The sequence below is a fragment of the Ptychodera flava genome, unplaced genomic scaffold (assembly GCF_041260155.1).
Source record: "Ptychodera flava strain L36383 unplaced genomic scaffold, AS_Pfla_20210202 Scaffold_54__1_contigs__length_889265_pilon, whole genome shotgun sequence".
NCBI classification, from domain to species: Eukaryota; Metazoa; Hemichordata; class Enteropneusta; family Ptychoderidae; genus Ptychodera; species Ptychodera flava.
The window spans coordinates 402,742-463,689 of NW_027248376.1; the positions used below are offsets into that span (position 1 = coordinate 402,742).

At 35.4% G+C, this 60,948-nt stretch overlaps 1 protein-coding gene across 2 annotated transcripts; it reads right to left on the reverse strand.

Moving 5' to 3' along the window:
• Positions 1-34,009: 34,009 nt before the first annotated feature.
• LOC139128458 (tripartite motif-containing protein 2-like) lies at positions 34,010-56,176 on the reverse strand. Of its 2 annotated transcripts, XM_070694227.1 has the most exons (5): positions 56,088-56,176; positions 55,663-55,755; positions 53,163-53,540; positions 51,988-52,649; positions 34,010-35,330 (listed from the first exon to the last, which is right to left on the reverse strand). In XM_070694227.1, exons 1-4 carry the CDS (start codon positions 56,140-56,142, stop codon positions 52,240-52,242), a joined length of 936 nt encoding a protein of 311 aa, XP_070550328.1. In that variant the 5' UTR covers positions 56,143-56,176; the 3' UTR covers positions 34,010-35,330; positions 51,988-52,239. The 2 variants fall into 2 exon arrangements, with proteins under 2 accessions (XP_070550328.1, XP_070550327.1); XM_070694226.1 differs by lacking the exons at positions 53,163-53,540; positions 55,663-55,755; positions 56,088-56,176 and having other exon boundaries at positions 51,988-52,241.
• Positions 56,177-60,948: the final 4,772 nt, after the last annotated feature.

The window sequence follows — 60,948 nt, forward strand, 5'->3', positions numbered from 1 at the left end:
AAGGGCAAAGTAATCTAGACCTTTCTTCTGTCAGTGTTGGGGGATAAAATTACGGTCACCTATATAACATTTATCATGATAAACACAAAACCACAAGATGATTGCCACAAATTGATTTTGCTTAAATCTTTTGTTACTTCATTGGAATACATTGCAATAATCTGCATGCGCCACTAGCATACTTTACAATAAAAATCCTGCAAGTGTACGTAAAATAGCATTCTCCAAAAAAATGTTTAATTTTGGTAAAACAACGCACGCACATGAACATGTACTTCTAAACAGGAAGAATAATCAGATATTAATCGATACTGACAGAAACTAAAATGTTTCTATGAGAATCGATCGCTGATCTGAATATCTAATATATGACGTACTGTTCTTAAAGAAGCATAATAAGGAGTTCAATTCCAGAAAGATACAATAGTACATCTTCATCAAGGAGATGAAGCTCTGAAATATCTGACTATTGTAAAACATCTGACTGTTGGTCAAGTTTTCAAATTAAAATACCTAACAGCATTCTGAAGTCACGAGTAATACTACAAATATTGGTGAAAACCATACGTATTACCATGATTAAAAGGTACAATACAGTGAAAAATAGTATGCGAGATTTAGAAATGTCTTAACACGATAGATAGCAGTTCACAAAATCATTTAGAGCAGCAAAGAAAATACATGCAAGTCAAAAATTACAATATTCTGAAATAGAACATGTTTGTTTGAAAGAATCGTTATATTGGGACAATTCTTAATACTTTGTTCAGTTGATTAAACTAATCATACAAAACATCATCGTCTGAAAATATCTATATCTATAATAGAGTGACCAGAAATACCGTAAAAATTGGCATCACAGATACGATTAACGGCCGACAAATTAAATAGTACATAAAAAAACAAAAAAATATTCAATATTTCATACAGCAAAATTCAAGTATAAACAATGTTAAGCTGTAAAATATTGGGTACACGAATAAATAATAATAACACGATTGGAACTAATTTGTGACAATTGGATTTTCATAATATTTAAGTTTCTCAAAAGTTTTAGTTGCGAGATAGTTTAATGTTGCAAAGATATAAATTACTTATAAAAACAAGTGTGTAATGTAAAAAGAAAAGCAGATGAGATCACATTTGTAGATTAAATCAACACTATTTTACCATCCAATTATCCCAAAATAGTTCCAATCGTGTTTGTTAGTTCTTGAATCCATCAGTGAATTTTAATATTGAATGCGTATACTGTGTTTAAAACAATGAACATAGCTAGGTGTGCTACACAATATTTGGCAAGCGTAGAAGGAAAACGTAAATTGAAAAAACCCAAAAAAATCAACAATCCAATAAAATGCCTTGATGTACACTCTTGTTAACCCTTTGCACCCCAAGGCCCTGGGGTTGAGTTGACATTTGGAAGTACCATCTAGTATGACGTCTGACTTCTTAAATTAGCAAAGACTGTCCCCCATACCAATATATTTTTGGAATCACCCTAAATACTTGTCCCAAAAATATGCAAATTATGATCATGTGACCTCATTAAATATTCAAAATGGCCGCCTGCATATAAAATATTGTATTTTTTTCAACATATTTCTTTATATTCATAGGAATACTCATTAATTTATCATTTTTCATCACCAAACCATTGCTTTCTATCACATCAGCATGAACTCATATAATATTGAGACAAAAATTATGAAAAAACACTGATATTTTGTATAGTTTTGGCCTGCTAAGTGTAATGTAAACAAAGGCCCTGTATAAGGGTTAGTTCAGTCAAAGCATAATGTAACATAACATCCGCATCTTATATTGTGAAATATTTCAAATGGTAAGGATGTATATTTTGAATGACAATGAAACACTTGTCCCAAAAATATGCAAATGCTAGTCATGTGACCTAATTAAGTATTCAAAATGGCCGCCAACAATATAAATTTATCATTATTTTTACATGTTTTCCAATTTTCCAGTAAAAAATAATCAATATTGTATCATATGCCAATGCTAAATCACATTTTATAGTCCCATGACCATGAAATTTGATGTAAACTTTATACATTATGATAAACTTTACACAGATTTGATAAACCTTACACAGATGTCCTTGTCCTCACTCGTAAGTGAAGAATTATACACTGTGCCCTTGAATTGGGGTCAGACAGGTCAAGTATCCTATTTTATAACATCTAACTATTGAATTCATCAAAATTTGTCCACAATAACAAGATATTTTTGAATTGCAGAATAACAATTGCCAGGAAATATGCAAATACTGGTCACATGACCTCATTAAATATTCAAAATGGCCACCAGTATTCTAAATTTACAATGGTTTTCAAATATTTGCTTCTCTTTCAGGTGACATTCTAAAGAATTTATCACTTCCCATTACTCAATTATGTCTAAATGTATATTAGATTCTGCTTTCTACAACTGATGATTCCAAGAAAATGTTTGAACATCATTTTTATGAATCCAATACAAGCTTTTTTCAAACCACAGAGAACAGTAATGTTACAATCATTTTGCAAAACGCAGACTTTGATTATTCGAGTTTGCAAATTTCATCCAATATGCATGCAAAAAAATACGAACATACACTTTCATTGTAACCAAAACAACATTATTTTTTCTTTAGTAAAAAAAGTAAAAATAATGTAGCAACACACTATAAACCACCAAAAACCCTAAAAATATCACAAGGAACCATATCTGGACAAGGTGGGTTTTGTGGCATGTACATCATTTGTATAATAAAATTGGGTCTTAGAACACAACACTATCAATATTGATGATATCACTGTCTTTTATCATATTCTGAGCTATGCATGTAATCTGTAAGTCTTCCTCTTTCCATCTACCAACTGTAACATTGAGAGAAAAAATGCAGAAAGACCTACAGTATATTGTCTTTTCAAAGTACAGTACTGTGTGTAAAACCTACTAAACTTTCTCATTTTGTTTTCTCAATTATAAATCACATAGAGTAAATCTCATTCTACCTTCAATTGCATTTTTACAATCAAACAAATTACTCTGAGAGAACAAAAGACTATAAACCCCAAGCATTATGCTTGAAGACAAAACAAATTGAGTATCTATAAAGTACAAAAATGTCATATGATACTATTTTTACTATCAAACAAATTACTCTGTACAAAATAAATACTACAGACCCCAAGCGTTATACTTGGAGACAAAAAAAATTGAGTATCTACACGGTCCTATATGTCATCTGATGCTGACATACAGTCACCGGTGGACCATCGTCCTCTGGTGAATGAATAGTTGACAGAAAACAGACTGGCTTACTATCCATCCAAGGAAGGGCCAGCTATCCTCAATAACATCATTTCCCTCTGAATGTAGGTAAGCATGTCTAGCAGAGCAGAACTAAATTTGACTGTTCCACACAGCCATGTGTCCTGTTGATAAAGGTCTTGCTATCCTAACACTTGTATAAACGTTGTCTGTCTTCAGATGATGGCCTAATTTAGTAAACCCTGCATAAGATCAAACATTCCTTGCCTAGCTTGCTTCACACTCCTTGCCTTCTGGTTTTAGGTTCTCTTTGACTGAAACATAAACAAATACAAAATTTTTAAAATGTTATATATTTTGTGCAAATAAGTTTCAGTAAGATAATCCAAGTACAAAGCCATGCGCCTTTTTCATGGTGGCATATTCTATAAATAAGAAGAACAAAGCTTGATATGGACTAAGGAATTACTATTACATCTCTCTCTCTCTCTCTCTCTCTCTCTCTCTCTCTCTCTCTCTCTCTCTCTCTCTCTCTCTCTCTGTCAGGGTAGTGCCAACATGTTGCAGTTACATATTGCAAATACTAAAATATAAGAGTATGTAATACACTCTTTGATGGAAATCTGCAAGGTATTAGCACCAATTTGTTTCAATAAAATTTATACCACAAAGAATAACTTTGTACAATGCTTACACACACTATCTGTATCCTCCTTACATTTGAACAAGCAGCTAAATAGTTCACCTTTGGCATTAGTATCCATGAATAAAAAACAATAAGATTATGAGGAATATTTATATAAAACCATATGTAATACAAAAGACAGACGGTAAGTTCCGCCTGCAATACACATCTACAGTCAGTAGGACACGTCCTACAGTAAACCTAACAATGCCCTAAATGCTCTATCTGCATCTGTCAACGTCTGTCTTATCATCTCTGTTGTTGCTCTGTCTTTGCCTTGTTGCTTTGAGGTCTGTCATGTTTACTAATAAACATCGAGCTATGCCAAGTGTCATCATCGATACATACATCTAACTGTGCACTGCAAGTTGTCAATTATAAAGAGGAACTAGCCTACCTTTTCTTACTCTGCGCTGCCGCGGTGCCGGATTACTTTGAAGGCACGGGTCGGACTTCCAGTTGCTCTACTGGCGGCTGAATTTCTTCGCCGTTGGTGTTGTCATAGGACGCCATTTTGATCGACATCGATGTCCCGTTGGTCTAATGTGCGATGTTCACTTTCTGAGCGGATTTCTACTCGGCTTCGGTCAAAACTATCCCCCAAAACACCCCCGTCTTATAACGGATCAAAGTGTAGCTGTCGTCGGCCGCCATTTTTAAATTCCTGTGAACTTTCGCTAACGATCGCCGCTTAGATATCACGAACTTGATAAAGCTGTTCGTATGTGAAACAGTATGTGGTTGTTTAGAAAGTCGTATTAGGCCCCCCTACGTTTCTGACTCAGTGTTATATGGCTGGCATTGCTATTCAGGCCGGGAAAGGACCTGACGTCAACGTATTGCAAATCAGGGGTCAAAAGGTCATCTTGCGGCAGTTTAGTGCCGAACGGGGTTCAGAGGGTTAATGTATCTTTTAAACCGCGTTAAAACTGTGGAACTCAGAAATAGAGTCCATCACAAATACAAATAAGTTAAGTGTACTTTTGCCCTGAAGCGAATATAAAACCAACCTGACCAGCCTGACAGAAGAAATTGCAAGAGCGCCACCTATCATGGGCCATTTTACAAGCGTAAGAGTTTACAGTAATGTCAGTAAGTCTGTTGTACATCTCATAAAAAGGGGAAAAAATTCAAAAAATTGAAATAACTACAAACGTCCTGAAGTACATTACCAGTTTCTTAATAAGTAACATTACATCAATGGTTTCACAAATGTGCAAATTAGAACGGCGACATTTCTCACGACTACTTTGTCTACGGTGAAAGCTACTAAATGATCGAAGCATTATCCTTCAGTCAAAACAACATCTGACGGATTGCCAGCAGAAGTCTGTAGATGTAGATGTAGATGTAGTCCTGAAATTTTATAAATGTGACGGAGTTATAAGAAATTGGAAAAAAAATTGTCCTGACCAAGATGAATATCACAGTGTGTATATTGTGAAGATAAGATCTGATGAGTTTCTTTCTGGAATCGAAACAAATATGAGAAGATTTCACAGCGATGCTTTGATGAATGTTTACAGTGAATAAAACAGCCATTGCAATGCTGTACAGAATTATTGATTATATTCTCTAAAAATATGAAAATTTCAACGGATCATTTTCGATTTCTACTTTTATGAACTTAGATACACCGGAACGTGGACAGGTCAGGAAAATGTGAACATTTCTTTGAAAAATGAAAGTGTTTGAAATATCTGTGTCACTTACAATGGCATCGATACAAACTGAATAATAATTTACAAAATGTTGACTTTGAAAACTATACAAAATGTTAAGCTATAGTTTCATTTAGGGGATTTTTAATTTTCTTACATGAAGAAAAGAAATTCGAACCCAAATGTGACCCATAAATGTTAAGTACTTTTCAGAAAATAATTGGAACTCTAACAAGTTAATCGATTGCTTCTATACAAACTATGATACAATTTCTTTACATTTTCAACAAAATATAAACCAAAATGTCAATCAATGACTTTAATTCTAACATTTCTGAATTCTGTACATCAAGATAAGATATTCTTAACCCAAACTTTGCTAGGAAAATGTGAACATTTTCTGAGAAAAAATAAGTAATTTACATTGTTAATGTCAAACAATTACAGCAAAACAAATTAGATTACAGTTTCTTCAAATTTTACAAAATTATTCACTCTTAAAAATGCACAACTTCATCCAAGGGCTTCAATTTCACTTTGAGTTATTTCCTGACATCATACGAGAAATTCTAACCCAAACTTTGTTGAACATTATCGAATTTCGATGAGGAATGAGGAAAATTGTGTCATTTTGGTGATGATGTGTTTGTAGGTTTTGCAGTTTTAGCTGCAGTATTTGCATTGACTGTCTTCTCAGATTTTTTTCTTGTAAATGACCTTGACAGTGCCATTGTCATCTGAATAAACTATTCTGCCGTCTGTAAACACTGCAATGTAGTAAGGGATTCCATCTACAGTTACGGTTTCCTGGTATTCACCCTGTCTATCAAATTTCACTATCTTCCAATTATCTGCCACATAAATATTGTCTGCATTGTCAACTGTAAGTCCCCATGGGTAATCTAAGTGATCACTTCCAAAATTATTCAATATTTCAAGATTACTGTCCAAAACATAGATACAATTTTCATCACCCTGACATGACACGATGAGTTGATTTTTGCTATTCATGGTCAAAGAGAAGGGCTGACTGAGGTCTCGACTTGAAATAATATCCCCATTTCCATTTAATTTGATTACACATTGTGCATTATAGTCTGCTATGAAAACATTTCTGTCTTTGTCAACAAATACACCAGTGGGATGTTCCAGTTTACCCATTGCTATTTCTTTTTTCACTCTACTCTTTGCATCACTCACTACAATGCATTTGTTGTCTACATCAGCTGTGTAATAGTCACCATTGTCTGCCATTGCTGTGTCTTGTGGTGTAAATATCTTTGGTAAGCCATGAACTGTGACAGATGTTACAATCTGTGCAGTGTCTGCTGTTACTGTCTTCACACTGCCAGGCTGGTCATCAGGTCCATGGTCACAGACAACTACATGTTCATTCTGGTTTATTGTCAAGCCCTTTGGCGCAAAGACTGATAATCCCTTGCCATCGCTTGACAATAAAACCATAGCAGTGTTGTACAGTGGTTTACCTGTAACAAAAAAATCCCAAATTAGCTGAATGGTCAACAGTTCATTAAAACGTGGTTTTTTGACATTAAAAAAACGATTTCTTAGAATATAGTGTTCTGTAGGTCATTTCTCCCACCTATGACCTGAGTTTAATCAGTCCCGAATATTCTTAAGACTATTTACGGTCATTCCCCTTCCATTTCCTTGAATTAAATTAGTCGTGTTTACTGAAAGTAAAGATATTTTTAGAAAAGCAATAAAAGTTACACGTTGTTCTTGTCACACGTTAGATGATACTTATTTTAAACTCACTTTTTCACAATAAATTTCACTTTTAGACCCCACAAATTATATATTTTCTGTTAGCCCTATATCTCAACATTATGAAAAATATGTTTATTTTCCGAAATCACAGTGTTTGTGACCATTTCTCTCAAAAATACGCGTTTTTGAGTTTTTTTACCCCAAAAAAATTAGGTGTTACAGGACTATGGCGACTTCAGATCTTTTAACAGAAATCAACAATGGAGTAGTCTGGGAAAAAACGGTGTCCCAGATTTTCGGTAAATTTGATAGAACAAGAGAAATTCTTGCTGAAGTAAATGAACCCGGTAATTTATTCAAAAACCCAGAGTTGTTACTTTCACACCTTATTGTGCTGAAACAAAAGGGAACAGAACAAATCTGGGACACGGTATTTCCCCAGACTACTCTATTGATGATTTCTGTTAAAAGATCTCAAGTCGCCATAGTCCTGTAACACCTAATTTTTTTTAGGTAAAAAAACTCAAAAACGCATATTTTGAGACAAATGGTCACAAACACTGTGATTTCGGAAAATAAACATATTTTACATAATGTTGAGATATAGGGCTAACAGAAAATATATAATTTGTGGGGTCTAAAAGTGAAATTTATTGAGAAAAAGTGAGTTTAAAATAAGTATCATCTAACGTGTGTCTCTACCTAAAGTATAAATAAGGGGCGGTACAGATGTTTAGACGGACTGTTCGGGATCACGTCACAGAGTTTACTGAAAGACCTTTACTCCCATGTTGGATTTATTCTGTGAGCTTTGGCGCGGAGAAACCTCAAGCCTGCAAGCCAATGGACTTCTCAATCATAAGACTGTCTGACTCAACTCTGGAGCGTTGTGTCGTCCCAGCTTAGACAAGTAGCCTGTAAACATAACACTTTGTATTTATTACACAACTTTGTTGTAAATTTTTTGTAAATTGTACTCAAAAAATCACGGACTAGAGAGATTTTCTGACGTAAAGGAAATAAGGGGCTCGTCCAGGAGAGAGCACTCGACACTATCTAGCCAGCTTTTGCCAAATTACTGTACATTTTGAAGTCAGCAAGTTTTCATTGTGGCAGAATTAAAGCCATACGAATTTATGGAGGACCATGATCAGAACACATTTGCTTCTCTCAGAAAGGATAACCTAATTAAATTGGCCAATTTCCTCAAGGTAGAAGTTCAGGTCTTAAGCGCAGGAAGGAAATTCGGTACAATATTTTGAAACATTTAATTAATTTTGGCAAATTTGAGAAAGAGCTTTAAAAGAACATGTGTCTGAGTCTGCCTTTGAACTCTACAAAGTACTTACTGATCAACGACTTTATTTGACCTAGTAACAGTAACTGGAGTTTGCTATACATACTTGTGCCAAACTAGTGCAAAGCTACCTCATGTATGTGTATTGACTACAGTAAAATGAAGTCTCACAAAGACAAACACTTTCCCTGTCCCGAGGATTGATGACTTTATCGATCGAGTCGGAAAAGGCAAGTATGTGACACAATTTGATCTACTAAAGGATTTTTGCAAGTCCCTCTGACTGATCGTGCTCGTGAAATATATTCGCCTTTGTTACAATAGGCAGATTGTTCCAGTACAAGGTAATACCATTTAGAATGAAGAATTCGCCCAAAACTTTCAACGAATGATAAACAACCTCACATCCGGATTAAAAGGACGTAAAGCTTACATCGATGACGCTGTCCTTCACAACGACACGTGAGAGGAACACATCAAAGTCACGCGGAAATTGTTTTAGAGCACTGAGCAAAGCAATGTAGACCTAACGTCGCCTAATATGAGTTTTGTTGGGCGAGGGTGACCTACCTTGGAAAAATGTAGGAGAGGGTGAGGTAAAATCTGTCAATGCCAAATCAGTGCCGATACTAGTTTTACAATATACAATTGCAAGAGACAACTGATACGCTTTCTCTTTATGGTGGGCAACAAAAGGAAATTTTGTCAAAGTTTCTCTACCATTACTGGCCTTTAGAATAACTTACTTAAAAAGTTATAAAGTTTATTTGCTCAGAACAATGACAACAGGCATTTGATAGACAGCCATACTTAAAGTGCTTAAGTCTTGTTTGCACCAGATTTCAATTTGGCATTCAAATTAGCTGTAGATGTTAGAGATGTGGCTGCTGGTGCTGTTTTATTGCAACAGAATATCCGTAGGAAAGATCATCCTGTCCTCCTGTCCTCAAGTTTAATATATAGCAGAACAAGTACTCTACAATCTAAAAAGTGTTTGTCTTTGATAGTAGCTTTACATTATTTTTAGGTTAATGCTACTTCTTCAATCAGAATATAGTGGTTTATGTTGATCACATCACTGTTGATTATCTGCAGAAATTAAAAGGCAAACATAACAGATTTTTATGATCAACTTTAATGTTACAGGAGTTAAACCTTGAAATCAGACATTTCAAGGGCAGGGACAATTGGATTACAGCGTGCTGTCTCCTTCGTATTTAGAGTCTGTTGTTGTTCACACTTTTAATACCACTTGTGTTCAAAGAGACTCTTCTCTTTGAACAATTTTCTTTTCTTTGTTATGTAGGTCATTTTTTCCACAACCCAAGGTCTTAGTTTAAGTGAAGAAGATTCTTAAAGCCATTTCCCCCTGAACCCTCAATTAAATTAGTCATATTGACTTTAACTGAAGATATTTTTAGATATTTAATTAACATATCAATAGAATTCTATATTATTCTTATATTCTCTCGATCTAATTATTCAATACATATAGGGGCATCACTGTTTTTCAGTTAGAGGTGAAGATCGCTTCAGCAGTGATTATTTCAAGACTGTTCAATACTTTGACTCTCACGAAGAATTTATTCTGTGATATTTGAAGGGATCAACCTCAAGCCTACAAGCCAAAGGACCTCTCAGTCATCAGTCTGTCTGACTTATCTCGAGTCCTTTATGCCATCCCAGCTGAGATTATTAGCCTGTAAACTTTTACAGTGTGTACTGTGTCCCTTGACTTAGTGATAAGTTTTATTTCTTTCAGTAAATTACATTTTAAAAAGAGTGCTTGACATCTCCGGTTTTTCTGATGTAACAATTTGAAAACTGCCCAGTCGGTTCATCTGAACTTATCTATTTAAATTTAATTCAAAACCTCTGCTTTGTTTCAAAGACCTATGTCAGAATGTGGATAAACATATAAAGTATGATAGAGCACTGAGTTTAAACGAAGCAATTGTATCACTATACATGTTTAGAAATCGCCTAATTAACATTTTGTTGGGTTTTAGGTGCATTAAGCACACTGAAATATATTAAAATTATACAAAGATTATCAGCATTTACATATTGTATAGAACAAACCGATTTGCTTTGTGGTTAAGATTAAATAAACTTTTGACTCAACTCACCAGATACCAAGGAAATGTCAATGTACTTATGATAAACTGAAAACCAATGGGATTGTAACAGCAAGAGGCGTCATGACCCCATTACCGGTAATTTTTGTGCCAAGTTCTCTTTGATACATCTCGATAGTATGTTTTTAGTTTTTCCACATTGAAGGAATAAAGCGAGGTACACATGTTCTAACTGCTCAAATATATGAACTGTATCATGTATCTCCATACCTCTTTGGACCTGCCTCAACTGATGATAGACTTCCTTCTGTTCTTCAGGAATGTCACCGTCATCAACGACTGCCTGGATACGTTCCTTTAGATTCTTATAATTTGAAGTCAAACTCTCTTTAGCAGTCGTTTTCCTTGACCTTTCCCTTATCAAATTTCTGAATCGCTCTATTATGTTGTTTGTCCCTTTGGTAGGAATGGCATAGTCATGAACGATGTTCGTTACATAACCAACGAGTACATCGCCCTCTATCACCAGCGTTTGGTGAGGCTTGCCAGACTTTCTTGGACATAGAGGCGGGAACTTCTGGAAAGCCATCATTAATTCTTGTTTTGTTGCTAAGGCAATTTCTTCTTCATCGATTATGGCCCTAGTATCTTTGACGAACTCTACCTGATCAAAAACCAATCCGTGATTGGTATTAAGTTGTAATTCTGTCTTTATTTGAATCCAGTCATTCGCAACTTCATGAATTTCAGATGTTCTACCTTTCTCTTGTTTCTCTGACATTCCTCTTAGAATATCTCTGTCTCTAGCTTTTTCTCTTGTCCTGGCCCGCTCTATGGTGACAGCGGCCTTTTTTCTCAGAATATCGGATTTGATTTTCTCATTTATCTCTTTGATGGCTTCAATAGACAGTTGGTGTATGTGTTCACCTGAATACAGAAATAATGATAATAGTACATTATAGCCAATTTAATGACAACATTAAACCATGTTGTTTAATGATGAACCCCTTAAAATGCCAAGTTCAACAGAAGGATTGTAATGTCATAGTCATATATTTTGACATTACCCAATTACTGGTCTTTTTGTAATATCAGAGATGAGTCTTTGCAGTAGAACAGGAGTAAGATCCTACAATGAACAATAAGAATCGACGACAAATTTGTTATAGATAATTTTAATTGATCACCATTAATAATCTTAACTCGTTGCCATAAATCGTATTGAGTTTGGTCTATAGTGCATTTTCAATGCCAAAAGAAATTGAGGCACATCATCTCGGTCAATATTTAAGAGGTAGATCGATTATTTCAGAATATTTCCTTTGAAGTTTTCTATAATATGAAAAAAAATATTCTATAACAATATTTATTATAAAATATATAAAAAATTATAATATTTCTATCGACGCATCTGCACATAATGCAATACATAATCTATAAAATACGAACTAGAACTTTTAACATAAACGCTCATCCACATATCTAATTCTCAGACAACATTTCAAAATGCCTCATGCACAAAGCTGGAGAAAGAAAGTGACCCGTCTCTCGAGTACAGCCTTCAAGTACAACAGGGATGTTTTACTCGTTTGACAACCAAGCCATACGAATCCATACTGTTGAACATACCTTCGATATCTGCCAATTCCTCCTTACATAGCAGATACTCTTCATAGTCTATCGATGCTCCTAGGGACAGGTAGAGAGCTCCGATTTCATCCAGCAGACTCTCAGAGAGGAATGTACTCTTCACCATCCTGTGAAGACTTCTACTTGAATAGTCACCCATCAAAGACTCCAGGGCTTCCGATGACTGGCAATCCATGATATAGGAAATGCTTCCTTTACGTGTATCATGTAACGCCATATGTTTATGGCGTTGGTCTAGTTGTTTCCCAACCAGTACAGCGTTTTTCTTTTGTTTGTTTGTTGGAGTAGAAGGCAGTAGTAACTTCCCTCACAGTTTTCCCTTCCTGCGGAATAACACCGTCTGGTCTAACTTTTATTTCTATCTGGCCTGAAACGGCAAACAAGAGATATCTCGAACTTATCTTTCACGCACTCATTTATTTAATAGGTACTTACAGCTACTGCCTGTATCAAAATGAAATATATCGAATTAAAACAACGTGGGCAATATAGCCATTCAGTTTAAAAGGGCTTCTACACTGAAAGTAATGATAAAACATTGTCGAACTACCAATCATTTGTTTTTCTTACTAATAGATTTAATACAGTCAAGAGATCCGTCCTACCTTGTTTTTATTGGATGAAATTTCTTCATTAAATTTGGCACTTTGAATTCACATGTATGATTATCTGAAAGTCGACATATTCATTAAGTTGTGTTTCAGTGTATTCCATTTGTCTCAATGGACTGTTTGTTGTTGTTTAGTTATATTTCAAATGACACTAGTATAATGTTATTTACTTACATGGTAAGCGCCTCCTCTTGTTTTTCTTTAACCAAAGGCGGTAAAAAGGAGAATCTTTTGACCGTCTTTTCTTGACATCTTGTTTGCCTGTTGAAAATATTCCATGTTTATGACAGAAACATAGACTCAACCATTGAAATATGTCAGTCACAATTGCTGTAAATCACAGAGTTTGACTTTCTAGGAGATAGTTCGCTTGTGTTACTAAACTTTGCAAGATCTGAACAGCATCTGACTAGAAAGGTTCCTTGTTGCGACCAATTTGTGAATTTGAAATTGTCTCTGCAGTTAACTTACGCATTTTAAGAAACAACCGATGTGATCAGAGCATTCACCGAATCAGAGAGTAGACTGCGATTATAATTGATATTGGAAAAACAATTAACAAGAAATTTCTATGCATGGACGTAAATATAGGTATGACTTTATTTCACTGCATTTAATGTAATCTGAATGATTATGTTACTCTACACAATATATTATGTTGCATGTATATCGTTATTCTTCGATGGTACCCAGATGATTGGCACATGTTTGCACTGGCAAAACTCCCCTTTGTAGCGCCAATATGTACTTGTCCGAGGATGTTTTTCTCAGTAATGAAATATTATAATCTACCACAAAGATACCATTGGATTACACTTCAGCCTCGTATATTCATCACGATCACTGTGAAGTAGATTGCATCCTACAAAGTCACTCACTCCGTTTATGTACAGAACATGCTAATATTATATTGACCATGTCAAGTTATAGGCGTTTGCCCTCTAAGAACAATATTACGTCGGAAACAGATCATCAGTGCTTAACAATCAGTGACAAATTGCGTCCACCCCTTCTGATGTCGTGATTGTTGATATATCGTATTCTAAAACACTTGTTTTGACATTTTCGATTTGAAATGTCGATGATCTAAGTCGTCTTAGACTTAGGTCATCGACATTTCAAATGGAAAATGTCAAAACAAGTGTCTTAGAATACGATATATTAAGAATCACGACATCAGAAGGGTGGACGCAATTTGTCACGGATTGTTAACAGCGACTAAAGAAGAAATGTATTGAAAGCTGATTTTCAGCAAAAAAACTTTACACCCTCGAGACTTTCAACAAATTTTAATGAAAAAATAGAATGAAAGAAGTGTGAATAATGCGCGCATTTACATATTATGTATACAAACTTTAAAGTTGAAATAATCCGATTTTCTGCAGGCGTTCCACGATTTACGGAAAAGCATTTAGCATAGCATATTTACCGGTATTATATTCTGTGTCTTTCCTTCCTTTTTTTACGTCATGATCAAAGCTTGATTGTTTTTTTATTTTTAAGTGTAGACGAATTGTATCCCTCATTGTTTGCACCATCTGAAGAAGTCCAAAACTCACCTGTGAAAATAGTGCATCTTTTAGTTTTGGTTTGAAGTCTATGTATGGCAGATTGAAACACAAATACTCTCTCTCTCTCTCTCTCTCTCTCTCTCTCTCTCTCTCTCTCTCTCTCTCTCTCTCTCTCTCTCTCTCTCTCTCTCTCTCTCTCTCTCTCTCTCTCTCTCTCTCTCTCTCTCACCTTGCCGTCGTTTTCGTCCAGTACTTGCTTTTATATTACCGGATGATACGCCATCATTTTTTCCATCGCCTGTGTGCCTTCTTTCTTTTCCTGTACAATAAAATGAATTACATATACTGCTATCCGGTACTTATGCTAACAAAAGAATAGTTGTCATTAGCTCATGAAAATACTAGGCTCAGATATTATCCTATGAGATTTGAACAATGTCATTATCGTGAAGGTACAAAAGTAACGGAAGTTAGCAAGTAATGCTAACTGCAAAACGTTATGACTGGACTGTGTTGTTTTGTAAAATTAAAACATTTTCTCTTTAAGAAAGATATGCATCTTAAATATCTTCACACTGAAGCAATTTATTATGATGCTTGAAAAACAGCAGGTAAAATTTTAAAACAGAAAAGTTAAAGTTATAATGTCGTTCGAAATGACTATTTTGTAGACAGCATTATAATTTGGGGCATACCTGTGTATAGTTTATCCTCTCTCATTTCTTCTTTGGTTCTTCCGTCAGTCGTGCTTGACTTCTGGTCATCAACTTGACTCTCTTCGCCTTGCACTTGGGAGAGACGTGAAACTTAGTTTAACTTACTTTAAAATGAAATAACAGGCACAACAGCCCGTAAAAATATGCATGTCTATTATATATATGCATGTTAATTATATATATATATATAATAATATCTCACATTTCTTTTCTTGATTGCCAGACGTACTAGGAATACTTTCTGTATTGCCTGCTGTTTCTGTTACGTGTTCTACCGTTGAAGACTCAAGATCTGCTCGGACGAGAATATATTCACATCAACGTGATTGTGACTCTCATTCTATACTCTCATTGTCTGTAATATTCTCTTTAACGTCGCATTTTCCTGCATTTCCAAATATCTTTGAATGTACAATCATTCGATAAGTCTTTCTTTCTACATGTATTTTTTTTCCGTCCCTCTCCTTTGCCTGTTATATTTTATCTAATTTAAAATGTAGACAAATATATGCACGCTCATATCATACAAGCTTATTTATTTACTCATGCACTCAAAGGCTGTGTCCTATATGCGTACCTTTTTGCTCAACAGTAATCTTGTCTTCCCTCACGGTTTCATTCTTTTCAGTGGACGCGTCTTGCATGTCGGTGGTTAAAGTTGTAATGAAAGCTTCATTAGCAACTTTTAGATCTCCTGCAACCTGTTCTATGATATGCTGTCTTATCTTTGTCGCACGTTGCAATGCCGTTTGATTTTTCCTTTTGACGGACGTTATTCGTTTGGCAATCTCTGCCGGATCTCTCTCCATCTCTATGGCACATTCTTGTGCTTCGATGATACCAAAGTGTTTATTTACTATCTCCTGACTGTGGGATCTTCGAGGATAGACAATGGGTATCGCTGCGCACATAGCTGCAAGAGTGAGATTTGCATAACTCGTTGATGAAGGCGGAATTAGCACAAGATGAAAAGAACAGTTCGCGATTAAATTCTTCAGTAGTTGTCACGTACGTAGGCGTGATCTTCAATGCAGGGCTTCTCTGCAGCTTTTCCACGATTTCTTCCTCTTTACTTGGTGGTATTCCTATAATTTTCCACGCCGGTGGTGTTTCGTCAAACTGGTCAAGATTTTCAGCGACTGTGTTAATGGCACTAATGATGACATCGAGTTTCTTTGGATCTTCAAATTCGTATTCTTGGACGATGGATAAAATTTGGAATGCTTCGTGTTCAAGAATTGGTAGCTTTTCTGATCTTGAGGATGATAAATACTCCTCAAACACCGTTGGAGAAAGCAGCTTTGCTTTGAGTCACGATAAAGTCCCCTATACCTTGCGTAAACTCCTTCTCGGACTGAAAATGAACACTTTGCATTCTTAAATTCATCTGACATGATTCGCTTTCGAAATTCCACTTCCTCCTTACTACAGCCGACAATCAAAGGCGTTATGTCATCTTTATCAAAGAGGTTGATCAGATAACAGGATGCCTTTGGAAACACCTTACACGTGATTTGAAAGGCAGCTTCTGAGGTGAACGGACTGAAGCCAAACACGAATTTGACATTTGCTATTCTTCTAGCTTTGGATAGTGTACGTTATGGTACATCAACCAATCACGATGCGGCTCTCGAAATTTAAATGCGCCTGTTTTTGTTGGAAGATGAAGTGTTACGCCAAGTTCCTCGGCTTCGCGTTCCTCTTCTTCTGTTGCTTGTAGAGCTGTACAATGGACAGATATTCCCATGTCTTGTAGTAGTCTGATTACCAGATGAAGACCATCGGAGACTCCTCCATGAATTGGTGGGCCCCATCGATCACATACGATCAATGCCTTGTTTACCATACTCCTTTGAGTAAAACAAGTATATTTGAAAATTGGTAGGTATTCATAAACACCGTTGTGTGTATATACTTACACGTCATTTTTGCTTGTTTATTAATTAAACACCTTTGCCTAGTGGCTCAAAAGTATCAGACCCGTGGACACGTTGTACACTATTCACGATAGAGTCATTATCCGAATGACGAAAATAATCATATTTGTAATGCAATTTGTCACCCTAAGGCAGTCTTTTTATGGGCCTTAAACTTTGATACCTTTTATACAGTGAGATAATTAAGGTGAGTCAAATTACATATACCCCTCTTGAATATTGTGTGATCCTAAAGGCATGTGATGTCACATTTTCTGTTTCTAAAAACTTTACACTTTAAAGGCTAAAGCTTTCTGGGGTCACTAGGGTACGACGCATCATCAGGAAAGTAAGGTTTTATGCATGTGTCATGTTATAGCGTCTGTCAAATTTGTATATCCATGGAGATTTTTTGAGTCAGTTGTACATTGGTAATATCGGAAAAAGCTAATGGATATACTGATCACGTCAAATGGAAATGGCGCCCTTATTAATTTACAGAAAGGCCAGAATATATATTTGTTTCAAAGAATCGATAACACCTTGCGTATATCTGGTCTGGTCTCTTGCCCATTTCTACCACTGGCTGCGCTGCTCACGAAAATAGATTTAGGTATCGGCTAAGGTAACATTCCTGTCATTGGTCAATTACATTTATTTCCAGAGTGCAGCAATCTTCGAACTTAGACTTTGTTTGCCCATTGAGGAAATTTTACCTCCATGGTGTGCCCGACCAAGTATGTTTTTTCGACATTGAATGGAAAACGGAAATTTTATGGAATAACGGCCTCTATGCTAATGTCTGTTCGCCTATCGAGGTCATTGCACGGAAACTGCACTAGCTAGAGTGCACAACGATGTGTTTGGTGCCTTGATGAGAGTTGTAATGTCATTCTAATTCTTGTTGATCTTCCTGCAGCCCTAAACACCATCGACCATGGTATCTCTATACACAGACTACGTGGGTTTAAAATTGATGGTACTGTACTCAATTGGATTATCTCATATAGTTATATTTTAGCGTCAGAACAATGACAGCATGTGTTTGGTCGATGGTGTCGGATGTTAAGTTGCTTGCTTCTGGTGTTCTACAGATTCAGTCCTTAGCCTTGTGCTTTTCAGTCTGTATATTGCACCCTTTGGGGACACCATAACAACTCATGGTTTGGACGCTATGTTTTACGCTGATGATTCCCAGCTTTATGTCACTTGTTCTCGTGTCCCGTGACTCTGCACCCATTATACAAATTGAGAACTGAAAAGGTGATCCGACATTGGATATGCAACAACATGTTTGCCCTTCATAGCAGCAAAAAACGGAAGTGGAACGTTTTTCCTCAAAGTTTAGTGTCGTTCACGTCCCTGTGATATACAAGTTGGCAGTGTCAGCGTTCATTCACCACGTACGTGTTGTTGTTTGTATTCCTCGTGTCGCCTAGATACGTTAAGCAGCTATGTCTGCTCATGTCGCAGGTTTGTCTAAATCAGCTCCGTTTACTCTTCGGAGAAATCGTAAAATATGCAAACTTCTTGAGCAAAGGACGACTGAAAAATTAGTTAATGCTTTCGTAATATCAAGAATTGATTACCGTAACAGCTTGTTTTCGGCTTACCCATTGGTCAATTTAAGAACCTACAGTTGATTCAATACTCTGCCGCACGTTTGATATCAAAAACCAAGAAATCAGATTATATTCAGCCAGTCCTGAGTAACTTGCATTGCTTACTGCTCGCAATCGAATCGAGTAAAATGTATAAATTTCAAGTTGAAGCAATAATGTTGTTTAAAGAGGTCTTCTTCATTCGCACTCATGGTCATACCCTTCGACGCGACCCCCTTCTGAAAATGTCAAGGTTGAAACAATACTGCACCATGTTGTTTAAAGAGCTCTTATTCATTCGCACTTCTGGTCATACCCTTCGATCCCTTCTGTAGGTGCACTCAGTCTGCACCAGCCAATGGGACAATCCGTCGCTTTATGGTTGCATATCTTTCTCTTCTTGCGCCCAACGGCTATGGAATAGTCTTGCGCAGAAAATCCGGTGACTTGACAATTGTATTACATTTAACAATGACGAGTTGAATAATGCATAGCACCTACATAGTTCTAAGGTCAGGAGAATATATTCTACAATCAACTTGACCCTACCATAATAATAAGCCATGCAAGATATTGACTTCACTCATCGAAAACTTAAAACAAACTGCAAATTACTTTACTGTGACCTTTACAAATCAAGATAGCTGCACAATGAAATAATTGAATTCGTGGGGAGTACCTGTTCGATTTACATTGCACATTACAGGGCACTAGTGTCACCTCAAATATTATATGTATACATATTATTATTATTATTATTATTATTATTATTATTATTATTATTATTATTAATATTAAAGTTTATTCAGACAATGTGTCCATATCAGCATTACACATTACACAAACAATTTTTGAAAAAATAAACTGAAATGATCAGAAACAAAGAAAACACACAGAAAGAAAAACAGAGAGAATGAGAAACACACACACACACACACACACACACACACACACACACACATATATATATATATATATATATATATATATATATTATATATATATATATATTATATATATATATATATATATATATATATATATATATATATATTGCCCAGCAAAATTGTTTCAGTGTTTAGGTGTTTCTCGGTTTTTATAGTATTTTAGACCTTCAGCGCTGTAAGAGGGCTTTTAATAATAATAATTATTATCTTTATTCACACCTTAGGCCACCGGCCCTTTGTGTCATAATGGTAACAAGCATATACATTTAGATCAAATGTACAGGAGTTACAGATAAAAAACTATTACAACTGCATTAACGGTCGTTTCTTCTTTTAAATGCATGAAATACAAATTTACAAAGATTCGAATGATGGAATGGTCATCAATCTGCATTAATTGAATAAATTTTATCAAACTAGGAAAATTGTAATAATAGAAAGGTAAGTATACATTTCTTAGATCAGAGTAAATCGGGCAAACCAGCAAAAAGTGAAATTCATCTTCTACAGAAAAATTATCACAGTTACAAACACGTTGATCTCTTGGTATTTTTACGTGTCTGCCATATTCAATATTTAGTGGATGTGAGGAGATACGAAAAGAGGTGAATGTGACTTTAAAATGGGTTTCATCTTGACATTCAAATAAGTTTTCAAATGAAGGTGAACTTTTGAAAAGAACATACGTGCTATCTATTATAGTTGTGGACTTGTTCATGCCAGTGTTGTAGGTCAATGTCAATACAGCGTTGTCTGAACAGTGATAAAAACATTCTTTCATTTACAACACCTTGATTATACCAGCTTTCAGCAAAACCGTATGAGAACAGAATGTTTTTTAATTTTAGTGCCCAGCAATTTTTACCACTTTCTGCCATACCATATTGTATTTGATAAGCATGATAAATGTACCGCTCATGGAGGGCTTTTAACAGACACACTGTTCTTGTGGAAATTGTTGTCTGTTGTGAGAAATTTGGGGCACATTTCGCGGTATAGAGTGCATAGCCTTGCTAGGTTTCTCTACTGGGCGTCGGCTTGCTGGTCCTCGGAGCTTACCTTTTTCTCTTCTTTGCCGTGGTACTGCCTCGTCTGCAGCCATTACCACTTAGGCGTTTAACAGATACACTTTTCTGCCGTCAGAAGTACTTGATCTTACGTCAGAGCTTGCCATATCCGCTCTTGGTCTGAGAAAATCAAGGTCAAGACGACTCAGGCCTACTCGTATGACGTAACTCTAAATAAGGATAACCTAGAATGGTGGCTGGTACGAACAAAATCGAACTGTCTCAGAGCTCAAGAACTCCAAACACACTAAGAAATACTAACAGAGGCGGGACCTTGTTGTCAAGTGTAATGCACGCAAGTACCGAGCGGGCTGTGCTGTGAATATTTAGGGGCGGCCGAGGGGTATGAGGGACTGCATAAGCATTCAAATAGGATTTTATCTGAGAGGAGGGCCAAAGGGTTGAGTTATTTTCATGACAATAATACTTCATGGATACAGAGAGATTATCGATAACTGTTTCGGAATCCTAAAAAGCGATACAGAACCCTAGGCGAATAATAAACTCCCTTCTAGATCTACCAGTGTTCAAATAGCGAAACGGGTCGTATTGTTTTATAACGCATTGTATCGGCAACAAAAAAGCTGAGACGAACCGGGACAACAAGACCCAGTAAGTCAGCAAGAGGTTGTCAAGTTTGACACTCATGCCGCACCCTATCTTCTCGTCAAGTGGCAATGTAAGACTGTTCATGATCACAGCAAAATGTACAGGAACCTTTGCCATATATGGGAAATGCTAACGTTTCTTTGCTTGTGTTCACAGTTCCTGTCGAACATGTGTGCATTATGAAAAATATCTTTCTTGACGCAAAGTGCATAAAATGAAAACTATTTACGATAGGGGCGTTCGTCGCTCTTGCTGACACCGCACCTTCTGTACCAATTTGTGGAATTTATAGAACGTATCAACACTAGCGCGGTCTCGGTGTCATCGGCATATCTCGGGTCGTCGTGCTTTACCGCTTTTTATTGATTATCTGAGCTACAGCGCAAATGGTCACGGCCAGATTAAGACACGAGATATGAAACCATGCAATAATGTTCATGACCATTAATTCGTTTTCGCGATGGTTTCATTTAATATACCTAAAAGCTGTATCGAATATGCATGGTCACCCATTTATTCAGTATCTTTCAACATGTCAAACATATAATAGTATCACTTATCAATACAAATCATGAAAAATGGTCGACTTTATTTGTCCCTTTACGTGTAGTAGCATTAAGGCATTGTATTGAGTTCGATAAGGATACACTTCGGAACAAAATGTGAAGACGTGAGATAAAGTGACAACTCCAAGTTCCTAGATTTTATATATATATATATATATATATATATATATATATATATATATATATATATATATATATATATATATATATATATACTTTATTTAATATATATTTGTATTTTACATTCACTATGTATAGACATTTTCATCCTCGTACTTCCAGCACTTGGCCATACTTGAACCGTCACTTTTCTTGGTCTGCTGTGTTCTTGTCTTGTCAACTTATCCAGTCTTGTAAGCAACGCTTGGTCTCGGGCGTTTTTTCTCGATATTCGATTTCTCCGACGACTGTTATCTGTATATTGGGCCGTAAAGTGACAGGAATACCCAATAAGACGACAGAGACACACAAGTTGGTATATGTAAATAGCACGACGAGTGCTGTATGGAGCGAATTGTACCAAAATCAAGTGTATAACAGACTGCGGCGGGAGTTATTGCTTAATTGCAGCACAGCCAGCCTCTCCCCCATGTAGATTATCACAGGACCATAACTTCAGGCTTTGACATATATGTTCTCACCTCCTCTATGCTGTTGCTGCACAACGCTTTTTTTTGCGGAATGCAGGAAAGAGGATTGAGAGTTTGTTGTTCAGTTAAAATCTGGTAAATGAAGTTTTTTCTGAATTTTTAAAGAAATGAGCATCGTGAATGTCACATTATGCATATCAAACGCACTATCACTGCAAATCATTGTATCGTCTCAGTTGAATACAATTATGCAAATGAATATTTCATTCTTGATAGTACCAACGAATTATCGTAAATGTCATAACAATCATAAAGAGCACATATGCTAAAATTCTAGAGAGCGGTACCGTAGCTGTTTCCACTACAATACGGGCTAAAGATTATAGTGAAATTGGGTTAATCAAGATATATCTCTCGCTGGAAATCGGCTGTTACGTATATATTCTCATTTCACACACAAAATGCATAAGTGTTTTTTGATACAGTTACATCCATTACATAATTCCCGACGAACATGTCAAAGTTGAGGTTGCGTACTCACTGGGCCTGAAGGCGATGCAACTATATAGTCTCAGATAATTACATCTCTTTCACTTCAGTCTGACATTTTCAGGCGAATGCTCAGAAATACGCGAAATATAGTGCAAGCGGCCAATTTACCGCAATCATTTCCTAAGTCATATACCTTGTGTGCTTTGATATTTATCACCATTATGTTGTTCTATTACTTACAGTGAATTTCATAATAGCTTGGAATTAAAACGTGCTAAGGTGATTAGAAAAAACGTTTCTGGCGATAAAAAATTACGCCGACTGCATCAATTGCAAACGCTCTCCTTTTATAGATTTTGCAACAATTTAACCCAATAAGGATTCCAATTTTTTCACTTACAGAACATATTCAGTGTGAGTAATACCTATCGTTGTACCCACCTGTTGATAATTTACCTAAAAACCTATATTGTTAGCATTCTGTGCCGTTTCATCGTCGGGAAATGTGATAAAGGCAATATAGGAATGTTCAAACGGTCAGTGTACGGTTGAGTTTTTTTTTTTCAATTGAAGCGCAGCAAAACTGACGATGTTGACTGTGGCACAGTGAACGTCGTATTGGGTTAAACTGTTGCAAATTTATCGAAGGAGAACGTTTGTAATGAATGCAGTCGACGTCATTTTCTATCGCCGGAAACGTTTTTCCAATCACCTGAACATGTTGTAATTCAAAGCTATTTTGAAATACACTGAAACACAATTTAACGTAAAAACTGCGAATGCCATTAGCAGTTCAGTTTGTGTAACGACCCGTATCTAACATAAGCTCACAAAATGGATCGCCCTGTGATGTTTATCGGTTCCAGTCTGGGAGTGTTTTTCTCGCACTTTAACAACTGAATGCATGTGTAAATATCTCAGTGTCCCAGCATCCGTACTGATAGTGGATAGACTTTCGTATCAATCACAACACGGCAATTACCGCCATTTCAGTACGTTATAAAGTTAGAAAATAAACAAGAATCATCAAAAAAATTGAAAAAAAAGTAAAATTTGTCGATGCTGATTTTCGATTTCCTAAATTGTATTGTAGCCACACGGATGATAATGTAAACTAAATGGTTTTGCGGTGACGATAATAAACGAATTGGTGAAGCATTACACTGTTGTTAGTTATAGACTGTACATGTGTTAAAGGAAAACTCAGGTTAAACTCAAATGTGAACTATATCTTTCAGGGCAATGAACGGTTGATTATTTTACTTTTTATTGTTCACACGGCTCTCTACTTGAGTTGCTTGAGTTACCTAGTGAAATTAAAATTAGTTGTCTTTCAATGTTTGCTGTCTTTGACTTCTCATAGAAATTGAGTTTAATTTCCATTATGTATGTACCGATAAAAGCACATTGTAATGAAGAACAATTCTTCAGATATGTGTTTGACATGTCGTAGTTTCAAAACTCTAGTTTGACGAGAGATCGTTCACACGGCTTGTCACACTCAGTGCAGCAGCACAAAACGTGAATAGCAGACTTCTAACATGCATGAACGCACATCTGTCTTAAAACTTGACAACTCGGTTATGAGAGTATAAGGATAGCTATTCTTGAAGAGCACTTGCATTTAATGATTTGTAACTTTATTGACAATAGATAGATAACAGTAACGATACAATATAAATTCAATGGTTGTCAGGTTTTGTGTGACCTTGAAAAGGCACCATTCGGCTACGTTTGACCCCTTCGATTGAAACTTCATGAAAATCTGCCGTCCAATCGTTTCTATGATTCCTGGCATCATGTTGTCGCCTAAAAATTACCAACATATTGACACTGGATCCATAGGATGACATACATGTATTCATTTTATATCCCCTTGGTTTCCTTAGCCTTCTAGCTTCTCCAGTATTTTCGAGCGCAGCCAACGTAATCTGGTTTGCAAAGACGATAATAAACGAATGAATGAAGCTTTAGACACTTGTTAGGTATACAAACCCTAAGCCTCAAATGTGAACTACGCCATTCAGGGCCGTGTATGGTTGTTAATTTTACTTTTTATTGTCCATACGGCTCTCTACTTGTGTTGCGCTGTACGTAAAACTTAAATTGTTGCCTTTGAAATTTGCTCTTATTGACTACTCATAGGAGAGTCATTATATATGAACCGATAAAAGCACATTGTAATTAAGAACACTAACTATTTTAGACATGTGTTTCACATGTCGTGATTTCAAAAATAAAGTTTGACGAGAGATCGTTCACACGGATTGTCTCACTCATTGCAGCAGCACAAAACGTGATTAGCCGACTTTTAACATGCATGAACGCACATCTGTCTCAAAACTTGACAACATGGTTATGAGCGTAAAGGATAGCAATTCTTGAAGGAGCAATTGATATTCATGATTTGTAACTTTATTGGCAATAGATCACAGTATCAGTACAAGACACATTCTATGAGTGTCAGCTTTTGTGTGGCCGTTAAATGAACAGTTTGGCCACGTTTGACCCCAATGACCGGAACTTCATGAAAATCTGCCGTCATATCGTTTCTATGATTCCTGGCATCACGTTGTCGCATAAAAATACCAGCATGTCAACAAAAAGATCCGTTGGGTGACATACATGTATTCATTTTATACCCCATGGGTTTCCTTAACATTCTAGCCCCTTCAGTATTTTGGAATTCAGCCAACGTGCTCTGAAGCAGTTGCTAATATTTGCAATGACGATCATAAACGAATTAATGAAGCTTTAACCTAAAATGTGAAGTACGCCATGTAGGGTCATTAATGGTTGTTAATTTTACTTTTTATTGTACACACGGCTCTCTACTTGAGTTGCTCAGTTGTGTTACCCAGTAAAACTAAAATCTTTTGCTTTTGAAATTTGCTGTCTTTGACATAGAACATGAGTTTAATTTTCATTATGTATGTGCCGATAAAAGCCTATCGTAATTAAGAACATTGACTTTTCAACACCTGTTTGACATGTCGTAATTTCAAAACTATAGTTTGACGAGAGATCGTTCACATGGCTTGTCACACTCAACGCGGCAGCACAAAATCCGAAACCAGATTTCTAACATGCATGAACACACATCTGTCTCAAAACTTTACAACTCGGTTATTGATGATAAGGGTAGACGTTTCTTGAAGGAGCAATTGATATTTATGATTTGTAACTTTATTGGCAATTGATAAGCTTAGATCACAGTATCAATGCATACTATGGTTGTAAGGTTTTGTGTGGCCTTGAAAAGGAACCTTTTTGCCACGTTTGACCCCTTTCATCGGAACTTCACGAAAATCTGCCGTCCAATCGTTTGATGAATTCCGGCATTATGATGCCGTAGAAAAACACCGACATGTTGACACTGGATCCATCCGGTATGACATATTCAATTTTATGCCCCCTGTTTCCTAAGCCTCCTAGCCCCTCCAGTATGCAGAATACTACTTCCTTTGAAGTAGAAATGCCGATGACTTGATGTTCTGTACTTGCTGCATCTTTAAACAAAACAAAACAAAACAAACAAAAGAACAGAAAACAAAACAGACAGGCTGATTGACAGAGACAGACAGACATGCAGGCAGGCAGGCAGGCAGACACACGGACAGACAGACAGGCAGGCAGGCAGACAGACAGACAAACATATTGATGCATGACTTCGGAAATAACTTAATTTGATGTCATTAATGTGTATCATTAGCAACACCATGAAGATTACCTGTTCTGTATAATCTGGTTTGTAAATAAATTTTCTCAGCAACATCATCATTTATTCCCTGTACATGCCATTATTTCTCATCACTATGGCAAAGAATTTCTTATCAATTCTAAAGACATTCACAATCATATGACGGTTATTTTTTTCACCGAATGTTTTCTTTAAAAGTCATGTAGGGGACGTCTCGACGTCGTCTCCTACACCGGGAAGTGTTTTTTATATTAATATATCGATACAAGTAAATCCAAGAATCCTCTTTCCAAGAGGAAAATTAAAAAAGACAATAGGTTCACTGGTACGACATGGCCGGCAAGGCACGTTGTTTCGCAGTTGATGTCGCGTAATGTTTCTAAGTGCCAATAACTCCAGCTAGTAAGAAAAGTACCGACCAGTGAGTATCGATAGTAGAATAATCAACAGATTATGATAGAGTCAGCCATTATACGTATCACGAAATTATGAGTTATAAGAATACAATGTGAAACTCGCATAATTACATTTTTCTCCTACCCATGGCGTTAGTTTGAGAGATCCTTGTTAAGGTAAATTTGTATTTATTTCGTAAGACTTGTAGTCCATATCGTCATGATATGCCTATTTTTGGCAATCAGTAGGTAATATTACCCCCGCCTTTTGAACGGAGTTGTAACCTCTCACAGGTAGTCTTGTATATTAAAACACATGTCACAACAAGGTTTGCATTAAAATATGAAAACAATCCCTTCTATTACTAAAGTGGTAGAAAGACAGACTGCAATATTGCAGTAGTTAGGTTAACTCAGTTGCGCTAACGCACGTAACAAAGTAACCAGAGGTGACTTTATTTCTGATCCCCAGTTATAATAATGTTTGGGTAAGACAACGATGAGCGTCATAGATGACACTCATCGTTGTCTTGCCCAAACATTATTAACCGGAGATATGCAATTTTTCATCTTCGGTACACCATTTACAATACGTAGCAAATACTCTATGCTCCACGGAGGCCCAGAGCATCTAAGATCTTTATTATTTTATTAAATGCCATTTCATTTTACTAAACGCAATAAAGAAGAATTTCATCATCGGATCATGGAGAATCCATCGGAGCAGAGTCTGAGCAATTAGACTGAAAACGTCCAACTGTATTACAGTCGTAGATACATTTAAACTTTCCTTTTACAAATTCATTCAACTCACTTTTTTCATTTGAAAGATCACAAGTTTACGATGATAAATTAATCGACAATTTCAACCGAGTCCTCCAATAATAAATAAACGCTTTCTTATCAGTACGTATCGGTGTTAAAGTGGAGGTGTGTTTGGCACTGGACCATTTCGGATCAGGTAACTGAGACGAGACAGAACACGAAATGAACCCATGTCAAACAGCCCGCCACTTGAAGTGCTGCATGAGCAACGAAGTGACCTTGAGAAATTAAATTGCCTATTCAGAGCTGACGGTTTATCGTGCACACTAAAACAATGTCAGAAGAACTGGAAATGTAGCTTGGTTTTTGTGTTTTTGGTGTGGATTCTATATTGTGTAGTACAGTAGGCGTCACAGAACTCATTCACAACTTTTATTCCCGACACGCAATATGCTTTCAATTTTCTCTCAACTTCTCTCAAATAATCGATACACTAGTATGCCGGTGTTCAAAGAGAGGAGTTAGTGCTTTAGGAAATAAAACCATTTAATTTGTGTCAGGGGTATGATAATAATTAATGTAACTTGGCTTGGTGCTTATTGAAACATCTCGCCACACGTTTTTATATATCGCAAAATATCACGCTACATTGTTTGGTGTGTACCCAGCCTGTGTCGCACCAGCACTGCACCAGCATTGTTTTGGCATACATGTGGTTCAGTGCATTATTACAATTATATAAAGTTATTATACGGAAATACCGCAAAGGATGCTTCGCATGGATGCGATGCGTGGCGCTATGTCCGAGTGCATCCCTTTCTGTCATTTTCGTAATAACCTTATTATTGCATTCGTGACTGGGGCATCAATTGTTAGAGTAATGACCGTTTTCGTGCAATGTCAATAATTTATCTTCCATTTATAGTATAACTGTGGAACGCTATCTCGGTCGCACTTCTGCTAGTTCTGGATAGTGTGTGTGTACTGCATTGCACACGTACGTACACAGCGCATGCGAGATATGTTCTGGCACTTGTCCAAGAGTCCCTTGAAACCGTTCAATAGTGAACGCACAGATACAGCGGCAAGGGATGGGGCGCCTTGAAACCGTACGGGAAATACCTTCGGAACGCCACAGAGTGCCCTCCAAGGCTATGCGGTTCTGTTTTTATTACCGATGATCTCCAATTTTGTCGATCGCCGTCGAAAAAAAAAACCCAGCTAATGATAATCGCGACACGGCCTGATAGCATATAGATTCTATAATGTGCGCATTAATATGCTGTAAATGAACTTTTCATCAGCGGTGAGCTCACTGATTGGCTAAAGGAAACTTTTTACCATTCATATGCATATATTTTGATGCAGCGTACCGAGTTCACATAAGGCCGAACAAAACATTGTGCTGTTCCGATAACCAGACCTACCCTAGTTTTTACCTGCCCACCCTAAACTCTTAACAGCTACGTATTAAAACACAAAATTAAAAAAGGAAGGAAGAAAAAAAAACCCGTAAAATAACGCGTTCGTTACTTGACATTTGATTTTTGCTTGAACGATGATGTCTTTTATGTTTTTTTCCCTTTTTCTATGTATGATATATTTTACTTGAAATGTTGTAACCAGTGTTTGACCGCCCGGAGACCCTGAAAAAATGCATATTTATTAAAATAAGATTTTTGGAAAAAGAATTCCTGCCGACCTACCTATCCTATTTTTGAAAACAATGATATCGGAACAGCACAATTTATTTTTGGGGGCCTTACTGTATTTCCATCTCGACTAAGACAACAAAACAGACACAACCAAAGACGTTTCAGGACAGAAATCTGAAATATTTTTAATACAACAAAATGGTATTTAGAGTAACAAGATCAACTGCAGTAAAAATTCGAATGACTGAAACTTCAAAATTGTGCGCGAAATTAGACTTAAATCAGAGTCCGAGTATAGCTGTCAGATGTACGGTGAATGAAACACGGTGGTGCACGGACATCTGGCGAATAAAGACGCTTTTAAGATTTGTTTCCCATGGCCGCGATGTTCAATGTGAAATTGAAGACTCCTCCGGTGATTTGGTTTTAAACTTGCGTGCTACAACCATTGCAAAAATAGCCGCCGAAGTACTGGTCGCCGCGTTATCTGAAGAGCCGATCTATCACTCGCGTTGCTGGCTTAAGACAGCTGTGGGTCCATAGCTGTGGTGTTTTCAGACGGGATTCCTGCCTTTTACGGGCTGGTTTTGACGTTTACGATTTTAGCCCCGCCACCACAAAGTCGTAAAAGTCAAAAGCAGCCGTAAAAGGCAGGCATCCCGTCTGAAAACACCACAGCTATGGACCCACAGCTAGACCAAGACATTCGTCTTTGCCATGGCCAACATGGTATTGCATTATAGCTTGTCGATGTGCTCGGTCACGGGTTGAATTTGTTAGCAACCTCACTCAATATTACTCATTTGCCGTTCACCCAGTCGCTGAAAACAACAACTTCGCGACGCGATTTTTCACAACGGTGATTTGGTTTTTTGCAACCTGACGAGAACTTTGACGTCTTCGGCGGCCGAGACCGCAGCAAATCTTGCAGATGTCGACGGCTTATAGCTTTCGCCGGTACCGTTTTCATCGTATCCACTGTTTTTTGTTCCGTCCATGCCGAGATATTAGTTTCACTTCGATAATAAAATTCTGATTCAAAATGTTCGAAATAAATACAGTTTTGCCAATCGTAATAATTATTTTCCTCCACAGATGTAAATCCGCTGCAATATTTATTGTTGTTCAGAAGCTGCTAGCCACTAGACAATATTTACCATTAGAAAGTAGAAAAAAGAATAATAACTAATTTGCATAATTTAGTGGAAATAATTTCTTAACCATGGTTTTAAACATAATTTAATGGCACGTGACGTGTTTTGAAAATGCTTTGCAGTTGGCAAAACATGTAACATATTTTGCTGTACGCAAGCAATCAGTAAAACATTTAATAGCGGTAATAATTAGCCCAATCAAAAGCTAAAATACTAGTTAGAAAAGTTTCACAGTTTTTAAGAAAATGCAAATGCCAACTTTATTTCGCTGCCAACAGATTGGTAATTTGTAGTAACTGGTGCTTTTGTAATAATATGATATACAGTGGTGACACGATGCATCAATGTATCGATGTATTGTATGTATTTGCCTTCACCGATGAGGGCGCACTCAATCAACCTGCACACGTTTTTCGCATCGACTACCACTATAACACGACGCGTCTAGGAATTACATTGTACTTATACAATGAAGATTGTGGGATTATTTTGAATTTAAAGAGTCGCGAATTGGGTTAAAGTTATTTTTCAAGTACTTGAATTGTTCGTTAAGAAGGCTTAATCAACATATCCCTCATAAATGCAGTTTTTGAAATTGATGTGCCTCTGACTTGAGAGACGTGTGCATTTTTTTCAGTCACGGTCCCTCCATCTCAAAAAGTGACACTGTAATACAGACGGTTTATTCTCTGCCAATAGGTAAGAGGTTCAGGGGCTGCCGATGAATGGAAATCCGCAAAAACATTTCAAATTTACAGAAAGACAAGACACAAGACATATATTTATTATGACGAACACCAAGCTACAAGAAAATTGACAAAAAATTTGATTTTGGTTTTAATCTTTTATTACTTCATTGGAATTCAACAAGCCAATCTCCATGAGCTACTAATGGACTTTACAGTAACAATCTAGCGAGTGTATAAAAAGCGTTCTCAAAACGTACTTCCATCGATAATGACACACATCAAACATCAGCCTTGTCAAATCTGTGCACAGTAAGCATTAATATTCATTTTACTGTCACGTGAATTTATTCATGAAAAACAAGAATTATTTTGGAATGCGAAACAAATTAAGTTTTTTTTTTGAATGCAGATTAATCGGGAAGTTCAGTCAAGAAATTAAGCTACTGTATGTGTTCCCTAAAATGCAGAACTTGTGTAAAAAACACCATGAACATCAAACTCCTGACAGGAAAAAAAAGAATTTGATAACAATTAATACTGACACCAAGTAACATGTTTCTATGCGTATCGATGGCTGATTGATACGACGTACGCGTTCTGTTCTTTAAGAAACAATTAAATGAGTTTAAATCCAGAAAGTTACAATAGTACATTGTTTTGAAGAAATACAGCTCTGAAATATCTGACGATTATAATAAAATGTAACTGTTGGTTTCATTGTCAATGCTTTTAAATACATAACCGTATTCTTAAGTCACGAGTAATATTATGAAAGAAAATTGCGTTAGACTTGTGAGACATATAAACCACAAAAAGATATTGGTGAAAACCATACGTATTACCATAATTAAAAGTACAATAAAACGAAAAATAAAATGCGAGATTCAAAACCTTCTTAACACGATGGATAACACCTCATCAAATCATTTACGATAGCAACGCAGCCGAGGAAAACATAAAAGGCTGGATTTAGAATACAGCCCAGAAAAATACATGCAAGTCAAAAACTACAATATTCGGAAATAACATACTATTTTTTGAAAAGAGTCGTTATATTTGGACAATTCTGAATACTTTGAATAGTTTTTAAACTAATCCTACAATACATCATGATCTGAAAATATCTATATCTATGATAGAGTGACCAGAAATAGTGTAAAAAAATGGCATTAGGTATACGGCTAAGTGGCAAGAAAAAAGCGAGTAAACAAAAAAATCACCGAAGTCTTCAATATTTCTTGATTTAACCATCATGCAGCTATGGTGTTTCGGGTACACACGTGATAACAAATCTTAGTTCTCGATTGCATCATTGAATGACAATCCTGCATGCATATAGGCTACTGTGATCAAAACAATGAACACAGCTAGCTGTGCAACACAATAGGCTTACTTGGAAAGCGTACAAGGAAATAGTAAATTGAAAAAAAAAAAAGCGAAAACGTCTACTATCCAATTAAATGTCTTAATATATACACTCTTGTCACGATATTTTTTAAATTGCGATAAAACTGTCAAACTCTCAGAAATACAGTCCATTACGGATACTAATTGTTATGTGTACCTCTGTTCTGAAGCCGACATAACGTCAACCTGACCAGCCTGACGGCAGAAATTGAAATAGCGCCACCTATCATGGGCTAATGAACTAGCGTAAGATTTTACATTAATGTGAGTCGGTCTGGTGTACATCTCATAAAAACAGACCCTTTTCAAAAACGGAAATAATTACAAAGGTACTGAGGTCTCTTTTCTGTTTCTGAATCAATAACATAACACCCAGCTGTGTTATGTTTGCAAATTCGAACTTTGATATTTTTTCTGGGACTACCTTTTACTGTGGAAGCTATCTAATGAGTAAAGCGTTCGCCTTCAGTCAAAACATTAACAGCTGACAGTTGCCAGTGAAGTCATCTGTGGATTTACTCCTGGAATTTTATAAATCTGACGATGTTACAAGAAATCGGAAGGAATTATCCTGACCAGGATGAATAGCATAAAGTATGTACAATGTTCAGGTAAGATCTGATGAGTTTCTTTCTTGAAATCAAAACAAATATGAGAAGATTTCACAGCGATGCTTTGATGAATGTTACAGTGTTTGAATAAAAACTCATTGCAATGCTGCTGTACATAATTCACAATTGTATTCTGTAAAAAAATATGAAAATTGCAACTGATCACTTTGATCTCCATTTAATGAATTGTTAACATCAAAATGTGAAATTCTAATCCAAACATGACCAGGAAAATCTGGACATTAACTCAAAAATCTGGAAAGCATGTTAAAATTTGATTGAATGTTGAATGGAAGTCATGTCAACACAGGACATTCTGCAGAAATATCAAAATATCTCTTTATAAAAACATGATAACTTCAACTGATGGCTTTAATATTATGATTTTTGAATTCTTTACATCAAGACGTTAAATTCTAACCCAACATGGCCAGGAAAATATGAACATTTCTCAGAAAAATGAAATTATTTGTATTTTCTACATGTCAAAACAGTTGCATTAAAGTAAACTTGATCACAATTTCTCTACAGTGTTCAAAATATCACTCTGAAAAATTTATAAAATTTCAACTGATGTCTGAAATTTTGTGTTTTTGAATTCTTCACATCATGAGGTAAATTCTAACCCCAACATGGCCAGGAAATTATGAACATTTCTCAGAAAAATGAAATTATTTGTATTCTCTGTGTCAAAACAATTGCATCAAAACAAACCTGATCACAATTTCTTCACATTTTACAAAAAGTTGACTCTGAAAATAATACAAAATTTCAACCAATGACTGTAATTTTTACATTATTGGATTCCTTACATCAAGATGAGAAATTCTAACCCCAACATGACTAGGAAATTATGAATAGTTTCTGAGAAAAATGAAATTATTGACATTGTTCATGGCATCAAAACAAAGCGGATCACAATTTCTTCACATTTTACAGAAAATTCACTCTGAAAAAAATACAAAATTTCATCCAAGGGTTTCAATTCCACTTGGAGTCATTTCCTGACATCATAACGAGAAATTCTAACCCAAACTTGGCTGAGAAAATATTGAGTTTTGATGAGAAAATCAGGAAAATTGTGTCAGTCATGGTGATGATGTGTTTGTAGGTTGTTCAGTTGTACAGTTGTATTGCTGCAATATTTGCATTGACTGTCTTCTCAGATTTCTTACTTGTAAATGACCTTGACAGTGAAATCACTGCGATCTGAATAAACTATTCTACCGTCTGTAAACACTGCAATGTAGTAAGGGTATCCATCTACAGTTACAGTTTCCTGGTATTCACCCTGTCTATCAAATTTCACTATCTTCCTACCATCTGTCACATAAATATTGTCTGCATTGTCAACTGTAACTCCACATGGATACACTAAGTGATCACTTCCAAATTGATTCAATATTTCAAGATTACTGTCCAAAACATAGATACACTTTACATCAGGACATGACACTATGAGTTGATATTTGCTATTCATGGTCAGAGACCAGGGCTTACTGAGTTGTCGTCTTGAAATAATGTCCCCATCTCCATTACATTTGATTACACAGTCTGCATCGTAGTCTGCTATGAAAACATTTCTGTCTTTATCAACAAATACACCAGTGGGGTATTTCAGTTTACCCATTGCTATTATTTGTTTCACTTCACTCTTTGCATCACTCACTACAATGCATTGGTTGCCTCTATCCGCTGTGTAATAGTCACCATTGTCTGCCATTGCTGTGTCGTATGGTTTGAAATTGTGAGGTAAGCCATGAACTGTGACAGATGTTAGAATCTGTGCAGTGTCTGCTGTTACTGTCTTCACACTGCCATGTACATAGTCACAGACAAGTACATGTCCATTCTTGTTTATTGTCAATCCCCATGGGTTAAAGACTTCTCCTGATGATTTCTTGCCATCTCTGGACAATAAAACCCTGACAGTGTTGGACAGTGGTGTACCTTTGGGTGTAAGGTAACAATTTGCAGATGTAGGTCAAAGGTCAACAGCTGATAAAACAGTAGCACTGCCATTGAAACATGATTTTTTGACATGAAGGTGACAATTTCTTGAAAAAATCTCATTAATTAAAAAATTTAAAAGGTAAAAATGTTACCAATTTGCATAATTAATTAAATTTTACCGATAAACAAATCGTTCAGGCTGGTAATTGTACTTTTTCACCTCTTTTTAAATGCTAGTAGTTGTTCAATTGAGTAATGACAATGATTTTTGACATTCTTAAGATTTTAGGTAATAATTAAAAATTGCTCTGATCAAGTAATTTGCATAATTGATGAATTTAGGTAATTAGGCTTTATCTCCATAATGGATTTGAGTAAAATGCTACAATTTTGTGGAATTGTTTCTTAAGCCATAGCCATGTGATTGCATTCGGTCCAGGAATTTTATCTGTGTGGTAATTACGTATTTGCATAATTAATGAATTTAGGTAATTAGGCTATATCTCAAAATGGTTCAGTGCAATATGCTATATTTTGTGGAATTTTCACTGAAGTCATGGTTATGTCCATTTGCCTTGGTCCAGTGAAATTTATCTCTATGATAATTACTTATTTGCATAATTAATGAATTTAGGTAATTAGGCTGTATCTCAATAATGGTTCAGTGTAATATGCTAGAATTTTGTGGAATTTTCACTGAAGTCATGGCCATGTCATTGCCTTTGGTCCAGTGAATTTTATCTTTATGAGTAATGATTAATTTGCATAATTAATGAATTTAGGTAATTAGGCTATATCTCAATAATGGTTCAGTGCAATATGCTAGAATTTGTGGAATTTTCATTGTAGTCATGGCCATATCATTGCCTTTAGTCCAGTGAATTTTATCTGTCTAGTAATGACTAATTTGCATAATTAATGAATTTAGGTAATTAGGCTGTATCTCAATAATGGTTCAGTGCAATATGCTAGAATTTTGTGGAATTTTCACTGAAGTCATGGCCATGTCATTGCCTTTGGTCCAGTGAATTTTATCTTTATGATAATGATTAATTTGCATAATTAATGAATTTAGGTAATTAGGCTATATCTCAATAATGGTTCAGTGCAATATGCTAGAATTTTGTGGAATTTTCACTGTAGTCATGGCATATCATTGCCTTTAGTCCAGTGAATTTATCTGTCTAGTAATGACTAATTTGCATAATTAATGAATTTAGGTAATTAGGCTGTATCTCAATAATGGTTCAGTGCAATATGCTAGAATTTTGTGGAATTTTCACTGAAGTCATGGCCATGTCATTGCCTTTGGTCCAGTGAATTTTATCTGTCTTATAATTACTAATTTGCATAATTAATGAATTTAGGTAATTAGGCTGTATCTCAATAACGGTTCAGTGCAATATGCTAGAATTTTGTGGAATTTTCACTGAAGTCATGGCCATGTCATTGCCTTTGGTCCAGTGAATTTTATCTTTATGATAATGATTAATTTGCATAATTAATGAATTTAGGTAATTGGGCTATATCTCAATAATGGTTTGCTGTAATAATCTTACAATGTTGTTGCCGTGTCACTGAATCTATAGCAGTGTCATTATGTTTGTCTGGTTATTTTTATATCTGTAGTAATTAGTAATTTGCATAATTAATGAATTTTATTTAATTAGGCTGTAGCTCAATTATGGTTTGCAGTGTTTCATCCAGGATGGCATCAAAAGGGGGGATGTTCCCCTTTACCAGAAAATTTAGGGGGAATTTCACCAGTTCATGTGTTCTACTTGTATCTCTAAGGTGTGACTGAGAGCATTTCATTGGGGGGGCTTGTCCCCCCTAACAAATTACTTGTGGTGCCAACATGTCAACAGAGGGGGGATCCTCCAATCCCCCTCTTGATGAAACACTGGATTTGGTGAAATATGCTACAATGTTGTTAACCTATCACTGAAGCTATAGCAATGTCGTTGTGTTTGTTCAGTGAATTTTATCTGTGTACAGTAGTAATTATTACTTTGCATAATTAATGAATTTAGGTAATTAGGCTGTGTAGCTCAATAATGGTTCATTTTAATATGGTAGGATTCTGTGGAAATTTTACTGAAGCTTTTGCTGTGTCATCGCATTTTATCCTGTGAATTGTATCAATAATTATCAATATCCATAATGACTATATACCAAATAGGCAATATTTTGAATGTTTTTTGATGATAATTTGCAAATTTGTTTAATTGTTGATGTGGGTTGAAGTAGCAGTGTGCGAAATTAACGTCGGTCCGACGGTCCGAGACCGACAGATTTCTCGTCGGGCCGAAAGTTTACGGCAACATGTCGGTCCTTATGACCGACTGAAATTTGGAATAAGTGATGAAAATTTATCCGTCAAGACCTGTAACAGATGCAGATGGTGACTGACTCTGAATCATGTGATTCAGACTTGAATGTCATGCACCTATCAATGTTTTCCACCGTGGGAGTGCGGGGCAACAGGGGATATTGATCGCACTTCGTGTCCTAGTAGTGGGGATTTCGATCTCTATGGTATGCAAGACCGGGGCAGGGGGTTGACAATGTCGCAAGATAGTAATTTTTTGTCTTGCGACTTTTTACATTGATGAAGAGTCTAGGCCTAATCCCTCCGATCGACGCGCATAGTACGTTGTAGCTGATTACATTCAGATCTGTATGAATTGTGTCCGTGCATGCAGATTCTAGCAATGGAATGGATTTATTTTGGTGCAACAATATAATGATAATACTCGTCTAGTGAGTGTAACGCTGGTAATGTTAGCATATGTGTCATATGATAACAACACCCAGTATCATACTAGTTCCACACTTTAAGTGTTCGGAATTACGCATGTATACAAATGTACATAATACAGCCCTTCATTTTATCAAATTGACTCCGTTTTCTTGGATTTTCCGATGAAGCGTTCAAAACATAACCTGTTCATAGAAGAGCTTAAGACAAAAACCTAATACGAAAACAGTGCTGTTGACTAAACATATTTGGTTTTGAACATGGAGGTATTTTTTTTACCTCTATTGTTTTGAACTACGCCCGACACAAGGACTAGATGTTACACGACAGCCCAATTGTGCTACCTGCAGTCGACAGTCAAGTTCACGTTTCGCTACGTTTGTTTGTGGACCGCTAGAACATCTTGATTGCTCGTTGGTCTTCAACCAAAGTTTACAAGGCCGACTGTTACCACGATATATGATCGACGTGATAACAAGTGTACATTTTATAAAACAAAGTGACCTTATCATAACAATTTTGTTGAGTTGCATGATCCGTCGTGTATACTCTCAGAGGCCGAGAGTAGGGCTTCAAATTGTTTCGATGTATACCGTTTTACGACGTGCATGCAAAACTCACCGTCATCCTGGGCTGTAGGCCTAAATGTCGCACAAAAAATTACGTCTTTGAGATTTTATGGTATCATTAACCGATCGTGTCGATGGTTTTCAGCAGTATCGAGTGTCTGTCAAACTTTTCAGAGTCATTTTAATAACTTCTCAGCAATCGCTCAGGCAAAACTTTTTGATCAGGAAATATGCATTCATTTCCGCGAGTGGCGACGTGTGCCATTCATGTTGTCTGCAATTTCTATAATCGACAAAAAGTTACGATACTTGTCCTTTTAATTAAAAGTATAACTTCATTTTTTTCTTCATTGAATACAACAGAGGCCACATTTAAGCATATTTATTTTTTGAAAAATTTTGAAAGTAATCCATACGTCATATCAAAATATAAACCAGGTATTTTTCCTTCTGTTTCAAAATATAAACCAGGTATTTTTTCCCTTCTGTTTTACATTACAATAAAAAGACATAGTGATCAATGTTTGCCAAAAAATTATTCATACACTCCCCTTACTCATGATTGTTTTCAGGGTACTAAGTTATTCACTCGCTTTCTGCCCCTCGCGTTGGCTAATTTCAGAAGTGATTTTCAGCTCGCCAACCATTTTCAAATCACAATACCACATGCCCTGGTGTAGTGTACAATTGTACACAGCAATGTAGAGAACACCATTCCCCTTGAGAGACAAATTTTCTCGCTTTCATCAGCCACATGTAGCCAGTGCATGAGCCTGTATTCCCCGGCCCCTGGGTGTTTGACACCATTTTACAGACCGAGAGTGGGGGACTTGACATGACTAGAAAAAAATTTCAAATTCTCCTGTTAGTCCCATAGTCCTTCTCCCCGCCGTGATGGAAAACATTGATAAATGTATGCGCATGACAGTGAGGAAGATGAGGGCTGTGATCTTTTAAGATTCCAGATCATGTAGATGAATGATTCATGATCATTCACTTACACTATTCTGCAATCTATGTGAACAATAGTCCTTTTGAGAGAATACTTAGTAATACTGACTCTATTAATAAAAGGTCATGAAAAATTAAATATTACAACATAGAAAAGCGGAGTATTGGTGGAGAAGTTGACTTTAATGGTGGGGGTTAACAACTGTATACTGAGGACCGGCAGTTTTCTGTAAGGACCTGAAGCTTTGGCTTGGAGCAGGTCCTTAAGACCTGAAGCTATTTTCTCTTAATTTCGCACACTGGGGTTGAAGTAGTATTGTCCATCTTTATTTTCTGTCCATGGTGTTTACTAATTTACATGTAACTAGTAAAGACAATAACTCAAGAACAGCAGTTTGATGTACGATACTGCAAATCTATTAACCCTTTGAGCGCTAAAGTCAATGTTTGTCACCTTTATAAAATGTAACCCTGGTCAAATTTTTTTCAGGTTTTTGCCAAAATTTTGATAAAAAAACCTGTAGCCAATGAAATTTGATATCTGTTTGGTCCAAAATTATCAAAACAATTACAGAAAAATTCACAAAAACTAGTAAATTGTTGCCCTAAAACTTGGTGGGAATATTACAGTGCTCAAAGGGTTAAATCATTGTACACTCCATATTCTAAATTTTATTTGTATCTGTAATATGATGTATGGATTTATGTTTGCATAAATGAATGTATGTAAGTATATGACCCTTATTTGATCCACTCTTGCAAATACTTGGAATTGCACAATGGTCCATGTACCTATATGTAACCTTGATTACAAACTTCTAGCTACAGTGATGTGATAGGTGTTCTTCTGACCTCAGCAAAGGTGTTGACTTAAACATTTGTTAACATTAATACAGATTGATGATATATAGAGTTGAATAGTTATATTGTAAGTAGCTGATTCATGGCAATTTATTTAGTTTTTAGCTACTGTAGACTATAGTCTATAGAAAATTAGAAGCTATTGGGATGGGTATCCGTCCGGCGTTCGGCGTCAGTCTGTATGTTATGTATGTATGTCCGTTTGTGAGGCATCCGTTCACTCAAATATCTTGAGAACAGTGTTTGATCTAGGACTCAAAAAATAGGGGCCATTGTGGGCCCACTCCCTTGGAAAAAAGGGGCCATTGGCAAAAAAAGGGGCCATACTGGGCCCCTTGCAATTTTTAAAGAGGGCCCTTGTTGATCCCAAAGAGCGAATAAAAAGTGGTCCCCCGGAATTATTAATCAAATTAAAATTGCAATCAGTTGTTTTTAAAAGGCTTATAATGGACAGATTGGGTTGCCAGGCAACATTTGCAAAGACAGATTCCACTGTGTGCTGAAGGAATTGACAAAAAGTTGCAGTAGCTGTAACTATTGATATTTTTCTTTCTGTGTGTCATTCAACAACGGCAGTTTTCTATTGAGCTTCAAGTTATTTCACTAGCAATCAGTTTGTCAACTACGTTTTAGTTATACATGTTTTAGTTTTAAAGTAAACCTTTATTGCTCACAATCTAATTTAGATTCGATTGTCAACAATAACACTGCTAGAAATATTGCTAGAAACAGAGTGGATATACAGACTTTGTTGACAAACTTGAATTTTTGAGAATTACAAAAAAAACATTTTGATACTCAGAATAAAAACACTGAAAGCAGCCTATTAAAAGTGACAGCTACTGTCCCTTTAATCAAATAATATGAAGTTACTGCAGTGACTGGCAGTTCACCCACAAGAAGGATCTCTACAAAAAGACAGACGTACAGGTGAGTCAACATTTAATAACACGTTTATTCATTTTTTTTTCCAAATTTTGACCATTTTCTCAACTCAATACTGATGATTATGCATATGTTTTATTGCAGACATGTACCATCAGCTACCAGTACCATCCATCATGTCCATAGTACAGCCAGTGCCATTGTGACAGCCACTTCACCTGAAAGAAGAAAATATGATTTATTTTTGATTGAGCTGTAAACACTGAAATGCCAAATCTGATTTTAATAAAGATTTTACCCTAACATGTACCATTTCTGAATTCATTTTAAGTAAAGAGTAAAAGGAATAAAATAAAAAGAGGGGGTAAATAAATTAAAAAAATAAACTATAAAAATGTTAAATACTAGATTTCGGTATCCAGAGAAATAGTAAACTTAGATTTGAGAGTGTCCTTTATTTTATATTTCTTCAAAATTTCAAGTTTAGAGTAAAAGACTATAATAAAATTTGGGGGTTCACAGTAAAAAAGTTGAAAAAAATAAATTATCAAAACTGTCAAATACTAGATTTGCGTATACTAGAGAAAAATTAAACTGAGACAAAAAACACACTCACGCTCTTCTCTATTTGTTTGATGACGGAAATATGAAATATCTAAACTGTTTTTGTACGACTGGAAACCCCACGTGGCTACCACGCTGGTATGCGAGTCACTGCCAAACGAATAAATAAACAAGTGACTTGTCCTCGGAAACTCGCAGCCAGTTTACAAACATAACTATTCTGTGCCACTCGGATATTTTGATCAACCCAAGAAATGTCAGAAATTAGCGTCCACAATGCACTGAATACCAGTCCCGGCCACTTGAACTCCATCGTGTAAAATAGTTATACCGTATAAGTATTGCTTGCTATTTGATCTACAGACTTGCAAGTTGCATAGTACATATCGAAGTCAACGGTAAAATTCCAAAATTTTATTCACCTGCGGAGTGCGGTTGTGTTTGCGTACCGGCAGTATTAGTCTGTGTGTCAATTTCTGACCCTTCCATCGTTGTACCTCCTTCATCGTCAGGCGTGGGTGAGGGGACAATCCGAAGGTTTTATCAGAAAATCACTCAAGATACACATATAGTCACGGCATAGTAGCGCGGCGCATGCCTTCTGCACCACAATTGCGAGTGGAGTGATACGTTCCGGCCGCCGCGTACTATGCATAGAATTCTATGCATAGTACGCTGCGGCCGGTACGTATCACTCCACTCGCAACTTTGGCTGGTCCCCGCCTCAGTGACAAGCACAAAGAGGCAGGTAACGGGAAACCGCCATGTATCGGATTACGAAATCTGATTGGTTGAATCATGGGGCGCTGTCATTGGCTGTTCAATTTTACTTTGAAGTAAAGCTAAAATTATAACAGCGAACGTGGCTAGAATTTAATCGAGGATTTAATTAACATTCTTACAAGTTTTGAAATATTGGCAGGTACCAGACTAGACTAAAAAGCACGCGATAAAAATGATGCACTATGTGCGGGCATGCGCAATCAACAACTTCCGGGAGACCAAAAACTGTCTCATTTCAAAATGGCGGTTTTGCGGTATCTGCGTCTTACTACGTGCTGGTCTAGTCAAGTCACGTGAGACGCAGTGATCAGCGAACTCGCAACTGTGTTCTGCACACGTCCCGTCAAAGACGTCATGCCAACTTACGTCATTGTCGCAAAATGCCGTGATTGAATATATACCACGTTACGGTATATCCTCGTGTTGTTGCAGCTAGCATGATGGGCGTAAAACATAGCGGCCAGGCGGAAACAAATTACCAGGTGCCGGCCTTGAATTATTGCGCCTGAAATGGCGCCATGGTCTGTGAAAATAGCGCCATAGCTGATTATTTTGCGCAAAATGCGCAATGGCGCACTCTAGATCAAACACTGTGAGAATTGCAGTACTTACTGATTTGATATTTGTTGTGTAGATGAAAAATATGATTATGAGAAATCTTTATTTTTTATTTTCTGATATTGTTAAAATATGCAAATAAGCGCCAAAAAAGGCGTTTTTTTGTAAAAAATCTTCTTTCTCATAACCACTGGTCAGACAGCTTTGTTATTTGGTGTACAGGTCTCTAGGGGTAACCCAACTTAGATTTGTTCAAATTGTGATGAAATATGCAAATCTGTATTTTTAAGGAATTTTTTTGTCATTTTTGGTCAAAACTTTATTTCATCAAAACTGCTCATCAAACAGCTTTGATATTTGGTATACAGGTCTACAAATGAACTAAATATGATATATTGAATATATGATGAAATCTGCAAATTTGCAATTTTGGTGCAATTTTTGCCATTTTTGGTCAAAAAATGTGTTTCTCAAAAACTGCTTGTCTGATGCCTTTGATATTTGGTAAACAGGTTCCTAGGGGTTGTTTTAGTGTGATATATCGAAATTTGATGAAATCTTAAATTTTGTATTTTTGGTGTAATGTTTGCCATGTTTGGTCAAAATCTCAAAAGTTACTCATCTGATGGCTTTGATATTTGGTATACAGGTTCCTAGACTTTATCTTAATGTAATATATTGAAATTATGATGAAATCTTCAATTATGTATTTTTGCAGCTAATTTTGCCATTTTTGGTCAGGCCATCCTGAAATGAGCTACAAAGATATCCACCTTCTTCATCAATACATGTGTCACAAAAAGTTATTCTCTACATACACAGCAGAGCTCTGTCGACTGTTGGGTCATTTTTTTTAAACTGGTGGTCAGACAGCTTTAATATTTGGTTAACAGGTCCCTAGGATGACCTCAGTGAGATAATTTCACACAGTCATGAAATACTTAATTTTTATATCCATGTCTATAGTAGCTTCAGGGACTTTGGCCCTATGTTTTGTTCTGTATTCAGTTTTATGATCTCTACACTAAACCCATACACTACCATAGTTTGAATCCAACTCCACTGTTTTGTATGGTTGAGTTGGGAAATACAGGGAAATTAGGGTCAAAGGTTGAACATCTTTTATAAGTGGCCTCTTTTCAGCTTGTTAACACTCCCAATATATATATATATATATATATATATATATATATATATCCACATTTAATTCAATAGTCATAAATAATAAAATAATTTGCATATCGCAAAAAAGCAGTTAAGTAGGCTTTTTTGGCACGAAACAAGAGGAGATGAAATCCTGCTGAATGCCAGATACAAAGTATACTGCTGTCTGTTGTCACTTTCACTTCCTGATGTTTTAGGGTTTCATTTACTTTGATTGCAGCGTGTCAACATATTGTACACAACAGTGTGACATCACTGCACTGTGATCTGACGCATAAACACGGCAGTGATCATCAGGAAGGCTGCTTCTCACGCTTAAAAAAGTAACAGTATATTTACTGAAAAATGATATGAGTCGAGCTGCGCAAAGAATCATCAATATTGTCAAAATGATCAATTTTGAGATCTTGATATATTATTTAATTGTACTTTATCAGCTATCATTTGATGTGCTTCTTTGTAAGATTAGGGCTCCCTAACTTGGCAAAAATTATACTTCCAATTTGACTCCGAAGTTAAACCATGAGAATGACCAGTGGTCCCTTAGCATCAAAGATATTGAGGCAACAAACCATACCTACAATAGTAAGCTGTGTGAATATATCAGTGATAACCCAGAAAATCTTTTATCATAGATTTCCTTTAACCCTTTGAGTGCTGTAATATTTCCCACCAAAATTTAAGTTCAACATTTAACAATTTTTTTAAATATTTCTGTAATATTTTTGTAATTTTGGACCAAATGGATGTAACATTTCATTGGCTACAGTTTTTCATCAAAGTTTTGGCAAAATTTAAAAAAAAAATGAGTATATTTTTCTAAGGTAAAAACAACTGACTTAGCGCTCAAAAGGGTTAATTGTTAATTCTCATGTTTCATAGTAATTAAAAACTTGTGTATTTGTTGTTAAGTATTAATCCATTATCATCCATTAATCCATTATCACTACAAAGGTACAGGGCTACTTTTGTGTAGGGGGGGCTTACAATTACAACTCTTCACTTTTACAGATCTTACTCATTCACTTTTGAATTTATACCAGTTATAAGGGGGAATTAAATGAAGAATTCGTAAATACAATGCTGAGTCATGTTAATATGGTATCTATACTGTTTACAGAATGCCCTGTAATTCCTGGCTGTGTGTCAAGTGACAAAGTGAATAAAATCTAAAGTCAAGTCTGTTGTTCACTTTTGATGTTCACAGATGCCTATTAAATGAACTCTCAGTCTCTGGTGTACATGATTGTATTGTTGGCTGATATGCAGCTTTCAGCAAACAACTTTTCTTCTATAGAGGGCGCTGTGCAAATGACACCCTGCTCAAAATCAATTTTAAAAAATCAATGTACGCTCTGTGTGTGTGTGTGTGTATATATATATATATATATATATATATATATATATATATATATATATATATATATATATATATATATATATATATATATATATATATACACACACCATTACTGAACCAGTATATGATAGTCAATATTATGAGTATACAAATGTAAGACTTGCTCAAATTTTACAATTTAGTTTATGGTTTGCTATTATCAGTCTAGTTCCTCACAGCATTTTTCCTTTCATCATACATACAGCCCCGCTGGTTGGTGTCTACACTGATAAACAACTGATACTGCTAACACATCAAGATCAAAGCTCTTTAACCAAATTCTGCTTGGTAAACACAAGGTAAGATACATCTATACTATACCTATGTCAAAATTAATTTCAATAAAATGTCTGACTCATATATCATCCTTCAAGTTCAATAGAACAGAACAGACTTCTTTTTGCATATGCTACTTGAGAAGACTCAACGTGAATGTGTTCAAATTGTAATGAAACTATTTAACTGGGGCTATTTTTTCAATCTTTTGTCAAAAAATCATGTAATTTAAAACACTCACCAGTTAAATATCAAATTTGGATATTGCTTCCATCATCAAACTGCCCAAATATGATAGGGTTCATACAATACTTTGTAGATATGCTTTGTTGAAAATATTAAAATTATGCAATAGAACTGAAAACTCATAATAGCTGCAGATTTTATGTAATTTTTTCATAATTTTATTGTCAAACCAAAGTTGGTTCATATAACCGTGCTAACGGAAGGACGTGCAGAGGTATCACTGCTCACTATTTGGACCATACCAACACGCTTGAGATTTTACAATTGGTTTATTACACATTCACAGCTATTGTGGCATTAATTGCTTAATTACTAAAAATAATCCCATTTGAGTCTTTCATTGGACTTAAAAGGAATTTCCCTACAAAAGTACTGATAGCACAGTTTTCAAATGTGTAGTGTAGGCTCTCAGGAATACACACTTCATTGTAATTGAATGGCTGTAATTTTACAGATTTTATTTTAGTTTTTGGAACGATGCTTTTTTATAAAAATAATTTTTCTTGAAGAAATCGAGACAAAAATTTACTGCATGAAGACTTTTAATTCTACATTCATAAAACTGCAAGTACTGTGTTAAGGTAGCTTTTATGTAAACTACATTTTCATTGATATCTTTCAGGAAGTGATAAGGACTGATAGCAGTACAGAGAAGATGACTCCAGTGAGATAATCTTTTACAGTTATACTTGTAATGATGAATCTGCAGTGGAATTCTACTTGGACTGTGAGGGCAGTATTGATGATGGTGACAACAGAATGAATCACAGCTGTCACAGTTTGAAACTGATGGTGATGGATATTCTGATTGACTTGTAATGATGAATCTACAGTGGAATTCTACTTGGACTGTGAGGGCAGTATTGATGATGGTGACAACAGAATGAATCACAGCTGTCACAGTTTTGAAACTGATGGTGATGGATATTCTGATTGACTTGTAATGATGAATCTGCAGTGGAATTCTACTTGGACTGTGAGGGCAGTATTGATGATGGTGACAACAGAATGAATCACAGCTGTCACAGTTTGAAACTGATGGTGATGGATATTCTGATTGACTTGTAATGATGAATCTGCAGTGGAATTCTACTTGGACTGTGAGGGCAGTATTGATGATGGTGACAACAGAATGAATCACAGCTGTCACAGTTTGAAACTGATGGTGATGGATATTCTGATTGACTTGTAATGATGAATCTGCAGTGGAATTCTACTTGGACTGTGAGGGCAGTATTGATGATGGTGACAACAGAATGAATCACAGCTGTCACAGTTTTGAAACTGATGGTGATGGATATTCTGATTAAATTGTAATGATGAATCTGCAGTGGAATTCTACTTGGACTGTGAGGGCAGTATTGATGATGGTGACAACAGAATGAATCACAGCTGTCACAGTTTGAAACTGATAGTGATGGATATTCTGATTGACTTGTAATGATGAATCTGCAGTGGAATTCTACTTGGACTGTGAGGGCAGTATTGATGATGGTGACAACAGAATGTATCACAGCTGTCACAGTTTGAAACTGATGGTGATGGATATTCTGATTTAATTGTAATGATATATCCGGAGTTGAAATTCTAATGGACTGTGAGGGCAGTGTTGATGATGGTAACCATGACAAATGCCAGTTAAGAAACTGATAGCAATGGAAGTTCTGATCAAGACACTGACAAGCATAAACATTTCACTCATGATGGCTCTAATTGTAGTGATAGGGATGGAAATTCTGTAGAAATCTTGACACTCATACTCACATGCCACTCTTATTGTTCTAATGTTGGGTACATTTGTGACCTGAAAACCACTATCTTTGAAGAACATAAATTTACATGGTCAAATATGATGATTACTTCTCAATTTCAAAGAGACTATGTATGCCATGATAGAGAGTAAAGAAATTGAACACATGTAAACATACAGGATGTAGAAATGATGTGACTGGTACAGTACTGTGATCATGAAGTGACATAGTCCTATGTGTAATGTAATATGTCAGATGGACTGTCATTTACAGCACATTTTGGATTTCCTTGTTTCTCTTTGTCCAAGTTTTTTTTTTTCTGTTTTCTGCTCAATTCTTACTGAGTAACAGCTTCTCTCTCTGTAAATCATTTGCAGTACATGTCTGAAAATACGAATTTCTCTGTGCTGCATGAATGTAAGATGAACTGTTAGCTATCAGGGCTCCCGTACACTCTCAAACCTAGTGTAGATTTACTGGAGCATGTGAATATATCAAATGCATTATAATTTTTGTTAGGGTTAGAACTTAGACCCTTGCATATGCAGTTAAGATAATTTATGAAATATAGCATATTTATTGTGTTTTTCTCAATTTCAAAATTTCCTGTAAAGATAAAGTCTGAACTATTCTGATTAGTTAAAATATGTATGTATAAATTTACGTGCAATAAATTCTGTTATCCTTTCAATGTCAGTAAGAAAGTTGTATGATAGTTCTGAACTTTTGATGTTTTATGTAAAACTAATTTTTTTATGGTGGGAGAGATTTGCATTCTGTATTATCATAAAAAAAGCTCATATTCTTTAAATATATGTGACACTAGACTTTATTAATGAATTACTGCTGCAATAGTTTATTTTGCCTCTCAGAAAATAGGATTTATGAGATTATAGATTTCTATAAAATGTACCATGTCATGTATGTATGTATGTATGTATGTATGTATGTATGTACGTATATTGTAAATATATACAAAAATACATGCATACATACATACATAAATACATACACACATACATACATGCACGCATGCATGCATGTATATATCTATGTATCTATGTATGTATCATGTATGTATGTACATATTTATGTTAAATGCATGCATGCATGCCTGCATGCATGTATATATGTATGTGTATGTGTGTGTGTATGTATGTACTGGTATGTATCATGTATGTAGGCATTTATGTATATATGTATGTTTAATTGTATGTATGTATGTATGTAAGTGTGCAGTTATGCATGTATGCATGCATGCATGCATTTATGTATGTATGTATGTATGTATGTATGTATGTTTGTATGTATGTTTGTATGTATGTATGTATGTATGTATGTATGTATGTATGTATGTATGTATGTATGTATGTATGTATGTATTGTATGTATGTATGTATGTATGTATGTATGTATGTATGTATGTATGTAATTCATACAAGCATGCATACCTGCATTGGTAAAGATGTCTCTGTCTGTCTGCATTTCCGTGTTTGTCTGTCTAGTATAAACACCTTAGAATCACCTCATGTATAAAAAGTACTGGGAATGAAGAATCACCTCTCGCTGGATGTGTATTTTGGTGCCAGTGAACATGTCAATCCATGTTTGAACTTTGATGATGTGAAAGTGGTAAGAAAATATTTTGAACAAAAGGTAATCTTAGTTTTTATGTCACGTTAATAAGTATCTTATAGAGTAACTTTCTTTTGTTTATTAGCTCCCCTGTCACCAACGCGGAGCTTATCAAATAGGTTGATTTTCCGTCGTCGTCCATCGTCAACAATTGCCTTCTCCTCTGAAACAGCAAGTCCAATTGCCTTAAAATTTTATATGCAGTTCCCTTGGGGTGACAACACTTAAGTTTGTTCAAATCTTGGTGAAATTTGCATATTTGTATTTTTGGGGCAATTTTTGGTGTTTTTGGTAAAAAAATCTTCTACTCTGAAACCGCTTGTCCGATTGCTTTCAAATTGATACGCAGTTTACTTAGGGTACTTCAGTGAGATTTGTTCAAATCGTGGTGAAATTTGCATATTTGCATTTTTAAGGCATTTTTGTCATTTTTGGTAAAAAAATCTTTAAAAATCTTCTTCAAAACTACCAGTCAGATAGCTTTTATATTTAGTACATATGTTCCTAGGAATGATCTATTTCAGATTTGTTCAGATTGTGCAGAAATATGCAAATTTGCATTTTTAGGCAATTTTGCCATGTTTGGTCAAAAGTATTCCTCAAAAAGTACTGGTTTAATAGTTTTGAAATTTGGTATTCACGTTTCTATAGATAAACTGAGTAATATATATTGGATTTCTGATGAAATCTGAAATTTTGTATTTTTAGGGCAATTTTTGCCATTTTTGGTCAAAAATGTGTATTTCCAAAACTATTCACCTGATAGCTTTGAAATTTGGTATACAGGTTTCTACAGATAAACTACATGATATATATTGAAATTATGATGAAATCTGCAATTTTGTAATTTTGGGCAATTTTTGCCATTTTTGGTCAAAAATGTGTTTCTTGAAAAGAACCGGTCTGATAGCTTTGAAATTTGGTATACAGGTTTCTACAGATGAGCAAAGTAATATATATTGAATTTTTGATGGAATCTGCAATTTTTTATTTTTCGGGCAATTTTTGCCATTTTTAGTTAAAAAATGTGCATTTCCAAAACTACTCATCTGATAGCCTTGAAATTTGGTATACAAGTTTCTATAGATGAACTTAATGATATTTATTGAAATTATGATGAAATCTGCAATTTTGAATTTTTGGTGGGGCAATTTTTTCCATTTTTGGTCAAAAAATGTGTTTCCAAAAAAGACTGGTCTAACAGCGAAATTTGGTATACCCGTTTCTATAGATGAAGTTATGAACTAAATTTGATCTTTTGAAATTATGATGAAATCTGCAATTTTTATTTTTGGGGGCAAGTGTTGCCATTTTTGGTCAGAAAATTGTATTCTCAAAAAAACTACTCATCAGATAGCTTTGGTTTACATGTTCTTAGGGATGATCCGATGTGATATATTCAAAGTATGATGAAATCTTCAATTGTGTATTTTTGCAGCTATTTTTGCCACTTTTTTCTGGCCACGGCATTGAGCTATCAAAGATTTCTACCTTCTTCATCAACATGTGTAAAAAATAGTTATTCTCTACATAAACACAGCGGAGCTATATCGGCCGCTAGGTCGCTTGTTTTTATTGCGATGTCTTCCTTTTTTATTTCAGTGAATTTTCTTTCCGAAACTGAACATAAAATACTGTATAAATGTAAATTTACAGGATCTCACAGCTACTGTGATTACATAGAGTCTTGTTTTATTATGAAATTTGAGAAAAAAATACTTCATGTTTTATGGCGTGTATTTGATTTCCAACATCTACATAATTATAAGAGCACTGAGTGTAGTTATCTCTACATACAAATGCTTCTAGGATATATTATCATTTAAAACCAAGGACTCAATTTTTACTTATTTGCAGTTTTGCTTCTTTGCAAAAATCTCTACAAATTATGTTTCGAAGTCACCTAATAAACATTTTACTTGGTCTAGTTGCAGTAAACATATTGAAACACATGAATATGATATCAGCATTTATTGCGCTGCTTAATACAAACTGATTTGCTCCGTAGGACAGCTTCAATACAACCTTTGACTCAATTTACCTGCCACAAGCAAAATATAAATGTATTTTAATGAACTAAAGACTCGCGAGCCAAAGGCTTCATGACCCATTAATCGACAATTTTTCTCCTACCTGCTCTCCTCTACGTGTCCGTATTAAGGTTTCTTTTCGTTTTTCCACATTGAAGGAATAGAGCAAGGTACAGTGATTCACTTTTCCAAACATGTCATTGCTACATTGATCTACCTACCTGTTTCGACCTGCCTTAACTGATGATAGACTTCCTTCTGTTCATCAGGAATGTCAGCGTCATCAACGATTGCCTGGATACGCTCTTGTAGATCCTCTTGTTTTGCAGTCAAACTGGCCTTGGCGGTCTTCTTCCCTGACTTTTCCCTTACCAACTTACTGAATTGCTCTATTATGTCTTGTTTCCCTTTGGTAGAAATTTCAAAGTCATGAATGGTGTTCTCAACATACTCCATGAGTACATCGCCCTCTATCACCAACTTTTGATCAGACTTGCGGTCTTGTCTCGACATGAAGGCAAGAACTTCTGGAAAACCATCATTAATTCTTGCTTTATTCCTACAGGAACATCTACTTCATTGATTATGGCCCCTGTGTTTCGGACGAACTCTTGTCGATCAAAAACCAATTCAGAATGAGAGGCATTCAGTTGTTGTAATTCAGTCCGTATCTTGATCCATTCATTCATAAGTTCATCAAGTTCAGTTTGTCTACCTCTCTCTTGTTCCACTGACATTGCTCTTAGGATATCTCTGTCTGTAGCTTTCTGCCTTGTTGTTTGTTGTCTCATTGTAACATCGACTTGTTTTCTTAGAATGTCTGATTTGATTTCCTCATTCATCTCTTCGATGACTTCAATAGGCAGATGGTAGATGTCCTTACCTGAATACAGATGTTAATTACAATGAAACACGATAACAACTTTTTAATAACTGAATTCATGCTATGTCATGATGAACTCTTAAAATCTTCAAAGTCAAAAGAGAGGATTGCAAGGGCTAATTACATGGCCTGACATTTTCTGATCGGGTTTTTTAATATTAACAACTTTGACAAGACCAGAAGGCCGATACACACGGACAAAAGGAAGGATCAACAAAATACTGTTTATAAACAAAGTTTAAGTGATCACTGGTTTCGAGTCGTAAATCAATAACAAATATCCGATAGATTTAGATCGTTTTTAATATTTTGAATGTCACGCGAATTTAAATGGCACATCATCTAAAGCTTTACGTATGCAGTAAATCACAAGAGTCCACACATACACGCACTAGCACAATTAAACAGTAGCAATTATCTACAGACCCAATTACCAAATAACATTTAGACAAATGCCCCTTGCGCAGTGGTTGCATGAGGAAGACACTTGACGTATCTATCATTTGAACATACCTGCCAATTCCTCCTGACATAGCAGATACTCCTCATAGTCTATCGATGCTCCCAATGACAGGTATAGAGCTCCAATTTCATCCAGCAGACTCTCAGATAGGAATGTACTCTTCACCATCCTGTAGAGACTTCCACTTGAATAGTCATCCATCAAAGACTCCAAGGCTTCCGATGACTGGCAATCCATGATGTAAGAAATGCTTCCTTCACGTGTATCATGTAATTCCATATGTTCATGGCGTTGGTCTAGTTGTTTCCCAACCAGTACAGCATTTTCTTTTGTTTGTTTGTTGGAGTAGAAGGCAGCAGCAACTTCCCTCACACTTTTACCTCTCTTTGGAATAATACCGTCTGGTCTCACTTTTATTTCAATTTGACCTGACATGATCAATAAGAGAACTCTTAAATTTTATTGTTCTATTTTGAGCACGGTTCTAACAGGAATATTCGGTTCAATGGCATCGTAAGAATTGTTAAATCCACCAAGTTATTTCGCAGCAACTATACTGATAGCAATGCTCAGCAAAGCTTTTGTTGAGACTAGTTAAATGCAAATGAATTCACTGACTTTACTTTGTAGAGTATACAGATTATAAGAATATACGTTAATATATACGAACTTGTAGTTTGCAACTCTAATTTCGCTTCGTTATAAACAAGATCTACACGTGTAATTTCAAGTCTCGATCACGATGTAGAAAGCAGATATTACTTATTATATCATACCAGTATATTGATGGTGCAAATACAGCGATGGCGGGACGCGAAAAGAACCGTGGTATATTGGCGATATACCACGGCTGGCATACGCGCGAGCTCTCAGCCTGAGCAAAAATCCGTTTATGACGTTCCACGCCAGAATTTCAATATACTGTTAACATTATGATATAATAGCAACAAATTACACCCAGCGACGATATACCACTCGATTTTGACAAGTCCGCTTCATATATACACTCGCTATCGCTCGTGCATATATGTTGTGGACTGGTCGAAATCTCGTGGTATACCGTCACTGGGTATGCTTTATTGCTAAATATTCATCAAGCCATAACAAACAGTGCATGTACGTGCTTTGCCTTGTCAGGACAATTCGGCGTATTCAAAAACGCATTGGCCGATACATAGTACTAGCATATGTCATCTGTTATCAAAATACTTCCAAATTGGTGGAATATTGTCACAATATTGATTGTATTAGACAAACTTCGCACTGTATTGGTCCTTTGAAGCGGAATAGAGAGAGACATGAATATAATTAGACTAAGTGGCCTGTAGAATTCATCATTTGGCACATCAACATATATCAGCTACCCTCAAATTGAGTTTATGCAGCCTTCAGTAATTACAGGAAGGGTTGGGAGGGGAAATTCACGGATTTTTAGCTTACGTGTTCACACATGTGAGCTTATGTCACAGCGATGGATGTCTGTCTGTCTGTCTGTCTGCCTGTCTGTCTGTCTGCCTGTTGTCTGTGTCTGCCTGTATGTCTGTCTGTCTGTCTGTCTGCCTGTCTGTCTGTCTGTCTGTCTCTTGGCCCGATATCTCAAAAAAACGGCTCATCAGATCAGAATCAAATCTAGTACATAAATTCAGTTAGCGAATGGCAAGAACTAATATTGTGTAAACTGTGACCGATATGCCCAATAGCCTTAATTATCTGAAACATTACCCTCCCGATCCCAAGTTGGAAGCTTGAAATATGGGTGTGACCTTATCAAATCTACTTCGATTCGTCTCTGTAGACTTCCATGTTTACCCTGTATTCACTCCCTAAGTTGTTTTCCTCTATCATTTGTACTTGTAACAACCCTTATCTACTCAAATACATTCATATATTAGATAATCAAATATGCATAAATGCATCAATATAATTAGTTTTGTATTGGAAAAGAATTGTTATTAGTTTCCATACAGGCATCCTTGTTTAATGAATTGACATATTTGGGGTGAAATTACAATATCATATTTGTTGCACACATATGAACGTCTAACCACTCAAATCTAATCAAGTACATTCATATATACACTAGTTAAGCTAATTGAGCAGAAAGTTGACAATCCACGCTTCCGTTTATCTAATCAGACAAAGTGCATTGGTATTCGGAATTATTTTGAACTAGCTATATATATATTACATATTATATATATATATATATATATATATATATATATATATATATAATATTACATATTATATATATATATATATATATTATATATATATATATATATATATATATATATATATATATATATATATATATATTATATCACTTGAAGTACAGTATAATAAGTTGTGTTGCTTAAGTTAAATGCATCTCTAGCAATCTTCAGACTGACGGATGGGACGTAATATTTTACTATGATTTTAGGTTGTGTGGCAATTTGAAATAATTGAGAAATGATTAATGTCGATAAATCTACGCTGTTAAACAAAATCTCAGAGTAACTTTGAAAGTGTCGGCACCAAACAATATTAATCTGTCGATATCCTTACCTTTCTGTCGTATTCTTCCACTAATTACATTCTTGTCTCTTGATATGTCGACTCCATCTCCATCACCAAATTGCTCTCTATCTCTTTGCTCAGCTGCTCAACAAGCAAATGTGATTACGTTTACGATTCGGTATTTGACATCTATATATGTAACTTACAGATAAAATCAATGTCACGCTGGTGAATACTAATGAACTGGATAATTGACTTTAATATTATCATCAATATAAATTTCAGTGGTGTTATATTCTTTTGTACGATTTGTTAGAAAGCACAATGACTTTTTCGGTTGCCGTCATACATAGTTGAAATCAATCGAATAAAACAGTGATATATGCTAGATTTTGTTGAGGCATTTTCTTGTGCTCCACACGAAAATTAACGGGTATTGACCACTATCTAAAGAAACATAACACGGCTTTTACCTGTGTTGACTTTATCCTCTTCCTTTCCTGTTTTATCCTGACTATTTGATACCATTGACTTGTCGACATCAACTGAAATCTTACCGGCCTTGCCTAAAATGGAATCAATATTAAAACACTGTGACATACAAAACCTGGTTGTCGTAATGGAAATACTAAACACGTTAAAATGTATTCAGTCGCAAATTCTATTCGTAAATATTAGAAGTATACACACACACACACATACATACATACATACATACATACATACATACATACATACATACATACATACATACATACATACATACATACATACATACATACATACATACATACATACATACATACATACATACATACATACATACATACATACATACATACATACATACATACATACATACATACATACATACATACATACATACATACATACATACATACATACATACATACATACATACATACATACATACATACATACATACATACATACATACATACATACATACATACATAAATACATACATACATACATACATACATACATACATACATACATACATACATACATACATACATACATACATACATACATACATACATACATACATACATACATACATACATACATACATACATACATACATACATACATACATACATACATATACACACACACACAAACACACACACACATATACATACATACATACATACATACATACATACATACATACATACATACATACATACATACATACATACATACATACATACATACATACATACATACATACATACATACATACATACATACATACACACATACATACACACACACACACACACACACACACACACACACACACACACACACACACACACACACACACACATACATACATACATACATACATACATACATACATACATACATACATACATACATACATACATACATACATACATACATACATACATACATACATACATACATACATACATACATACATACATACATACATACATACATACATACATACATACATACATACATACATACATACATACATACATACATACATACATACATACATACATACATACATACATACATACATACATACATACATACATACATACATACATACATACATACATACATACATACATACATACATACATACATACATATCTACATACATACATACATACATACATACATACATACATACATACATACATACATACATACATACATACATACATACATACATACATACATACATACATACATACATACATACATACATACATACATACATACATACATACATACATACATACATACATACATACATACATACATACATACACACATAGATACATACATACATACATAAATACATACATACATACATACATACATACATACATACATACATACATACATACACACACACACACACACACACACACACACATACATACATACATACATACATACATACATACATACATACATACATACATACATACATACATACATACATACATACATACATACATACATACATACATACATACATACATACATACATACATACATACATACATACATACAGATATAACATAACTATGATCATATTGTGAATTTTGAGTAACTGAATTATAATGAGATCATAAAGCCAATGCATATAAATGAATTTGTTATTTTCGTACCTCGACGAAGCTGGTAGAAATAAATAACCACAATTGAGACTGTGAAGAACAATGCCAGCAGAATTCCCTTGACCTCACCAACTAAGGCAATGATGGCCACCAAAACAGGAAAGATTCGCCTATAAGGGATATATTTTGTAATGCTGAATCTTGAAGACGTCATTATCTTACGGTCTTCGTTAGGTAATGGAACGTGGATAGGGTCATCTTCCGTTGAAGGAGGTAGATTTTCTGTAAAGAAAGATATATTAGTTAATGTATAGAGTATCCATAATCAGAAGTTATGTTCTATGCGTCTTGCAAACTTAACGGTACAGTCAAGGTTTTATTTCTCTCTTAAAACTTTTTTCGAGGGAAGTCTGCTATAGCGGGTCGGTAGAGCCAGAATCTGCCAACTTACGTCCGAACCCCGGTAACATTTCTGCTGTCCCCTAATCTGAATGCATTGTATAACCAAGGGGAACCCCGGTAACATTTACCTGAGTACCGGCCTTAACAAAAACACTGAAAGAGAGGGGTCAATTTATCACCAGCATTTAATGAAATATAGATCTGAACGGAGTTAAGACTATTTTTGTTTAATACATATTTTTTGTAATTGAAGGACAGACAACTTTGACAAAGGACCTGGAGTGTTACTGTGCTCCTGTGTCATTATTATCTGCAGCTATTAAGTAGGCAGAACATGTACTCAGGAATTAAAGTGTATGTAAAACAGCCCTGGCCAACATGTGGATGATAAAGTACAAACGTTATTGAAAACAGGGTGTGTGCAATTTGTATGTGAAATTGATTTGTTGGGTGTGGCTAAAAAAATTGCTTGTGGCTAAAACAAATTTGATCATTTTAGTCACACTAACAGACTGTGGCTACAATGAAAAATTCCTAGCGCCAACACTGAGTTGATTAAAGTGTAGTCACAAAACCAAACATTGATTATCAAAGTTAAACATTTCAAAAGACTGGAGTGTAATAGTACGCCCAAACATAAAAAAAAATATTAGAGTGCTCGATGCTGAAAGCAGAGTGTTATTTATAATAAAATTACTTCAAGTAGAAAGACTATTACCCTAGTTTGCTTTTTGCATCTAGCAATATTCAGATTGACTGTCATGTCAGATCTAAACGAATTCTTAGCTCTACAATCTCATATCTCATGTCTCATGTCTCAAGTCTATAGAACATTGTCTTATATTAACTTTCTAGGTTGCGTTGAAATTTAATTAATAATAGCATTCGATGCCACCTCTGGGTGTTTGTTTTACATGGTACATTTGTCAGCATGAAAAATGAATAGCATTTTGATATACAAAGATATAAAATAAGTAATAAAGTAATCTATACAAATAAAGTAACTCATGCATTGTCAATAATTGACTTAGGCACGTCAAACGCCAGGCCCCTGTCCTTGAGAGACCAAATGAACTTGAGAAGTTCAATGCAAAAGTATAACAACAGTAGGATGCATGAAACCAAACTTAAGTAACAGATCATATTACTTTTTACTTGAGGTGATTTTTGTCATGATCTCTTACCCTCTGTTTGAGCATCTTGCACTGTAATATATATATATATGTATATATATATATATATATATATATATATATATATATATATATAATATATTGTATGAAATTTGCTTCAGGTGCTTACATATAAGTATCAGGTTGGGTCAAACCATTTGGTGTGGTGGGTTTGGATTTAAATTTGACAAGTAAAATTTGTTTTTCGTGTCGGCACATGGAGACACTCTAGATCTGAACGCTTGTTTAAAAGGCTGGACTTATCTGCATTGATTATGAATAGCTTCTCCGTAAGACAAAAGTTGCATTTCTTTGACACATTTGAGTAAATACTTGCTTTCGATAGGATTGACCACAATATATCAAACGGTTCGTCCTGAGATTTCAAGTGACAGACATATTTTGATAATACTGTGCTGTTGGCGTATGCCTTACTTCGGAAAGATTGGACATGTGTTGTCAGTTAGACATTATTTTATTATTTATGGATGTTAGTTTGCACGTTTTGTTCTTATGCGCAGTGTGCTACGCCTATTTTGTCAAAAAACCACTCCCACCTGTACTTTCTTGAACAACAAATTCGCCAGAGAAATTGTGTCCAACGTCTGCCTTCCCTGCTTCTTCTGCTTTGGTCGGTCGCTCAGGCACAGCTTGAAACAAAATAATGTTTATCAATAAATACAATTTATCATATATATATATATATATATATATATATATATATATATATATATATATATATATATATATATATATATATATATATATTATGCTATTTATCGAAAATAATTGTATGTATGTAAATGTTCGGTATTTAAGGTTCTCTAGCAACTACAACGATCGCGTTTTTAATTGTCAGTCTGCATGTTTTCATCTATATATGCATACAAGTGACATTTCTTCAAATTAAATGGGTACTCAGGATTATTGGGACACGGATATTGCGATGGTCGTAGAATTGTGTATGAACTTTGTTATCAACTTTCGGAAAGATCAAGAAACAGTAAAAATAGTGATTAAACAAGTATGTTATGCCTTCAACTAGAATCGATGAACAACCGGGGCAGTTGCAAAAGGACAGTCTGCAGAAAGATTGTGTACTTGAAGATGTCAGTGCACCTTGACGTTTTTTTCCTTTCCGGAAATTTTACCTGTACTGTCTCCATCCTCTTCCTCACCAGCTTCATCCTCGCTGTCAGAGATCATTGAATCACTATCATCAACTGAAATCTCAGCGCCATTGCCTACAGAAGAAAGTAACATTTGAAGAACATATCTCACAAGAAATCTAGAGAAAGCAAAGTTGTTTGAGGAATTAACGCATAAAGGAACGTTTAAAAAATGCACTTAGTCTGAATGTAGTTGATTTGATGATGTTATAGTCACATTTTCTACTATGATTTTCATGTAGAAATACGGTATCTTACATTTAATTCAAACATCCCCTTTATGTTAACGATCAACTTATTCTTTAGGTTCAAGGATTGAGGCCTCATCTATACATAAATAGTTTAAAACGTGTGTGAATTCAAAGTTATTGGGTGACATTAAGATTCACCGTGGCGCAAAAGCACATTTGCCCCCCGCAAACTTTTTTTTTTGTATTTATAAAACTTTTTATTCGAGTC

Bases quoted from the DNA above. Each gene is read 5' to 3' on its own strand.
- LOC139128458 (XM_070694226.1), bottom strand. From the start codon at position 52,222: ATGGAGTATGTTGAGAACACCATTCATGACTTTGAAATTTCTACCAAA. The intron at 35,331-51,987 runs GTAGGTAGATCA...TTACACCCAAAG, and splicing joins GTTAAGGCAGGTCGAAACAG to GTACACCACTGTCCAACACT.